This window comes from Megascapheus bottae, chromosome 6, assembly GCF_031878675.1.
Source record: "Megascapheus bottae isolate mThoBot1 chromosome 6, mThoBot2.hap1, whole genome shotgun sequence".
Lineage (NCBI taxonomy): Eukaryota > Metazoa > Chordata > Mammalia > Rodentia > Geomyidae > Megascapheus > Megascapheus bottae.
Genome location: NC_143514.1, coordinates 72,908,038 through 72,977,535, shown reverse-complemented (window position 1 = coordinate 72,977,535; position 69,498 = coordinate 72,908,038). Strand labels below are relative to the sequence as shown.

At 49.4% G+C, this 69,498-nt stretch overlaps 4 protein-coding genes across 5 annotated transcripts; 2 read left to right on the top strand and 2 right to left on the bottom strand.

The window, feature by feature from the left end:
* Positions 1-11,221: 11,221 nt before the first annotated feature.
* Positions 11,222-18,566, bottom strand: Pla2g2d (phospholipase A2 group IID). The gene is made up of 4 exons (XM_090333880.1): positions 18,524-18,566; positions 14,732-14,876; positions 13,809-13,915; positions 11,222-12,673 (listed from the first exon to the last, which is right to left on the bottom strand). The coding sequence occupies exons 1-4, from the start codon at positions 18,561-18,563 to the stop codon at positions 12,528-12,530; spliced, it is 438 nt and encodes a 145-aa protein (XP_090190006.1). The 5' UTR covers positions 18,564-18,566; the 3' UTR covers positions 11,222-12,527.
* A 13,184-nt stretch (positions 18,567-31,750) lies between these two features.
* On the top strand, positions 31,751-36,139 carry Pla2g2f (phospholipase A2 group IIF). The gene is made up of 5 exons (XM_090333879.1): positions 31,751-31,866; positions 32,470-32,522; positions 33,455-33,599; positions 34,462-34,571; positions 35,692-36,139. The coding sequence occupies exons 1-5, from the start codon at positions 31,751-31,753 to the stop codon at positions 35,901-35,903; spliced, it is 636 nt and encodes a 211-aa protein (XP_090190005.1). The 3' UTR covers positions 35,904-36,139.
* A 3,393-nt stretch (positions 36,140-39,532) lies between these two features.
* On the bottom strand, positions 39,533-54,855 carry Pla2g2c (phospholipase A2 group IIC). Of its 2 annotated transcripts, none has more exons than XM_090333877.1 (5): positions 54,767-54,855; positions 48,351-48,450; positions 45,894-46,041; positions 44,220-44,323; positions 39,533-40,540 (listed from the first exon to the last, which is right to left on the bottom strand). In XM_090333877.1, the coding sequence occupies exons 2-5, from the start codon at positions 48,388-48,390 to the stop codon at positions 40,371-40,373; spliced, it is 462 nt and encodes a 153-aa protein (XP_090190003.1). In that variant the 5' UTR covers positions 48,391-48,450; positions 54,767-54,855; the 3' UTR covers positions 39,533-40,370. The 2 variants fall into 2 exon arrangements, with proteins under 2 accessions (XP_090190003.1, XP_090190004.1); XM_090333878.1 differs by having other exon boundaries at positions 45,894-46,038.
* A 982-nt stretch (positions 54,856-55,837) lies between these two features.
* Ubxn10 (UBX domain protein 10) lies at positions 55,838-64,359 on the top strand. The gene is made up of 2 exons (XM_090335686.1): positions 55,838-55,898; positions 61,235-64,359. Exon 2 carries the CDS (start codon positions 61,250-61,252, stop codon positions 62,096-62,098), a length of 849 nt encoding a protein of 282 aa, XP_090191812.1. The 5' UTR covers positions 55,838-55,898; positions 61,235-61,249; the 3' UTR covers positions 62,099-64,359.
* Positions 64,360-69,498: the final 5,139 nt, after the last annotated feature.

Sequence of the window (69,498 nt, the reverse complement as noted above, 5' to 3'; positions counted from 1 at the left end):
ACAGGAATCACATGCCCAATTTGCTCACAAAAATGCTAAAATCAAAACTACTTCCCAGATGCAACCTTCTGCGGCTTTGTGGGAGAAGCCAGAAGCACCTCTCAGTTGCATCTTCTTTAGTCATGAAACCTTCCATGATGGTTCCCATTCTCCCACAAGGCTAGGAGGCAGCTCAGGCTTTGTTTTTCTGGTAAGTTGTGTAGAAATGGCTGTGGGCAGGTCTGCTCTGTGGGGCATCCAGCTCAGAGCCCTAGTATCTAGACAGGACAGACAGGTAAGAGGCACTACAAGATGACAAATGAAGTACCACAGGCTGATGTGGGTTTGAGCTAGAAGGGACCATGGAGAATCTTCATTGATCTACTCAAGAATTAGGGCCCCGAGAGTTGAGACTTTCCCAAAGTCACACAGCTCATCCACAGCCGAAGCAGGAATAGCCATCCTGCCTTAAGCCTTGAGCTCTGCCCACCACCCCATTCCAACTCAATGGGAGAAAATGGAATCCAAAGCAGTTGAGGGATTTATTCACATTGAGGGGTCCTCTAGTCAATGGCTTGCTCCATTTGTTTTTCTGTAATCTGCCTCTCTGTGGTTGGGTTCTAAGCTTCATACTCCCCAAGGGATTGAAGCCTTGTACCTATCTTGACTATAATGAACCACTCTGGGGAAATGAGCTAAGTTGTCCTTCAAACTTTGGAAGAGATATTCCCACTTCTGATTCACATATCCCTTGGCTGACAGAAGCCCCATCAAAGAGACAATCCCCTACCCCTTGCCTAAAATTGCATCCCTTCTCATTACAGATATTGAAATCTGTAAAGTAGCCCAACATGCACCCTAGCTCGATCTTTGTATAAAAGGTCTGCACTCAGTGGGTAGATTGCCTTTGCTGGCATCTGAATATGGACTTTGGACTCAATTTTCCAACCTGTTATCTATATGAGCATATGGATGAGGAGGTTCACAGGTGCCCCCCAAACTAAATGGATTCAAAGGGAAAGCCCACTGGTAGAGTCAGAGCAAGGAGTACAGAGCAAAGAGAGTCTGATGAGGTAGTAGATGACCCTCCCTTTTGCTGATCTGCTACCTTGGAAGTAGGAGTGGACCTGGAAGCTCTGGAGGCAGAGCTGCTTTGGCTGAGGCCACAAAGGTAATGGGGAAGACAAATGGGGAGGAAGCAGAGGCTGCCAGATTGCCAAGCTGTGTTCTTAAGCTGTAGAAGTGGATGGCATCAGACTCGGAAGCTGGGGGCCTGGGCCAGCTCTTGCGACAGGCAATGGAGGAAGACAGGCATTGGAGGAAAACATGTTTTTGTTTTGTTCAGTGTGGGTGTGAAGAGTTCCGATTGTGTAATCTTAGCCTAAGCCATGTGTCCTAGAATTATTTTCTCTGCAAAGTTTTAGGCTGGCTTCGCCCAGGGAGGTCTTTTGTGTATGATTTGTGTGCAAGTAAGAAGGGAAACAACAGCTATCTGTATATGTTGTTTTCTTTTTTTACTTTTTAACTTAAAAGATTGGAGTTCATATTCTGCAGTCATATTCTGGCCTGCTGTGTGATATGATTGTGTGTGTGTATGTGTGCATGTGGGGCGGAGGAGGAAAAAGAGAGAGAGATTTTATATTTTAATATATATATATATATATTGAATTTAAGCCAGAAACCAGTGGCTCATGTCTGCAATCCTAGCAATTTAGGGGGCTGAGATCTGAAAATCATTATTCAAAGCCAGCCTGAGCAAGAAAGTTTGTGAGACTCCTATCTCTAATATAAACTACCAAAAAGCCAGATGTGGAGCTGTGGCTCAAGTGGTAGAGCACTAGCCTTGAATACAAAATCTCAGAGAAAGCACTTAGGCCCTGAATTCAAGCTACAGGAATAGTAACAACAACAAATGGAATTTAAAAATTTTAAAGCTAAAAGTCACTATAGAATCACTTGATTATCCTAGCTCATTCAAATAGGCAACTGATCAACCTGCATCGAGAAGGGACAACTGAACGACCACTCTGTTAGAAAGGGAGCAATGTTTGAGATTTCCTAGGAAAGCCCAGCCTCTTCTGAGGGCAAAGACACAGGCTACTTGCCCACCTGCATACCTGTGTCTGCTGGGTCTATTCCTTCAGCTTCTCTGATGCTAGAACTGGATGTGAGTTTAGCTCTGTGAGTAAGAGAGACAGCTACTCCTGCAAGGTGCTGTGGCAAGTTGGGGGCAAACATGTGGTACTCACTGAGGTCTAGACCTTTCTTCCAGATGCTGCTTTTTCTGTGCATTCTTGTTTGCCCATATTTGCTCTTCTCCCTTTCCTATTCAGTTGCTTTTTCAGACTCACTACTCGGCTCACTTTTGGCTTTAGCACCAGACAGAGGAAATGGCCTCCCCTAGTGTGCTAGGCCAGCTGTCTAGCTGATCAAGTCAAGTCTCTGTGACTATATTTTTTGGTCAGTCATCGGGCTTGAACTCTGGGCCTGGGCATTGTCCCTGATCTCTTCAGCGCAAGCCTAATGCTCTACCACTTGAGCCACAGTGCCACTTCTGGTTTTCTAGTGGTCAACTGGAGATAAGAGTCTCACAGACTTTTTGTGCCAGGGTTGGCTTTGAACCATGATCCTCAGATCTCAGCTTCCTGAATAGTTAGGATTACAGGCATGAGCCACTGGTTGTGGACTTCAATATCTATTTTTTATTGAAGTAAGACATGTAGCTAGCTTTTTTAGCTGTTATTTTAATCCATTGACCAGATGTCTTGAACAGATGCCATCAGAGTGGGGGCCTAGAAAAACAGAAGGGTCTGCAGTAGGTTTGACACAAACAATGCTGTCTCTTGGGTCAAGTGACCCAGTAGATTAATGGAGCTTGAAAAATGTGCAATTAAATACTCAAGGAGGCCTTAACAGGCCTCAGGGTAATGCATGGAAGGACCTTTAAGACTACAAAGCAAAGTCTCACCATTGACAGCAGAGAACCCTTCCCCAGCTGCCTTACTTTAAATCAGAGAAATCAAAAAGGGTCTGTGATTCAACAAGACTCATACCAGATTCACACTCACATCACAAAAGCTATATGGATAGATGTTCCAGCCTGGTATGGAGAAGTTAGAGCATTTTATACTGTATAAGGGATAATACATTCTCCTGGGTAGAAAGAAGACTTTGTGCTCTTTACTTGGAAATGAATGGAAAATTGTGCATGGGATAGGTATGGAGTCAACAGGAGGTTGTGGTTTTGTCTCATATCCCTTCACTAAGATGAAACTGTGTTCCCCAGAATCTCATCCTCAACTGTTGACTTAGGAGATTCAAAAGCCCATTGGAGCACAAGTCATGTGGTCTCTCTGGGAAAGCTGGAGCAGGACAAGGGACACTATGCAGCTAAGTCATGCTGGCCTCACCTCCGGGTAGATAATTCCACAATGTGGGATTTGGGCAGCCTGAGGGACAGTCTGGACAAGGGCGGGGCTCACCTTTTGGCCCATCTGTCTTTCACTGGTGGCTCCCAAGTTTTGGCTTCTCTGTGTGTGTGGGGGGGAATACTTTAGTAGATAACATGCTAGGGAATGTCCCCAGAGATCTGGGGGTCATTGCACACAGAGGCATGGTCTTCCAGCATGGGTTGCACTGACAATGAAATTCTAACCAGTATACATGCCCAGGTGCCAATGTAAGCCACATGGCCAGCCTCTGGACAGTACTTGCTTCTGAGACATATGCCAGCTGAGGAAGGAAACCAGAGCTCCTGCCTCTGACCAGCCAAAACAGACAGACTTTCTATCTATGACCTAGGTAGCTGTATTCTCCCAGGATGGTATTCTTTTCCTATCAGATTAGAAAGTCCATCAGCCATGGGGCCAGGAGTTTGGCCTAGTGGTAGAGTGCTTGCCTAGCATGCACGAAGACCCGAGTTTGATTCCTCGGTACCCCACATACATAGCAAAAAGCTGGAAGTGGTGCTGAGGCTCAAGTAGTAGAGTGCTAGCCTTGAGAAAGCCCAAGGTCAGTGCTCAAGCCCTGAGCTCAAGCCCAGGACTGGCAAAAAAAGAAAGAAAGTCCATCAGCCAGAAAGTGTAATATTACATGTAATAGGTGAGTAAATTGAGGTTGAGTGTGTACCCTATGCCATGCAACCTGAGTCATGCAGAGTGAAGACTTGAACCTAGAACTATGTAAATCCATAGGCCTCACTGGGCCTAGGCCTGGGCTTTCCTGCTCTTATGACTGATGTGGCATGGAGCTGGCAGAGGCAGTGGACTGGACACCCAGTAGGTTTAATACTGTGCACAGGGAAGTCTCAGTGGCTGGATTTCCCCAAACCAGGCTACCTATGTTGTTTCTAACTCAGATTTTGGGTGTAGATTCCTCCTGTCTCCAGCAGGGGGCGTGAGCAGGGCACCCCACTGGCCAGCACATCAGCACATCAGTAAAACCAATGGTGACCATTTCAGGTACCTCTGAACCCTGCAGCTGTGGTTGTGTGGAAAGGCTGGTCTGGGTGTAAATTTTGTTACATCCCGTGGGCTCCCATGACCTCAAAGGACCCTTTTCTACATGGGAAGTGGCAGGTATCTGAGACCTTGTCTTAGCCTTCATGAAAGAAACCCCAAGGATTCCCTGGAACTCGGTGACCCTTCTCCTCAAACCCTAAATCAGAACTGGTCTGGATGTCTCCAAGCTCTGCTAGCAAGAGTCCCAAGATGTTCCATTAATGTGATGTGTCAGATGTAGATGCAGTAAGTACTTGGCACCTCAGTGACGCAGCTAGCCAAGTAACAGGTATTAGACATGCAAAGCTGTGCTCAATGGGCTTTAGAATCAAAATGGGACTAGTGTCTTCCCCATGGGACCTCATTCCTGTGGTTTCAATTCTCTAAGCCTCAGTTTTCTGACTGTACAAGGGGCCTATAGCACCTTCTTCCTTAGACATATGGTAAGCACATAATCAAGAATGGACCACGAATCCCCAATGCTATTAACCCCAGCAATCAGCCTCAAACATCAGAAGCAAGGTGGTTCAAGATCAAGGTAGAGAAGCTGGCTCCGCTTTGTGCCCCAGCAAACACTAGCTGCAGTAGATGTGGCCATGGTTGAGTCCGTAATTGTGTAGATGCTACTTGAAAGAACGCTGATGAGCTCTGAGTAGGGTGTAGCAGTATAGTTATGAGTGAGCCAGCCACGTGGAGAGAGCCTAGCTGGGCCTGGAGCAAGTAAGCTTGAGTATGGCCATAACTACTGTGGGTTTCCACACTCTAGCCTTTGCCTATAAGACGCCCTGTGCCCAGGGCACCTGCTCCTACTCCACCAGCAAAGCCCTTCCAAAGGCCAGGCTCAGCTCTAATACCGCCTCCAGTGTTCTTCACACCAACAGGGGTCCTCCATATATTTCTGGGCTCCACAATCCTCTTCCATTATTAACACCACAGGTAGGGCTTCAGTATGCACTTATTGAGCACCTACTCATGCCAGGCTTAAGATAGGTACCAAGGACACAGAAATTCAATGACAACAACCTTCCAGTATTGTTTGACTCCCAGGATGCTTAGATGAGGGACCCCACCGCTTTGTGAGGAGAACTGGAGTTTGGATGGGGGAAGTTTTAAAGTGAACCCTGAGGCTGTCATCTGGTCATGAAGTTGATGATCTGCCAGGAACCCCAGGACTTCCTGCCTCCCAAAGCAACCAGTGGCACAGGTTGTGTATAGGAACACAATTTATATCTCCCAGTACCTGATGACTTTCACAGAACCCAACTTCCCATGACACAGCACAACCTCCATACAGGACAGCATGACCTCTGTGGGCCTGGTAGGGAAGAGAAAGCTCTTCCTATGGAGGCCAGTAAATTCTGAGGCAGCCCCAGACACCGAGGGGAAGAAGGCCCCTTCAGAATGTCCAGGAAACGAGCGCCCAATCAGAGCTACTGGTCTTCAAGCCCACTCCTCCCTGGTCAGATCTGGGAATTGTAAGGAAAAATAAATCCAGGGAGGTTGTATGGGTCACATGTCTGTGGCTTTTACTTCTGGTCCAAAGGTGAGCCAAATGGTTATTTATATATCCTTAGAAGGGTACCACGATGACCTCACACACCAGGACAGCCTGTGGTTCCAGGAGGAATTTTCCAGATTTCTAAAGTTTTGATGGTGTCCCAGAGCTCAGGGTGTCAGAGGCATGGCCTATAATTCACTCTTCTAGGATCTGGGGAGAAGGTAACATAAATATTTAAAAAGTCACATCTCAAACTCATCTATCTATCCATTCCCACATGGCGAGTTAAAGGAATCAGTGAGCCACTTACTCGTCAAGTGTGAGCCCCCATGATTCAGAATCTCTGAAAATTGCTCCATCTCTACATGAAAAAAAAAAAATCTGAGTCATCAATTCAGAACTGCTGATCTTGTACATCCAGAATGTTGCATAATGGGTTTCCCATAAGTCAAAGCGAGCCAGCTGCCAGATCAAGGTTACTCAGGTTTTGAATAAACTGGGTTGTAAACCTCGAACCTATCATTACCTTTGCTGAGCATCTCTTTATCTAGGGATGAAGCAAATATAGTTCTTCAACATCTCCCTCCCCACCCTGTAGAGAATTCGCCAGACCTTTGAACATGTTACACTTTTCAATGATTTCAACCCATGACCCAATTCAAGAATCCTGACAACCCATTTTACTGAGCTGGAAAACTGAGAGACAGAAGAAAAAACAAAATGTCTTGCTTAAAGTGGGATCCAAGTTCATGGTGGAGGCCAGGTTTAAAACAGATTCTCAGATCCTGAAGTTTGGGGGCAATCCCAGCAAACAGAGCCAGTTTCCTGTTGCAATATCACAGTTCCTCAAAGGCCTGGGACTCCCCTCAGTGCCCCAGTTTATCACCACTCAGGACGGGGTCATCTGAACACACCACATGATTGTTCCCAAGTCAGCCACTGCGAACATTCCATCAAGGGCACAGAGAGGTTAAGCAGCCGTCCTGGAACTATTCTGTGTGTCCATAGTGATATTATGAAATAACATGGCTTCTCTTGCGCAAAAGGAAGCCCAGGAATAGCTTCAGACTCAGCCAGCTTGAGAAAAGGATAGGAATCTCCTCTCGGGGGGCTGCCTCTCATCTCCAAAGCCCAAACAAGAGAGCCGTGGGTGAAGCAGCTGGGGAACCACTTCCTTGTGGCCTGCTGGGCATTCCAGAGCTCTACCAGCCTGCCCTAGGGGAGGAAGGGAGGACAGGTCAACAAAACTGGCTGTTGTCACCTCAGATGATCGGATGGACAACCCAGCAGTAGCTATGGGGTCCTGGGGGTTCTCCAGATGGTCTGTCTTTGAGCCACAGCTGGCAGGACAGTACAGTAACTCCCCCCTTATGGGTACCCATGATTCCATAGCTAGGAGTCAGCAGACCGCAGGAAGGAAGGACAGTCCTGTGGGACGATCCTGAGCCCAGCCTCAGGATTATGACCATGTGTGGGGCTTTTTTCTACCTCACTTATCAGGCAGCAACCTTCCCTGTATTATTAAGATATATGGACAGTAAGGATGTTGTTTTATTTTGCTTTCCACTGAACAGTGTTTTTCATCCTCATCACTTGGATGTCCGTGGAGATTTACAAGGCAGTGTTGGAGTAGAAAATTATTTCTTCCACTCTCTTAGGTTGATTCACTGAGAGCCTGTGCATTAAACCCAAAAGAGAGGCACAGACAGATTAACATTCCTCCCCCCCGCCCCCAAATAGGGCCAGTCCTTATCCCCTTCCTGCTCCAGCCTCCTCCTGCTTAAAACCCATGGAAAGTACAAATCCCTTTATTTGGGAGTGGGTTGGGGCGGTAGGTAGTTATTTGGAGATAAGACTCTCATGGATTTTCTTGCCCAGGCTGGCTTGGGCAAGACCTCAGTCTCTTGACTAGCTAGTATTGTCACTTGTACCTGGCTAAATTTTCTGTTCTCTACCCTGTGCTTTGTAACTACTAATGTGCATTTGTAGCCTTCCTAGAGAATGCTACTGGAAGTTTGTGGCAGATTGAATATTAAAAATTACTTATCAAATTCAATAAAAAGAACAAATCAGAGAATTGAAACAAAGCTGGGGTGGGTAGCCTGGTTCAGGTAGCACAGCTCCTGCCTAGCAAGCACAAGGCCTCTGAGTCCAAACACCTGTACTGTCCAAAACCAAAACAGGACTGGAAAAGGGCAGTAGCCCAAGACTGGAAGGTGGCTGCTTCAGGTGGCATGGTAGGGGCAGGGGGCCCTCTGGCTAAGGAGAATGTCTGTCTTGCCAAGATCTGTGAAGACAGAAACAGTAGGTGTGTCCAGAAAGCTAAGTCTGGAAGAAAACACAGTGTCTCTCAAGGGGACTCTGAAGCCAGGGGCTGAGGACAGGAGTCCAGCCACACACACGTGACCACCCCACTCAGGAAGTTGCACACAGAGCCGAAGTGAGCTGGGAAACCAGGCAGGAACATGGAGAAACCTTTGCCCATCAAATGACCACTGGGCTGGGTCTTTCCTGGAGGTGGAAGCCTGGAATCAGGAGACGTAACAATAACATCAGACTGGAGCTGGGGGGGGGGTGAGTGTGGTACAAAGTTGATCCATTGGCTACCACTATTGTCACCACTATGATTATTAATATGTCCCCTGCTGTCCTGCTTGGCAGTGTCCTAACTCACTGTCTTGTCCCTGGGTGTGGTTGATCCCCTCTAGGGACACTAGGGCTGAGTCAGGAGCCACCCTAGGAAAAGACCTCAAGAGTGCAGGTGTGACCCTGCCCTGCAGCCAGAGAGAGCTGGGTTCGAGTTGCAGCCCTGTCACTTATCAGCAAGTGAGTCATTTCTCAAGTTTCAGTTTCCGGCCCTGTGAGATGCAGATTTCATATCACATCTGGAAGGAGCTGGAGGACCTGGGTGAGTGGGTCCTTCGATGTTGATTTCAGGGGTTCAGTGTCAGCCTGCTCTTCCCTCCAGGGTATCACCAGGCACAGCCTGACTAAGAACAGGAAGCCCAGTGACCACACCCTGCTTTCTGCCCCCATTGATCCAGATGTCTGTGACAGATGTGCGTGGAAAGATGTTTTTGGAGCCTCTTTCTGCTTCTTGTCCAGGAACAGTAGCTGGATATTGGGGCAGAATAAGAACTCAAGGTGGGATAGTTTCCTCTTATCTTAGGACTCACAATCCTGGCTGCGTGAGAATCCACTTGCCTCTCCCTCCTCCTGGCCATAAGTCCCAATGGATCAAGGTGACAGGCCTGTGACAGGTGATGGATGAGATTGTCACTGGGGGTAATGCTGTCTCAGGTCCCACCCCTCCTTGTCCATGAGTGCTTGGCCTCATGGCCCGGTCAACAGTCCTAACATCCTAATTTCATCAGCTCTCGAACCGCTTGGGGATATTGACTGTCCCCCATCTTGGAGCTCAATAAATCCCAAGGACTCAAAAACCAAACTGCTCCCACCATCTTGGGCCATCACTGTTCTAGGGTGGCCAGTCCTGAGAAGATATCAGCTGGGCAGTGGTGGGCTGGACACAGGAAGAGACAGCATCTTTTCTGTTGGATGTTGCCTTGGCTAGGCTTGAGACCTCCAATCCCGGCTGCCATCTTGGAGCCACAAAGGGATTGCCTATAGGCAAAAGAGGCCCCATGAGGGTGGCCCTTGTGACAAGCTACCACAGAGCCAAACCAGGAACCACCCGGTGCCATGATTTCTTGCCATGTGAGATCATAAAACCTGGAAGCTGATGTCCAGTGAGCCGCAGGTGTTAGTTGGAAGTGACTTTTCCTTGGGGAAGAAGAGAGTGGGCACTACTGCTTGGAATCAGACCAGGGCCTCACACATTCTAGGTACACGTTCTACTATTGAGCCAGAAGGTTTTGGACCATCTCGAAGGAGCATGTTGCTGGAACCTTCCAGGAAGAGCCAGGAGTGAAATCCTCTTGACTGCTTTGTGCTAGCTTTGGGGTTACAGAAGGTTCAGGGCTGTTCTCTGCATTTTAGTCCCGTTGATTATAGATGCCCAGCTTGGCCAACACTGAGCTTAAAAGTCACTGCACAGAGCCAGGAGCCGTGGCTCAACCTTTCATCTCAGCTACTCAGGAGGCTGAGATCTGAGGATCAGAGTTCAAACTCAGCCCTGGCAGGAAAGTTTGTGAGACTCATGTTTCCAAGGAATCATCAAAAAGCAAGAAGTGGCACTGTGGCCCCAGGGAGAGAATGCCAGCCTTGAGCAAAGGAAGCTCAGGCTCTGAGTTCAAAACTGGAACACACACACACACACACACACACACACACACACACACACACACAAAATCTTTGCACAGAGCCACAGGAGTTCAGACGATCAAATAGGAGTCAGAGCCCCTGACTGTCTGTATAGATTCGGAGTGTGGGAATGTGACCCAGGGAACCAGGCTAGGAAGGGAGAACGAACATCACAGCAACTTTTTCCACAGTGACTTCACTTGGGAATGGCTTCCCATTGAGTTTCTACCCAGCAACAAGAATCACACAGTTAACTCTTTCTGTGTTCACAGTGTCTTCTGCATTAACCCTTACTGAGCTCACACCCATAGCTCTTGATTCATCTTATACTGCTGCACTCAAGCTAATGGGTTTCCAAGAAAACTGCTCCCTCATTTCTGGAACAGATGTGTCAAGAGGCCGGGAAGCACAGGACAGCCATAGCTGCCACAGTTCCACAGCTCGAAAACGTGGTCAATCACACAGGAATGGCAGATGGTGGGTCCTTAGATCGAATAATTACTGTCACCAGGAAAACACTATCTCAGACCCTGAGAGACAGTGTCTTTTGCTAACTGCTATTCTGTTTCAGACAAGATTCCAGACAAGCCAGCCTCATTACAGACATCTGGGATCTCCTACCTCTGGTACTGAGAGGAAAAACTGGTTCAACACACAATGGGAACTGCCATTCACCTTGAGTAGACCTCCCACTCCTCACCTAACACCTTTCCTTTCCTCCCCTCGTAAAAGACTTCCCATCATCCTTTGTTCTGTTGAGAAGTGGATCTGTGAACGATTGCTCCTGGCTTTTCCTTGGCTCTTTGGACAAAGACTTTTCTTAATTGCATAATCTATGGGTTTTTTTTGTTTGTTTTTTTGTTTTTAAATTGGGCCTGTGCTTCTGTGAGGGATAAACAAAACCCAGTTTGGGTCAGAAGCTGGTCACATAATCAGTCTAAAGTGTTTTCTAGAAGCAGAGGCTGAGATGAAACGTCTTGCATAATTCGTTTATTGAGGAGGGAGGATGTCTGGACAAACCAGGAAGGGAACCAGGAAAACAGGCCAAGCCAGGGATGTGCTAGAGCCCAGAGGTAGTTCCGGAGTGTCTGAGCATCCTACCACCCTGATCCCAGGAGGAACTGGGGCATTGCACCACCCAGAAGTCCAGCACACAAGCCAGGGGCTGGGTACAATGTAGCGCCATGGGTCACAGGTGTCCTCCTGAGGGTGGGCGTGGCTGTGGGAGTGGAGGAGGGACAAGGCAGCCCTGAGGGGATCTGAGCAATTCATAAGAGAAGGGTGCAGATTGGAACATTGCTGGGGGAGGGAGCCCTGAGTCAGGAGGGGATCTGGGTGGGCCTCCAACAACTATACAAATCCTTATCTACCTCCTTATCTATGCACTGTGGACTCATCTTATCCACAGCACTAATTGAGCATCTAGCATGTGGGAAACAGAAGAAACAGAGATGAATCAGATCTGGTCTCCAGCCTTTAGCTGGAGTTTCATCTTGGTTGAGGGAGATGGGAAAAGTTCCATTTGCCATTTATCACAAGAAAGCAGTGAATTGCAGCCCTGGAAACTACTAGGGAACCTGCAGGGAGGAGGCCTTGAGGAAGGAGAAGATGGGGGAGAGAGCGGGGAGGGGGAGCCAGGACAGACTGTCTTCTAGCAAGTTACCCTTCTGTGCTGAGGAACTGGAAGGGGCCATCCAGGAGAAGAGGTCTAGGGCCAGTTCTGCAGGAGGCTCCTTGAACAAGCCAGACCCTGACACCTCCCCAGTTTCCTTTGATCCTTCATTCAGTAGCGTTTATAGAACTTCAGTTGGGCTGCTAATACCTGCAAGGGGCTTTGTGCTAGAGCAGCCAGTGGGGAGAATCTTTGGGAATTTAAGACACATGTACAGTGGACTGAGACCAATTAGGCCACAGCTTGGTGAGTACACTGGTGGCGGCGAGGCAGGGCTGGGAGGCCAACAGGACTACAGTAGCTAAAACCAGCCCTACACTAGAGAACCTGCCGTATATCCCCACACCCTGGCTGCTTTGGCTCAAACACCATCCCAGCAAAATCCCTGGCCTTGTCTTTCACAAAGGACTTAGATGGCCCCCACCCCAGGAGACAGACAAAAGATCAGGAAAGCAAGCACCAGGCATCACCAAGCCAAAACGAAGGGTTGAGAGCAAGTCTTAAAAGCCAGGCTGGTTCAGGTGGTTAGATATTGCTTGCCTCAGGTCAGCAATCCTGCAGGACTCCCTGAGGTTACAGATGCATGGGCTTGCGGGCCACACAGGGCAGGCTTCTGTTAGCATATAGGTTTCTCACCCTGGCAGCGGGACCGCCAGTAATAACGAAGTTTCTTGTCGTAGGTGTCCAGGTTAAGCTTGAGGCATGAAGCCACCTCTTTGTCACAGGCACATAGCTGTTGCTCACACCAGCTCCCCTTGTCAGCTGTGGATGAAGGTGGGAGAAGACTCAGTGTCGGTCACTTCCCCAAGTGGAAGCCTCTGAAGGCCGCATGGTCCACTCACTGCTTTAGAGTTTTGCATCCAGACACTTTGACCCCTGATGCCTGGCTTGACTTCCCATCATGGCTTTGATTTATACATTGACTTACTAAATTACCTAGCAGGCCCTTCCAGGCTGGACAGGGGGGAAAAGCAGGGGTTTAAAGAGCTACACAGTGGTTGCTGGGAAGGTGCCAAGGATACAAACTGTTAAAACTGTCAGGAGCTGAGATCTCAGCTGTGATCTACAAGGATTTCTTCCAAACAGAGCTGAGGAGGGGATGGGAGTGTTCCAAGCAGGTGGAACAGAATGTGCAAAGCCTCCAGGCAGGCAGGAGGGGGCCGCCTGTTTCTTTGGGGATGGAGACAGGAATGTCCCATGGAAGGAGGGGCTGTTACATACTCTGTATACAAGGGGCACTCCATAGATAAGGGGTGCTCAATATATGCCAGATTATTACTAAGTCCCCACTGACAGTATCTTTTATGCCCAATCCTTTTGGATTTCCCAGCCTTGGGATCCTGAACCAAACTGGGACTGGACTTCAGGGGCTGGATGCTCAGGGTGCCAGCACAGGCCTTATCATTTGAAGCAGAGTGACCTGGTAACACATTTCCCTACTTGAATCTGGGTTTCCTTGTCCAACAAGGGAGGCTCAAGACTTCTCTGCCTCCTCACTGAGCTGTCAAGAGGATCCATTATGGTGAATGGAAAACCCATAATATCCTGGGACAGCCTGCGTGATTCACTGCTCCTACTCTCTGAGGCAGGCATCCTGCCAGGCTCCATCTGCTGCTGTCTACGCAGCTCTTGGATTAACTCTGGGGTAGGTTATAGAGGGGGAGGTTTGGAGAGCTTAAGGGGAATTGGCCAGGGTGGGGAATCTCCCTTGCCCATTCCCATGCCCCACACTCATTTCTGTCCCTCCCCCACAACCCACATCCTCAGCCACTGGCCCTGGACACGGGAGAAGAGCGAGGGCCAACAGTTCACCTATCATCTTTCTGCTTATGAAGGCCATGAGGGCCAGAACTCCCTTCCCGGGGCTCCAGTTCCAGCCTGGAGCCCGAGCACTCACAGCACTGCACTTCCCCCTGGGAAAAGGTGAACTTGTAACAGTCCGTCAGGCTCCTGCATTTGTGGGTCTTCAGGTGGGCGTAGCAGCAGTCATGTTTCAGGCAGCACCTGTGGGGAGAGGCCATGGAGTGGGGGCAGGCAGGGTGTGCGTCTGCGCAGGTCTCACAAGTCCAGCTGGATCTCAGTCTATCTCACCCACATGCCTGCTGGGAAGGGTGGGGAGCTGCAGGACCCTGGGTTTCCTGGGGTTTATAATGTGGGTATGAATTGAGTCCTTCCCTAGCTACCCACTCGGTGCATTCTCTCTCTCTCTCCCTCCTTCTTCCTCCCCTCCCTCCCCCCACTGGTCCTGGTGCTGCCTATGAGCTTTTCTGCTCAAGGCCAGCCCTCTACCACTTTGAGCCTCAGCTCGACTTCCGGTTTGCTGGTGTTTCTTGGAGATAGTGGTCTTGGGAACTTTGAGCTGGCTTCAAACCATGATCCTCAGATCCCAGAATCCTGAGTAGCTAGGATGACAGACCTGAGCACTGGTGCCTGGCCCATGCAGTCTCTCCAAATCCCTGTGCCATCCCATGGCAGAAGTGGTCGTGTTCTCTCCCTTTTGCAGATGACAAACAGACTCAGGTCAAGCGACCGGGCCAAGGTTATAATTCTCCTGGGCCCCAGGGATGTGTGAGTCTAATAGAATGTGGTTCAAAGAGGGGAGGGGGCTGTGGGTGAGGAGGAGGGAGGGAAGGAGAATAAGACCTTCACAGACACTGGGGAACCTTCTAGAAGGCCAGCTATAGTAGGCTTGGGAATGTCTAGGTACTCAGTAGAATTCCTACCACATAGTCCATGCTCAGGGAAAAGAAGTCACTAAATGGATCAGTGGGGGGGAAGGGAAGGGGAGGAGCATCCTTGACAGGGTGGGGGTAGGGTTACCAGTCTGTGGCGTCTTTGGGCTGGCCTTTGCCACCGAATCCACAGTGACAGGCATATGGCCAGTAGTAGAAGATAGGTGTCTTCCCAGTCACTTGTTTGACCATCTTGTTTAGGTTAAAGAGCCCACTCTGGGTTGGAGTCATGCCTGCCAAGCATGCCAGCAAGAAAGAGAGAGAGGAGAAGAATGTTATGGGGTGGGGTGGTCAGGGGGCCAAGGGCGGCACCTCTCTTGTTCTGGACTAGTGTATCCACTGCAAATGAAGATCCTTATCAAATCACAGCTATGCCTGCTGCTTACAAATGGAGTTCTGACCGGGGAAGTAGCTCCGTGGAATGGCGTGGCCCTGGGTTCACCCCCACAAACTAACTAAATACAGAAAATACAACAGTGTGACAGTTGTTGCTTGCTTTTGTATACTAATTTGCCGATTTGCTGTAAGATAAATGCTATTGTTTAAGTAAAACCTTTTCATCTGGCATAATTTCAGATATATAGAAAAAAAGGCAAAAATAGTTCTCCAAGGGCCCCCATAGCCCCTTCAGCTAGTTTCGTCATAATTATGGTCAATTGTTAAAATCACCATTGATACAATGGCAAATGTATGTGTGTGTGTGTGTGTGTGTGTGTGTGTGTGTGTGTGTGTAGTACTGGGGATTGAACTCAGGACCTGCGTGCTTTTACCTTTTTCTTTCAAGGTTAGTGTTCTACCACTTGAGCCACAGCTCCACTTCTGGCTCTTTGCTGGTTAATTGGAGCTAAGGGTCTCACAGGCTTTCCTGCCTGGGCTGGCTTTGAACCTCAATCCTCAGATCTCAGCTAGGATTATAGATGTGAGTCCATGGCACCTGGCTAATTTAAGAGATTCCATTTTAAAAATCCTTGTTTTACCAATGAGCAAAGATACTCAAGGTCATAGAGGACAGGGAAGACACGCAAGACGGAATCCACTGCAACTGAGTTTTATGTTCTTACTGGGACCTTGATTTTTCAGTCACTGTAAGAGACAGAATCCTGACTCATCCTTCTCCCTGCTCCTCCCTCTCTCTAGAGAAATCAGAGCATTGTGAACTTGTGTGCCTCTCCTGGGAGGCAGTGTGATTTAGAAATCAATGATTTTCATTTCAATCGTAATAACTGCTGGCCAGAATTGATCATAAGGGGAATCTGTTTTATTGGGAGAGAGAAATGCATTGTGTTGAGTTAGGAGAAATTAAAAAAAAAAAGCTATTAAGTCAATGAATCAAGGGTGGAGGGTGGGGGAACTGGAGGGAGAAAAGAAGAAGGCAGAAATGGTAATATGTGCTGCCCCCCCATGCCAAGAGATGCTTCTAGAACATATAGGGATCGCCCTCCAGAGTCTCCAGAGAAGGGGCTGGGCAGGTCCCTTTGGTGACTTGACTATGTCCCATTTTTCAGGTAAACAATGCCACAGGAAACTCCTTAGGAACAAAGTCAACCGAAAGCCAGAGGTGAGCCCCACAATGAAGAAGACTGGGGTGAGAAGAGGGGTTAAAAAACTTCACATCGTGCCCAAAGGTGGGCAAAGGTTACAAGCAGGTGGCCCGAGACAGCAACTAGAAAAGACTGGCCTGTGGTGTCCCCTGGGTCCCCTCATGTGTGGGAGCCATGTTGCCATCCCTGCTGGTCACCAGTGGCTCTAGCTGTGTTAAACAGAAATGTTACTAAGCTTTAATTATGCAGGCTTCTGGAATCATTTAAGATTCCCAGCTGGAATTCTGGGATTCTCGACTTCTATGATAAGGAAATGCAAGGCAACTAGCTAGAAAATAACTTCAAATCTTCCTTGTGGACCTGAATTCAGAATCTCACCGTTCTGGGTGGATCTCTGCCCTCTTTGGTCTCAACATCTACCTCTTTCGAAAGATTCACTAAACCCTCACCTGCCTGGCACAACTCACCCCTTTGCCAGACAAGGAATGCCTTTAATTTGATTCCAGTTGCTTTGGGGGTGTTTTCCCTTTTCATCACTATAGTGAGGCGAGCCCAGTCTGAAAAGTTGGGCTTGGGGAGCTAGCTTAGCTTGTCAGCAATTCCTGTCTCCATGCTTTCTCCCAGCCACGTTGCTTCTGAGCAGGAAGTGGGGACAGCAAGAGACACACGGCTCCGTCTTTGCACATAGGTTGTTAAAACTGTTGGTTTCTCTAACTCACACTTGCTCAACCATCACTATCTATTTTTCTCATTAGGGAGTATCTAACAGCCTTATGGAGGGGATGTTATTATGCTATTTAGCAGACAAGGATACGAGGAGGTTGGGTGGTTTGGCCAAGGTGCTACTGCCAGGAAAGCAGAAATCAGATTCCATGGAATCATATTGTTTTTCTACACTGAGAGATCCATCTCTTTCTATACACGGATGGCAAGTTTCCTAATGGTTTTCACTGTAACCTCGGAGAAGTGTTCCTTTCAAGAATCCGGGAGCCCCAAGACAGCATAAAATCACTTTGTGAAAATGCAAGAGTAAGCTGGAGTGTGGTAGCACACTCCTGTCATCCCAGCACTCAGGAGGCAAAGTCTGAGGCCGGTCTAGGCTGCAGAGACAGCTTGAGCTATGTTATGAGGCTCTGTCCCAAAAACAAAAAAAGCAAACACAAAAATCCCCCGAACCCCAAATAAGACATTTCTATTATACATATTGACAATTCCCTCCTTCCTTCCTTCCTTCCTTGCTTCCTTCCTTCCTTCCTTCCTTCCTTCCTTCCTTCCTTCCTTCCTTCCTCCCTCCCTCCCTCCCTCCCTCCCTCCCTCCCTCCCTCCCTCCCTTTCTTCTTTAATTCAGTCAATGTGCCAGGCTGTTCTGAACTCAGGACCTCCTGCACCAGCAGCGGCTCCATTTGTACACCTAATCTATTAAAGACGAAACGGGAACTGGCCACTGGTCACCCGATCCCCAACCCATTTCCCACACCAGCGGCCAACAGAACCCTCTTCCCAGACTCAATAAAGAACGTACAAGAACAGGCTTTAAAAATAGAGCCCAGTCGGGGTGCGGTGGCTCACGCCTGTCATCCTAGCTCCTCAGGAGGCTGAGATCTGAGGATCGGGGTTCAAAGCCAGCCCAGGTAGTACAGTCTGTGAGGCTCTTATCTCCAATTAACTACTAGAAAACTGCAAGTGGGGCTGTGGCTCAAGGAGTAGGGCGGTAGCCTTGAGATGAAGAGCTCAGGGACAACACTTGGGCCCAGGGGTAGGGCAGTAGACGAGCTGAAGAGCTCAGGGACAGTGCCCAGCCCAGAGTCCAAACCCCATGACCAAAAAAAAAAAATTAGAGCCAGGCTAAATGCTAGTGATTCATGCTTATATAGCCTAGCTACTCAGGAGGCTGAGATCTGAGGATCACGGCTCAAAGTCAGCTCAGGCAGAAGTCTAGGAGACACTTCTCTTCAATTAACCACCCAAAAAGCTGGAAGTGGAGCTGTGGCTCAAGTGGTAGAATGTGTGAAAAAGGTGAGAGTGCCCAGGTCCTGGATTTAAGCCCTTGTGTAGGCACTACAATAAATCAAATAGAAATAGAAAAATCAAATTAAAAATAGAGTCCTTTCGGTAGCTGCACACAGGCAAAAGATTGTTATTATTCCAGCAAGGGGGAATCCCCATTTCTGTAGCCCCACGGGGTCCACTACTCCAAAACTGACTAAAGCCACCATGAGAGAGTTACCTTGGGCACTGGGGTCCTGACTGAGGAGCAGAGCAACCTTAGCCCAGTGGAGGGACGATTGAGTCTACCCACACACCGCCCTCCTTCCCAGCACACGGCCAGGCCCACTCACCAGTCATCACCAGCAGCCCACAGAGCAGGGCGAGTTGCATGGTTCTACACTGGGCAGTGGAGGCACCCGTGGGAAGTCCAGTCCATGCCACTTATACTAAGGGCACCCCCTTCCCCCCAAACCCCCCACACACTGCCTTTCTCTGCTCCAGTTTTGGTGAAGTCATCTCTGTTTCCTCTTTTCAGGGACTTGGAAATTATACTTTTGACTTTTTAATAGACTTTTTTCATGAAAGAACCACAAATACAGTGTAGAAGATTTGGGAAACATTAAAAAAAAAACCCAGGAAATTAAGAATCACCTAGATGTTAAACATGTTAATATTTTGGTCCTATTTCTCTCTACTGTCTATCTACCATTCATCTATCCATTGATCAATCCATCCTTCTAACTACCTACTTGTCTATTTATCTAGTTTGCTAGCTATCATCTCTGTCTACCATCTATTTGTCTGTCAAACATCTGTTTACCTCCTGCCTCTCCATACTTTTCCCTAACGAAACAAGTGAAATGTTCTATGAGTACTTAGTCAGTGAACACATTTCCACGTGTTTACAGTGACATCTTGTAAGGCCACCTTGCGTTCAGTGTTTCACGAATTCCTTCCTGGTGGGCACAGATTGTTTCACACATTGTATTATGCAAACGAACCAGAGGACGATCGCCTCTCAATCTACGACTCGCACAGCTGTCTACCATAAGCAACAGAAAGGCAACAGGTGGATGTATGCAGACAACTTGGCCTTCATGAAGTCCGAGTGCTGTGGGCCCAAGCCCCTGGGGGGAGGGGAGAGCTGCTGCTGTCAGTGGGTATCTCCCAGACTCAGCCCTCAGGGTTGAACTGGTGATCTTGACTGCCCGGGGTAAGAGCCTGACCTCCCATGTCTGCATAGCTCACGGTGGAGTGAGATGTTGGCTTCTCCCTCTTCTATGTCCTCCCATTTAAGACAGGGTGTCGGGATTGAGGTGAGGACTGGAGGTGACAGCGGTGCTACACACTTGAACAAGTCCTCCGTAGGTACACGGGTCAAGAGCCAACAATAAGAGAAGTGGCCTTTTAGAGGTGTGGCTGATCACGGCTCTGTCTCCCTAGGTGATCTCGTCCTCTCACATGTACCCATAATGCTGTAGGCAAACCAAGATGGTCACATACAATCAATGACCCAACCACCATAGCTCTTCCTAATCTTTTATTTACAGCTGCCAAAAATGGAGCTACACTACTTCTTTTATAAAGTACCCAGGCCCCAGTATTTCATTTAGTAACAGAAAGTGGGCTGATACAATCTATGAATGGACTATGATCCACTGTTAGAGGTCAACACATGTTACCTGAGATTTCTCCCCATGATCTTAAACTGAGGAAGTTTAAGAGCAAATTTTTCCATCCACATCTGCTAATCTATTGCATGTTTCATTTCTGCATTTTGTTCTTGTGATAAATTTGATCTAGGTCCCCCCTCTCCTACCATATATTCTGTTCCTCAGTGTACTCAGCCTTCCTTGATCTTAAATGTATAGCTACTAATCCTATCATCTGGGTTGACTCATTTCTGGGTCTTTTTCTATTGCTTGATTTTTTTTTTAAGCAAACAGAACAAATCTATTTGAAATTCACCAAAGTAGGGAGACTCTCCTTTCACACAGGGTCTCCAGAGAAGAGCCCAGTGGAGTCCTCTCAGGGGGTAGTCTCATAGTATGGGGTTCCTGTCACAGCTCCTCTCCTGGGCTCTGTGCTGATCGGTTGATGTTTTTCCTAAGCGACACTCTGACTCCATTGATTGAGTGGACCCCCGGGGGCATTATGGGAAGAAAAGGTGTTTGAACAGGAGCCTGTGGCATTATGGGAACAAGAAGTGCCGTGCCATGATAGGCCAAGTATTAGCAGCCATGTTTTATGTCCATCACTTTTTAATCCCTATCTACCTATGCATTCCTCTTTCTTTCCCTCACCTACCCCGGCCCCCAGCTCTGGGATGGAAATCCTATTGTCAAGGGTCAGGTGTAGTGCCGCACTAGACTACTTCCTGATGAGAGAAGGGGTGGGGCATGGAAGGCTGAGGTCCTCTGGGAAGGACATTTTAAGTGGCCAGGATATGGCTTGTCTAGTAGACCACTCCAGAAACTGAGGCTTCTTTTCATGGCTACTTGCCTGTAGCTTGATGAACTCCAATCCAGAAGACATTTAACAAGGAGGTTGAGAATACAGGGGCCAAATATACAGCTGATGAATTCTGTAGAATATGCTTCCAGAAGCACAACTGCCAAATCAGATGGTAGGAAAGTTTTCCATTTTCTAAAATTTGGTGTGGATTTAGACCTGCGCTTGCCCCTACCCCAGCTGCAGGATCCGAGTGACTGTGAGGCTGAATGTCTCATGAGACTTGTCAGCTGGTCTATGCTTTTGCTTCCTTGGTCACCACTACAAAAGCTCTTGCAGGAACGGCTGGGCCAAATATGAGCACAATCCCCAGGCAGTGGGTGGAAGGAGGCAGGAGGAATGCAGATACCAGAGAGCAAATTCTATGCATAATGGTTACCACTGTCTGGGCCTCCCAGGTGCCAGGCTTTGGGTGGTTCTGTCATTCAACTTTCTCAGCCACACCAGGAAGGAGAGACTGTTATTCTCATTTTAAAGAGGAAAGGAGGAAACAGGGCTCAAGAAGGTTGGAAACTTGAGCAGGGCCACACAGTTAGAATGAGTACACAGGTTTGCCAGGGCCCTAAGTGGAGCAGTGGGGGTTCTTCACACATGTACAATTTAGTGTGCGGGTGCTGTGGTGGTCTCAGGTCAAAGGTGAGTGACTCTGCTGGACCTCATAGTACCTAATTGTGTTGCCAGACCCACCCAGCATAGACTAAGGGGGGAATGAAAAGAGTTGGCCACGCCCTGACACCTACTGTCCCAATCTATTGCAGAAAAAAGGGCTCCCTTCTCTTAAGAGATCCCCCCATGTTTGAAAGTGTGTTCTCCTAGCCAGCGAAGGCCCGAGTCTTCCCCTCCATCCCATATTCTCTGCAAAGCCGCATTCTAAAGGGCAGCCACCCCGTCCCTGATGAAATCCCTGCAGAGGGAATCGAAGTGCTGTGGACAGGGACGTTTGTAAGGCCAGGGAGCTGGAGTTTCTCAGAGTGGGGCCCAAGGGAACAGCAGAATCAAAGAAAGCAGGTCCAACAACCAGAGCTAAGTCCATGTCTGCTTGTGCAAAATGGACAGACAAGTGTTAGGGTCGTCACTCACAGATACAACAGGTTAACGAGCCACAGCACACCATGGCCTGGGTGAGCCTCACAAACATGAGGCTGAATGCAACTCACAAACACAAGGACATGTGTGTGACAGAGAGAAGAGTCAGGACTGTGGTGTTCCCGAACAATCCAGCTACTCTGTGCTTCCCCGAGTCAGGACAGTGTGACACACAGAGATGCTTGGTAACTGCAAGGGGTCAACCAGAAGTTATCAGGTGTAGTGCTTATGTCTCTGTTGGAGACGTGAATATGAATGTAGAAACTGATCTAACTGTTCTCTGGCTTGTTTCCTGTTTATGCTCTCATGATTTGAACAGTTATGATCATGGTGATTGAGTTTCAACTTCATCAACAAGGCTCAGAGGACCTGCTAGATAATCAGGTACCTTAGATTATGACCAACAGAGATTAAGTAGCAGAAAAAAAGCCAGGGCCTAGATATCAGATGCACTGGGTTCAAGTTCTTATCTGAACGTGACAGTTACCTTGATGACTATTTTTTGGGTCTCTCAAATCCTCTAATTTTCCATCTGAAAAAACCATGGGGCCCATGGGTTTCTGCAGACTTGTTGTCATGGTAATAGACAGGAATTGGCTCATAGTAGGTGGTTAGGAAATGCATGATGGCTGCTGACCCTCTCTCCAGGAGGAAAAAGCTTCAGGATCTGAGCAATCAGAAGAATCAAGAAGCACTTTCAAGATGACTTGAACTCCTCATGGTCAACAGCTAAAGAATCGTTTTTGCTAGAAAGTTCTTGCTTGTTTTCAGACCCAGTTCAGCATTTCTTTTATTTAGTCATTATAAGTAATGTGGGAGGGGGAGGCTAAAGTATGCAGCAAGATATGTGTAGCTTATATGCAAATGTCACGATATTGTATATAAATAATCTGGATGGGTTTTAGTACTTTAGGGTCTGTGGGGATTCCCCAGGGACACCCAGAGACTGTATTGAACACATAGGATGTAACGGTGGCGTGAGTTCGCATCTGGGCGATACTACAATCCATCGCCCCCAAGGTACCTCTTGCTCTTCATTTGGATCTCAGGCAAGCACTGATTTGCTTTCTGTCACTCTAGATCCATTCCCATTTTCTAGACTGGCATGGACAAGGCCTTAGGCCCTATTTACATGTTTTATCTCGTTGTACTCAGACACATCTTTGATGCTGCCTGATTGTCTATGGCTGGGGAATATTCTATTGTATGGATAAGTACATTAAAAAAAACCATTTACCAGCAAATGTATATTTAGTAGTTTCTGATTTTAGTGTTTTACAAGCTCTTCTTCCTCCCCTTCTTCTTCTTCTTCACTTAGATTTTACATCCAGCCCTGTGACCCATTTAAAAACAAACCATTTAGTTCTTTACTTAGATAAATGACATAGAGCATGAAATCTATAATCAGAAAACTTTCCGTGTGTGGTTCGGGTAGCTGCGTTCCCACTGTTGAGCAACTGTCTCCGCCATCCACCCACAGAAGGACTTTTCAGCTTGCAAGACTGAAACTCTGTTCCCATTAAGACCAACTTCCCATTTCCTCCCCAGCCCCAGGAACCACGAGAGAGAAAGAGAGAGAGGGGGGGGAGAGAGAGAGAGAGAGAGAGAGAGAGAGAGAGAGAGAGAGAGAGAGAGAGAGAGAGAGAGAGAGAGACATGTAGTTTGTCCCCTGGTGACTGACATTGAACTCATTTCATTATAAACTCAGTCTCTTTAAGGTTCATCCACCTTCTAAGGTGTATCATAATTTCCTTCCTTAAAGACTAGGGGTGTGGCTCAGGGGGTAGAGAACCTGTCCAACAAGCACAAGGTCCTGAGTTCAATACCTGATATTGCCAAGAAAAAAATGTCCTTCTTTCTGGGTGCCAGTGGCTCATACCCATAGTCCTAGTGTACTAGAGACTCAGGAGGCGGGGATCTGAAGATTCCAGTTTAAAGGCAATTCAGACAGGAAAACCTAATTAACCAGTAAAAGCCTGGTAGTTGAGGTGTGGCTCAAGTGGTAGAGCACCAATCTTGAGGAGAAAAGCCAAGCAAGAGTACAAAGGGCCTGAGTTCAAGTCCCAGTACACACACACACACACACACACACACACACACACACACACACACACACACACACACACCCCTCCTTCATTCAGGTTGAACATTATGATCTGTTTTCAAAGATTAACAGTGTGAAGTTCACATGTATATGAATACAATACACACGTTTATTTCAAATATGTAATTCAATCTTTCTTTCCAAGGCGAAGACTAGAAATTGGTATCTAATACTCTACCATCACGGCCATAACTCCAACTCCACAATCCAATATTTAATAAGTAACGTAGTCATCACTGATTTGAGACACCCCCAAAAGAAACCCTGCCTGTGAGCGCTATTCTCCAGTCCCCCCTCCACCACGCCTGCCCTCCCCACCACACCTACCCTCCCCTCAGCCCTGGTGATCACCAATTTACTTCCTAGCTCTACCTATCTTCATAGTCTACATTTCCTAACACCTCAGTTATGTTACATCAACATCGTCATTGTGTCCTTTCGGTGGCAGGATCAGACCCACTGCCAGGACAGCCCAGGTTTGCTCCAGGCCAGGTTTGCTCCACAAACCAATGGGTTCGTGTCTTTCCCTGAGCTGGTTCTAATGAACAAAGCTTGTTAGGGGCAGTGTGTGGACGTGTGTTTTCACTTCTGGTGCTTGCACACCTAAGCTCAAACACTGCTTCTTGGAAACTGTTTAACAAGTTGAGGACCTGCCAGACTGTGTTTGCGGGAGGTATGATTTCACACGCTTGCTATCCGTTTTCCATGACCACCAACACTTGTTATCGCTGTCCTCTGTTTTACTATCCCAGTCACCCCAGTGGATGTGTTGTGGTGGCCCCGCATGGTTTGGAGTTGTATTTCCCTAATGACTAATGACGTGAAGCATTCTTCCGTGTGCCTGTTAGTCATGACTTTATTGTCTCTGAAGAAATGGCTAATTCAAATTATTTGTCACTAAAAATAAGATTGTTGTCTTTTTACTAATTTTATTTTGTCAGTTGTGGTGCTTGAACTCTGGGCCAGGGCACTGTCCCTGAGCTCTTCAGCTCAAGGCTAGATCTCTACCACTTGAGCCACAGTGCCACTTCCAATTTTCTGATGGTTAATTAGACGTAAGTGTCTCATGGACTTTTGTGCCTGGGCTGGCTTTGAACAGTGACCCTCAGATTTCAGCTCCTGAGTAGCTAGGATTACACTGGTGCCTAGCTTTTTTACGTGTGTGTGTGTGTGTGTGTGTGTGTGTGTGTGTGTGTGTGTGAGGGAGAGAGAGAGAGAGAGAGAGAGAGAGAGAGAGAGAGAGAGAGAGAGAGAGAGAGAGAGAGAGAGGGAGAGAGAGAGAGAGAGAGAGTCATGGGGTTTGAATTCAGGACCTCAAGATAGATCTTGGCATTTTTACTCCTAGGTAGTGTTCTACCACTTGAGCCACACCACCAATCCAGCTTTATTTTTTGCTGCTTAATTGGAAATAGATGCTCCAGAACTTTTCTGGCTAGGCTAGCTTCAAACTGTCATACTCAAGTCTCAGCCTCCCGAGTAGCTAGGATTACAGGCATGAGCCACTGGCACCTGGCTATACTTTTAATTTCCACTTCATTTTAGGAGTAGCCTGTCAGACTCAATAAGAGAAGTTGTTGGGATTTTGATTGGTAGTTTATTGACTCCATACAGGCCAATGGGAGAACTGACATCTCAGTAACACTGACTTTCTGATTCATGACCATGGTCTAGCCCTCAATTCAGTCTGCTTTTCCTTCATTTCTCTGCTCACGGTTATAGTTTTCAGTGTAAAAAATTCTACATTTTAAAAGCACTTTCACACCTAAATAGTTCATGTTTTTAGATTTTATAGTAAATCTGCTTTAAAAGTTCACCCTCAATTATTCAGTGCTGGAATGTAGAAGCATATTTTTTTTTTTGTATTTTCATCCCATATCTTTCAACCTTGCTAAATTCAGTTTTTATTCCAGTGTCCTTTCTGTAGCTTCTACAAGACCTTTGTTTTGTGTTGCTGAGCACTGAATGTATTGCTTGAGTCTGGAGATCAGTTTATGCAACCAGGGCAGGGGCTGTGAGTGACTCAAGACTCCCGGTTGAAGGGAACGCTCATTCAGTCTCGTATCAGGTCAACCCGCAGCTTTGTCTCTGTTAAAACCACACAGAGCTTACTTAGCATCCTTACAGTTTCTCTTCCCTCAAGATGCTTCCAAATAGCAGACGCTTGCTTAGATGAACGGGGGAGTTCCTCAGAGTCACCAGCCATTTGGAGTTAGGGATTCCTGAGGTTTTCTCAGCACCACTGCGCAAGCGGTGTCAGTCTCTCAGGGCTGCACTGGTTGGTGAGTGAGGCAGGCCTTTCTTGGCCAGTTTGTCCTTCTGTTCCTTTGTGCTATCAAGTGTCGGCTTTAGTCAGGTGAGGACACTGCTACAGTCAGGAAGAACATGTATGTGATCTGTGATCCAGTAGCAAAATTTTTGACAAGGACCGTTGTGTTTGAACGAGGCATCTTTTTCCTCTGGGATTTTCTTCTCTTCTGTTCTTTCTTCTCTCTTGTCTTCTTTCTCTCCTCTCCTCTCCTCTCTTTGCTCTTTTCCTCTCTCACCTCTCTCTTCCTACTCTCTCTTCTCTCTCCTTTTTCTTCTCTCTTCCCTTCATTCACTTCTCTTCTCTTTTCTCTTTTCTTTCTTCCCTGCTCTCCTTTTCTCTTTTCTTCACTCTTCCCTTCTTCATTCTCTCTCCTCCCTTCCCCTCTCCCTCCCTCCTCCTCTCTTCTTCCCATCTCTTCTTTTTCCTCATTACACAAGGCCCACCAGTGCAATGCTGAGAACAATTCCTAATTTGGGGAAGGAAGCATTCCTTCTCCCCATCAAACACAACATCAGCTGCAAATTTGGTAGATCCTCCTTTGAGTTGAATATGTTTCGTTCTATTTTGTGTTTGTTGACATCTTGTTATTGTTAGTATTTGTTTTGTCTTCTGAAATAGGCGATCCAGGTTAGTTTGTGTTGATTGTGAAGCCTAGGGTTACCTTGAACTCAGGATCCTCCTACCTCAGTCTCCTCAGCAGGGATCCTGAACTTGCCTTGGCTTGCAGAAGAAAAAAATTACATAGAACACACATACGCTAATATTATATATTATGACACACATATATGGAGGTATATATGTATGCAGGTGTATATGTACATACACATTGCAAACTTTGGGTTGAACTTGATGGTAGCATGCACCTGTTACCCCTACTGTGGGGAGACAATAGCTGAATGCAGTGGCACATGTCTGTCTGCCTGTTTGTCTGTCTGTCATCCCTAGCAATTCTGGAAAAAAAAAAAAACCCAAAACACCATAGGAGAATTATAGTCTAGGCTGGCCCAGGCACAAAAGTAAGACCTTACTTTGAAAATCACCAATGCACAAAGTGGCAGGAGGTGAGGATCAAAGGGTAAAACACCTAAGTTTGAGGCTCTGGGTTCAATCCCCAATATCACTGGAAGAAAAATCACTTTTCATTCCTGAAGTAAACCTGACTTAGTCATCATTTATCTTTCTGTTGTGATTTAATCAGATTCTATTTGTCAGGCATTTCTGTGTCTGTGTCCATGAAGCATCTAGATTCACGGAGTCTCCTTGACTTCTAATGCTCTTTATTTAGCCTTGATGTGAGAATAATGGTGACTTAGTGGACGGGGCTGGGAAGCATCTGCTCCCCTTAAATCCTCTGGCGGATTCATGACTAAATAAGACATTCGGAGCTAAATGATGTCCTCTCAAGATTCATGTGCTGCAGCCTAGTACCCAGGACGTCAGCAAACCACTATGTTTAGAGATAGCGAGTATTTAAAGAAGCGATTAACTTCTGTTGAGAGTCCGCCCAATCCAATGGATTTCCTATCAAAAGAGAAGCAAGCTTTGTGCATGACTGACATCCTTAGAGGAACACAAAGCTGTGCACACACAGAGAAGAGAGCATAGAGGGGATGGGGAGAAAGGTGCCCACCTGCAAGCCAAACTCACTCTGGGGGTGAAACCAACTCCTTCACCTGGGACTTGCAGCCTCCCAAACTATGAGAAAAGAGACACACGAAGCCCTCGATCTGTGATCTTTTGCTAAGGCAGCCTTGGCAAACCAACAGAAATGCTACTTCATCTTCCTGGAGCCAAAATGAGAGCCAGCATGTCGTGAAGTTCCCCAGTGAGGCCTCTATCCAGAGGGCATTCCCAGGAAACAGCTGTCAAGTTCCAGGTCTTTACTGGTTACAGGGATACTTCCAGTTAAATGCGCTTATAGTATCTTCAAGGAAATTTGCCATTTTATCTGAGCTGTTGAACGTATTGTTACATTTATATTAACACAACAATTACAGACAAAATAAAAACTATAAATTTCACCCCCCTTTCTTTCTTTCTCTTTCTTTCTTTCTTTCTCTCTCTCTCTCTTTCTCTCTCTCTCTCTCTTTCTCTTTCTTTCTTTCTTTCTTTCTTTCTTTCTTTCTTTCTTTCTTTCTTTCTTTCTTTCTTTCTTTCTTTCTTTCTTTCTTTCTTGTTGGGCATGGGGCTTGAACTCAGGGCCTGAAACTGTCCCTGGGCTTTTACACTCAAGGCTAGAGCTCTACCTTTTGAACCACAGCGCCACCTCTGGTTGTCAACTATTGATAAGAATATCACAGACTTTCACCCCTGTAATCCTAGCTACTCAGGAGGCTAAGATCTGAGGATCTCTGTTCAAATCCTGCCTGGGCACTACAAAGCCATGAGACTCTTATCTCCAATTAATCACTAGAAAATAGGAAGTGGGGCTGTGGCTCAAGGGTAGGGTGGTAGCCTTGGGCTGAAGAGTTCAGGGACAACGCCCAGGCCCCATGACCCACAAAAAAAAAAAAAAAAAGAATACCACAGACTTTCCTGCCCAGGCTGGCTTTGAGCCACGATTCTCACATCTCAGCCTCTGGAGTAGCAAGGATTATAGATGTGACCCACTGGAGCCCAGCTAAGTTTTGGCTTTCTACTGCTGTTGATGAAGATTTTCTTTCCTGTCAAAGATGACCATTTCTTAGCTATTCCTTACACAAATAGTTGCTCTTAGTGATGGAAAATTAAAAGCACTGACTTTCCCTGGTAGTCATATCTTAGAACTGTTCTTGCTGCCAGGCCCACTGAATCATCTTCCCTTCCTTTCCCCCTGAGAAAAGGCACCTGGAGGTGTTAGACGAGTGCTTGAGGTCTAGACTCAGGCGCCAGTGCCCCTGTCAGACAAAGATGCCGCTGAGATCTTGAAACCCTCCACTCCTGAAGACTGCTCTGCCACCACCTCCATTTCCCCCTGCTTTCACCTGCCCTGCCCAGCTTCATTTTCTCGGCCTAATATTTAAAGGTACCCTAGTTGTAAGTTGGGGGTGCTGAAGGAGGCTTGGTTGCCTTTCCTAGGTTTTCAGCCAGAATAAAACTTGTTGGTTTATTGAACTTACTTTTCTGCTTGTTTTCTTTCCTTACATTCTGGTGCCAAAACCTGGGAAAGAGCCTTGGGGCAGGGGGTTCCCCCTTTCCCCGCCCTTTTCTCTCTCTTTCAAAACCACCAGGTGCCCTTTTTTTTTTTTTTTTTTTTTTTGAAACATCAACTGATCTTCAACAACATGATTTGGAATGGATACCTAACAATTTGCTTAATGAGTTCCCTTCTTGAAGCTGCTTTCTCTTCGTTGAGGCTCCCGAAATCACCCTAGTTCCTGTCCTTTAGCATCTGTCTCTGATAACTCAGGTTTTGTATTTTGGTTTATAAACCCAAAAGTAGAATTTCTGGGTTGACCAGTTTCTTATTGACATGATTATTGAGCACTAGGTGTGGGGCGGGCGGGGAGCGCAGAGCCCATCCTTCCCCTGGAGGGTGAGGACTCTCTGAAGGCCAGCCCACTGCACCTTCTCCAGTGGGATTGACAGACGCGAACGTGGCAGTGGGGCCCAACACAGGCTCTCAGGAGGCCTTGCCTTGGTCCCCTCTGTATGACTCTCAGGGACTCCAAGGCCCTGTAAGGTGGATTATGGGTCTTCAGCACGGGGCCTGTCCTTATGTCTTGTTCCTTCTTTCGAGCATGGAGATCTCATTAAGAGATGAAGGTAAGCACAAAATCAAAAATGCAAATCCAACCTTGGGCAGACAAGTGACAAACCCAATCTTGTCACTCAGTGTGAGGAGGCCATGAAGCCCATATCCCATGGGGAACCCCCAGGCTCATGGAGGAAATAAGGGCCTCACTCTATAGGATCCCTAGTCCAGATGAGTTGTTCGGATCCCCAGGCCAAACGCACAGAGATGTCTGTAAAGAAATACATACATAGTGCAAATTACCCTTTTTTGTATGGAAGGGCCTGTGAATGGATTTGGCCTGGTCTTTCTAGAACAACTTCCTGGGAAGGAGAAGGGCCAGGCTCTCTGGAGAGGATGTTGGGCAGACAGGGGGTTGAATGACATGCGAGATAGGCCAATTAGATTGGGACAACCGGAAGAGGAAGTTGGCAAGGTTGGTATTAGGAATGGAAGCCCCAAGTCCCCTTGGTGTATCTTCTCAGCAAGTGCAGGGACACTGAAAGAGAAGTATCCTATCCAGATTAGAGGTCCATATTTGGAGTATTACTTCCAGGAGTGTTTTCTTCTCCCTGCTCCCACCTCCTAATTCATCTCAGGACAATGGTCAGACTCTTGAAACAAGATCTTTACACCTAAGTGGAGACAGGTGCCACGCAGCACAGAACCCCTGTGCTCGGCTAGGCCAAGCCTTACCTGGTGAGGTCTTGGTGCTAAGGACCAGGCAGAGAAGGAGGAGTGCTAGCCAAGTTCGCTGCCAGGAAGCAGAGGCTGCTGGGATTGGAGTCTGGCTAGCTCAACCACTCCATCTAAGGAGAAGCCGCCCTATGCTCCCCCCACCACCCCAATGCCAACTCACAAATCTTTGGTGCTGACTCTCGGGCCCACCAACCCTTCCATCAGAGGCCATGGTACCTGCCTGGGTATTGGGTACATTTGTCAGTGTCCAAAGGCACTCTTTAGTTGTGACACCAGAAGGGTAAGGAAAGAAGCCAGCTCCTGGAGGCCAGGGGAATCTGTACAAATGTCCTTCTCTTGATCAGACCCCACTCGTCTCCTCTGAACTCTCTTCAAGAACACCTTGATGCATGAGCGCACACGTGTGTGAGTGTGCATTGTTTGATTTTAGTAAGAATCCTGCTATGTTGGTTCAGCTACAATCTCGATCCTCTCTAATGGGGTCACCCCTTGTATCTGTGGGTTCCCCAGCCTCTCCCACACCCCAGGGGATGTCTGCTCACCAGGCTTTTTCAGAGAATCCTGTCCAGTCAGTTGATCCAGAAATCCCTTTACTGCCAGTGGATTCTCTTGGTCATTTCTCAGCCACCAGCCCTCCTTCCCACCACCCTGCACCTTAGCTGGAAACTCCCACTTTTCTTTGTTGGATTTGGGGTCAAACCCCATCTCTCTTCCTCAGCTTAAGACCTAGAGGTAACAGCCCTGAGCTTGTATGATACCTCCCCATGAAGTTCAAAGGCTTTAACAAGCGTCATTGAACAGATAGCTTGTGTTCTTCAGCATCTTCCAGAAGGGGATGGAGAGACCTTCCAGTGAAGTCCAGGTACACACAGGTGCACTTCCTGGTCAGGTAACTCCACCCAGGGGGCCAGGTGAGCCTCTGTGAGGGGTGGGGACTTTGCCAGCCAGCTGTGGGCAGGGCTATGGCAGTGGGAGGGAAGAGGTGGAGCCTCCTTTTTCTAGGGCATCTGTCTGCCACCTCCTGCTCAGGGGCATCGCCCCAGCACTACTTTGCCAGTGTGTGTGGCAGCGTGAAGCTGGGGCCTGCTCCCCAGAACCTTCTGAGCATATCCAGGACCTTCCGAGCCCTATGTCGTTGGCTTCCCAGAACCCAGGACATGACAGATGGGGCACAGGCCAACCCCAAAGGGTTCAGGAAGAAGGTGCTGGTTAGATACCTCTCTGGATGGAGGAGGCCAAACCTCCAGGCCTCCCCTTCTTGGAGAACCCCCAGGTAGGTACCTGTGGCTCCAGGAATGGAACCTTCTAGATGGGGCAGGGAGGGGGAAAGAGTCTAGCTCTAGAGCTCATTTCTCCTGCGAGAGGAGCTCTGTTTCTGAGTGCTGGGTTGAGACCTGACATTGCATTTTCAGTACTAGAATAGAAGGGGAAACCTTGAGGCCAGAGGTGTCAAAAGCTGAGAGATCTCATTGTGGTCATTCAACATTTTAGTAGCAGAGCTAGAACAAGAATCCAGGGACACCTACCTTTTTCTTGGCTATGGGTTCAAGACCAAGTTGCCATGTTGGGTCATCTGACTCCTCCTCTCAGTACGCCCCCTGAAATGTGGGCCAGAGTGGTTGGCTCTGGACTGAGAGAATAGCTTCCTGTGTTGGAAGCTGGTGCATGCAAGGAAAATTGGTTCCAGTGTTTCCCAGCTCTGCGGTCCCATGGGGTGTGCTTTTGGAGACATAGGGGTGGGGGAGAGGGGAAGCCAGGGAGACAGCAACTGAGGCATGGAGGGATACTGGCGGTGCCAGTGTTGAGGCCAGGGAGGAACAGCAGGCTGCAGGAAAATGGAGGGGTGGACTCAGGTTCTGGTTTTCCTCTCCCTCAGGTCCAGCCTAGGTGTGAAGAAATTCTTTACCCTCGCCATCCTGGCCAGCAGTGGTGAGCACTGGCTCTGCAGAGATGCCCCTCTTATCCTTGCTTCAACCTTTCCTCTGTAAACTGGGTGCTTCCATTATGGTTCCACTGGCCAGGGACTCCTTCCTGTCTTTGGGCCTCCACTTCCTGTCAGGCTTCTTTCTCTCCTCTGGCTGTTTACACCCCTGGGCTCTTGTAAACATGCCCTGCCATAGGCCTTGGGCATTTATGAGCTGTGAGGGCTCAGGGCTGAGCAAGCGTCGTAAAACAGTGCTGTTTGCTGACATTTGTGGACCTAAGCGTGTGTATTCATGAGTTAATGGGTTTGTGTGCAGCCAGACACATATCTGTACCTTCATGGAGGTGTGTCCAGGCATATGGGGGCGTCTGTGTATGTAACACATGGCTGTGAAATGTGTCTCCAGGCTGACACTGGACTATGTGAGCCTGTCTTGGTGGATGCCGTGTGTCTCCAGAGGCGCGCATGTGTGTGTGCACGCACCTCCCGCGCAGGACCTGCTGTATTTCCTGCTCCTCTGATAGTTGGGGGGGGGGCTAGGGTCTGAGGTGGCCCATGCAGGGCAGCATCTGTACAGATGTGTGAGTGCAGATTTCCATTTTGGGGGGTTCCCCTGTCAAGTCATCTCCTGGGCCAGATGCTCTGTGCAAATCTGCAGTGACATTCAAACCTCTTGTCATTATCGTGGGTCCTCAGATTGGTTCATGTCTGTGTGATGTCCAGGTCTGAGCGATTCCAGCTGGGACAGAGTAAGATAGTGACACCGGGGACCTTCAAGAGTGGCCTGGGGGGGGGGAGCAGGAAGTGGGGGAGGGGCAGGATCTGAAATCTTTGGCTTCCCAGAATGTTTCCCTGTCTGTGCAGGATGCTGGTGGAGCCCTGGAGAGGGAAGGGTGGGCAGTGGGCGGGGCAGCTAACCCTCCCGCTTCTCTTACAGTTGTATCCACAGCCCACAGCAGCCTGTTCAACCTGAAATCCATGGTGGAGGCTGTCACGGGCCGAAGCGCCATCCTGGCCTTTGTGGGTTATGGTTGCTACTGCGGGCTGGGGGGACGCGGCCAGCCCATGGATGAGGTGGACTGGTAGGTGCTGGATGCCAGGGCCCCTATCAGGGCCAAGAAAGGGCTGCTGAAGGTCAGACTGACCTCTCCTTCCAGGAGGAGGAAGGGGCCCCTCTTTGCAAAAGACTGGGCTTGTTTGATGTCCTAGGCGTCAAGAGCCATGTCTTTGATTGTTATGACCTCCTGCCATCTGTCCCCAAGGTCTGGGCTCAGAAATGTCTCAATTCCGAGAGGCGCCTCTGGCATGTCCCCCCAAATTGAACATGTGGGGGCAATGGTTACACAGCCAATGCTTCCTAACACAAGGCCAGTGACAGCTGCTCCCATCAGGCTCTGGGTTCTGGGTGAGGAACTGGGAGCACCCCAAAGCCTCAGCTTTCGAGCTCCTTTCCCCAGCAGTCTGCAGCATCAAGTCCAGTATGGACAGGAGCTTATATAAATGCACAATGACTGTTGACTTCACCCTTTCAGGGGTGTGGGGCCACCACCCCGCATTTGCCCTGTTCCCCATCCTCCAATGCCCACTGACCCACCCAAGTTTGTCCCTCCGGACCCCTGGCATCGCCAGGTGCACAGCCTGTGTGTAGAGTTGGCAGCTCCTCCACACTGACGTGGAGCCAGGCCCGCCTGCCTTCCTCACTGCAGGACGGCCTGTAGCTAAGGCTCCAATGGGAAATTGCGGCCAGGACAGAGACCGGATCAAGGACACAAAGGCAGGGCAGCAGACTCAGCTCTGCCTAGCTATGTGACCTCAGGCGAGGAACTGTCCCTCTTTGGGCCTGTTTGAAGGTCTGGCCCAAGAAGGGCTGGAATAGATGATCCTGGGTCACTGCTGGGAGGGAGGCACACCAGCGGCTGCCCCCACCTCTGCTGCTGCCCCCAGGTGCTGCCATGCTCATGACTGCTGCTACCAGAAGCTCTTCGACCTCGGCTGCCGCCCCTATGTTGACCACTATGACCACAGGGTTGAGAATGACACGGTGATTGTGTGCAGTGAGTCATTCCTCCACATCCATGCTAGGAACGGGGGATGGGGGCTGTTGTGTGGGTGGGGGGGTGGATGGTCAGCTTTATCAACCAGTGCCTGGACTCCGGGCAGGCTCACCAAACAGACACAGGATTCAGATTTCAGGCAAACAATGAAAAATGATATATTGCATGGGATACACTGATGCCAAACATCAAATGTTCATCTAAGATGAGTAATAGCATAAAATGAAAAGGCTGGATACAGTGGCTCATGCCTATAATCCCAGCTACTCAGGAAGCAGAGATAGGAAAGAATGGCCTCTTGAGCCCTCCACTCCACCCCGCAGCCCCACCTCGAGCATTGTAGTTGGAAGCCAGCTCCAGGGAAAGAGGAGAGCTTCCCAAAGAAATAACTAAATAAACAATGGCTGGGGGCAGGGGCCCATCAAGCACAGAGCCCTGAGTTCAAGCTCCCCTAAAAACAAATTGGAATAAGCACTAGTTTAGTGTACGTATTAATGAGCATGGATGTAAATCAGCATAAGAGCTGCTTCTCCTAACTTGGTATTTACCAATTCTCCTTTCTGGGGTAGGGACTGGTCCCCATCTTTGCCACAGATGGGAAAGAGATATGGGAGAGTAGGAGGTGACCAGTGGGGATGGAGTAAATCCATCTTCCTTTGGAGGAGGCCTCAGTTTCCCCAATTGCACCATGTCATATTGCATTTCCATAGCTCCCTCAAGGTTTTTTTCTTTCTTTTTTGTTGATCATGGGACTTGAACTCTGGGCCTGGGCACTGGCCCTGAGTTCTTCAGCTCAAGGCTAACGCTCTATTATTTCGAGCCACAGTACCACTTCTGGTTTCCTGGTGGCTAATTGGAGATATGAGTCTCATATCTCAGTGCCTGGGTTGGCTTTGAACCAAGATCCTCAGATCTCGGCTTCCCGAATGGCTAGCATTACAGGCGTGAGCCACTGGTGCCCAGCGAGCTCTCTCAGTTTGAAACTTGAGGCTCCCACTTGGCACATTGGCTGGCAGAGTGGGGTGGGGCCGAGTGTGGCAGTGTTGTTGTTACAGGCCTGGGTCCATTCCACATCCCCAGGTCCTGATGTAAGGATCTACCCATCACCCACCCCCAACAGGTGAACTCAACAAGACAGAGTGTGACAAGGAGACGTGTGAGTGTGACAAGAGCGTGGCCCTGTGCCTCAAGAGCCAGACGTACCGGGACCAGTACCGCAGCTACCTCAACATCTACTGCCATGGCCCCACCCCCAACTGCAGCATCTACCAACCACCCCCCGAGGACGTCACCTGTGGACAGGGCTCCCCAGCTCCCCCAGCCCCAGCCTAGCACCTCTGAGGTCTGAGAGAGAAGATGGTGGAGGGTCTGGCTGGGGGACCTCAACTGGTGGGATGCATGGGGTAGGGCCAGACAAGAGCCCAGGGCTGCCCTGCTGCCCCTCCCCAGAGCCCAGCACTGGGCATGGCCCTGTTCCGCACTGATTCTGGCCTTGGGAGGAGGTAGCGTGTCAGGGTCTCTCCTGAGTGCAGAAGGTGAGGCAGGAGAGGGAAGAGTGGGGGCTCAGCTTGACTACGAAAGCCCTTACTACCTAGCCCCTCGGGGCCACCAGCACAGACCTGGGGCTGTCCTAGGACCCGGCTTCCAGTCAGGCCATGAAGTTGAGCTTGTGGGACGGCTCCGGCCAGCCCTGCAAGATGGCCAGGAGACTTGTGGCTCCACTCATGGATCAGTGGCTTCACCCCACCCTCAGCAAGGTGGCACAGAATCCGCTGTGGCTCTTCTTGCTCATGGTAACCCACTGTCCTGGCCAGACTCCCCCCACACACCCTGGGAGTCACAGGCCGTGTGGGGGACACAGGAGGCCGTGCTGAGGCCAGGTAGAGGAGGCCGAGCACCCCAGAACTACATCCATGAAGAGGGTCAAGGCAGAAGGGTCAGGCAGGGAGCCTGGAAGAGGGTTCTGGGAGTAGACGGACTAGTAGAAAGGGGAAGGAAGAAGGCAGAGTAAAGCGAGACAGGTGAGAGCCAGAAGCCATCTAGGAGGGAATGGCCTCTGGGCAGGAAAAGGGAGGCAGGAGAGAGGCAACGGGGTGTGGGGCTCTATGGATGGGAGGCACTGTGAGCAGGGGTGAGGGGATGGGGACCCTGCAGGCTAGGATCTGCTTGCACCAGACTGGCTGTTTCTGCAGGGCCCTTCCTGGCCTCCCCTCCCCTCCCCTCCCTCAGGTCAGCAGCCCCCAGGGACCAGCCCCAAGGATCCACTGCGCCATGCCCAGTCTGGACCGCAGTCAGGAAGCTCAGCCTGCCCCGGCAGTAATCCCTGGCCACTGTCACGGAGGAAGCCATGCAGGGAATACGTGAAGGCAGAGGGAGATGTGTAGAAAGAAGAAGGCAGGAGGAGCCAGAAACCTCGACGAGAAGCAGCATTTAGAGAAGCAGCTCTGGGATGGAGGGAGAGTCTGCCACGGGGGTCTTGAGGGGCCATCCAGGCTCCCGCACTGCTGGAGTGCTGGCCAGCCTGCCCAGCCCCTGGGATCTTGTTTCCCCTTTCAGAAGCCCAGCAAGCAAGGCAAGCTTAAGGTCTCCTTTGTCCCTTGATGGACCCTGCCAAACCAAGGGCCGAGCTGGGCCCCCATACCTCTTGCAGGGTGTTGACCTCTGTGCCACAGGAACGGCTCCCAGCTCCTTCTGGATTCTGGGCCTGTGGGATTTTGCTGCCCTGAGTCCCCGACCCGCTGCCTCATCTCAGGCTCTCTTGGAGGCCGACACTCTGGAGAGCCCCACAGCCCCGTACCCCTCCTCCAGTCAATAAAGGTCTTCTGACTTGGCTCCTCATGGCTGGGTCTTTCTTGGCTAGAGTTGGAACTCACTCTTGGGTTTCCAGCCCAAGGAAGGCAGGGTCCCTGACACCCTGTAGCTGGCCTGGTTGGCCTCCTGCCCCTGCCTGGGGTGAAATAGTCATGGGGCAGGAGAGGCCAAGGCCTGGAGCTTGGAAAATGATGCCCTAACAGTGGGACAATGACAGGGACAATCTCCACAATGCTCCCCTCACCCTTGTCTGCTCAGTCAGTAGAGCCCCAAGCTACACAGCCCACAGCTGCACCCTGAATCCTCCCCTTCCCTTCTTCCCTAGCACGGCTTTGGGACCCTGTCAGGACCAAACTCCTTTCTAGAACTTTGGTGCCACCTAGCGGACATTTTGTGTCACCTCTGGTGCTACTTTGCATACCTCTGGACCACACAGTGGGGTCACATAGGGAGAGTCTGCCCCCTGCTGGAAGTGTCCAGGAGAGTGGCATTACCTTGCCAGCTGGTCACTGTCACCTCTTGTGGAGATCAGTCCTTAAAGTTTCCAGCAGAGAATGGGAAATCCCCTGCTCAACCTGCCCCGCCCCCTCCCAGTCCAAACTCTCCACTTCCACACAGTATGGTGACAACAAGGCTGGTCCCAGAACTCCCTGGCACAGGGCCTGGTATGGACAGCAAAAAGGGTCAGAGCTGAGGACAGGTGTGAGTTTCTCAGGGGGCCAGTGGATGACCCGTGACCTTCTCCCCCAAATAGACACCTAGCAGGACCAGAGCTGGCGGTGTAGCAGGACAATCCAGCTCCCTGCATGCAGGGGTGAAGAGATGAGGGAGACAGTAGGCAGAGGGGAGGGAGGCAGAAAGAAAGGTTCTGCAGCACTTTCTCAAGAGAACAGGCAGACCCCTGGCAGCTTGCCCGAGCACCATCTCAGCCACTCGGGAAGCACCACTTCCCTCACCTGGGCCTGAGGGAGGGGGCGAAAACATCAGGGCCACCCTACCAGGGCAGCCTTCCTGGGCAGAATCAGGACCCTAGGGTGTCAGGGCCCGAGGAGGGAGAGGCAGATGTGTTACGCTCCATCTGTCCTCCGCTCGCTCACTGCTTCCTTTCTCCACAAGGAGGCCCAGGGAGGCCACTCGAACTGCTCCAGGCCATGCAGAACAAAACCCCGACTTGAAGCCTTAGCCTCAGAAAGCTCCAGGTCCAGCATCCTCCTCCAGAGAAAGATTCCGAATGCACAGACATGGTGTAATCGCAGCCCACTGTCCACTTCCTGGCCACCTGCGATCAGACCCCAGTTCCCACCCATGCCCCAACTGCACCAGCAAAGTGGAGCGTCCTCTAATGGTAGACAGGGACAAGCGACAGCCTCGGAGAAGGGCAGCTGGTGTTCATCGTGAGGGGAAGCTGAGGCCCAGTGGTCCTCCTCGCTCCACCTGCCTTCACAGGAGCCCAGGCCACATCTAGTGGCGCCCATCCATCTCACCCTGAGCTCAGCTCCTTCCCCTCTTCCCTAGTCCTGGCTGGCACCAGAAGCCAGGCTCTCTTCCGGGTGCTATGAAATCCTTGGTGGAGCCACTAAGACCGCGCTCTCCTCTCCCAGTGGCTCTAGCTCTGGTTTCTTCTCAACTAGCCTACAACCTGGGTTCTAGGGCCAAGACAGGCAGAGCTGGACTCCAGCGCCGGCTGCAGTGTGGCGGCATCATGGCCCCTCAGTGGACTTGGGGCTGTGAACCACGCTGCCTGCAGGTGAGCGCTCAGTGTGTGGGGCCTGTCTGCTCCAGCAGCAGGCCATCGAGGTGTGGGGACACCCCCATGAACCCCATTGTCCCCTACTGTCTGGGATTGCAGGGGCAAGCCACCACGCCTGGCCCATTAGGCATACTTTCTTAAATCCCTGCACTGCACACAGCAGGTGCCTACTCGATGGATGTTTGTTGAACTACTGAGCGGTGACAGTTCTTTGTGTATTCCCAGCTGTCATGTGAGTTGAACCCTCTCCTCCTGTCCCTATCAAGGAAGGGCTATATCACAAGGTTTCAAAGGCCTCCAAGTCTGGTGTGGTGTTGAGAACCCAGGAAGCTCAGGGATGGAGCGAGGGTCACCCAGTGGTCACTGTCACATCACAAGCCACATCAGAACAACACGACAACTTTTATGCAGCTCCCAGTTCTGGAGACTTGGGGGGAGGGGGTGAAAGGGAGGGGGGTGATGTGGACACTGAGCGGATCCGGGCGTCCTCCTGGAGGAGGCAGGTGGAGAGGGACACGCTCTGGACCACAGAGGCCAAGGCCAAGCACATCCCCCCTGCCTGCCTCCTAGAGAGAGTGGAGTCGCCAGGCCAGTGGGGCTCAAGGGGGTGGGAAGGGAGACCTGGCCACTGGACCGGCAAAGTGAGCATCAGGGGAAAGGCCAGCATGAGGCCATGCTGGCTCTGCCACCCCCAGGGACTCCAGGACACACATTTCATGGTTATTAAAGTGGACATCTTTCTAGTGGAATCCGAGGTTCCTACATCTGGGTGGAGTTTGGGGCCCCCGTGCATTGCTGTGTCCCCCCACCCCCACCCATTTCTCCATATCTTCCCAGCCCTGATCAGGCCGGGTGGGTGCTGGGGTCCAGCACAATGGCTCTCCTGACTGAGGGCTCCGGTGGGCCCCACTTGCTGTGTGACGCTGGGGACCGTGTCTGCCACCTCTCCGCCTGGCTCTCGGCCAGACCTGGGTTGTGGATTTGCATTCTCAGTCAACCCTGTACTCTGATTGGGAGTGGGGTGGGAGTGAGCTGGAGGAGAGATTGGGGGTACATTCGGGGCGCTCCCTCCAGGATCTTCCTGGGAACATCTCTGTCTGTCCCCCCTGTCTCTTGGTCATCTCCATCCACCGTACCCAAGAACCTTTGGGCGAGGAATCCTTCTCCTTTCTCACCTCCTGGGCCTGCCAGCCATGTGAGGGGAGGGCGGGCGACTTGAGAATGAGCAAGGGCAGCCGCTAGCACTCCCGCTTGCGCCTTCGGCACTGGGGGTGGCCGGAGTAGAACTGCTTGAAGTTTCTCTCGTAGGTGGGCAGGCTGTCTTTGAAGCAGTACACCGATTGCTTGTCGCACTCACAGGCTTGCAGCCCGCAGAAGCAGCTGCCACTGGGACTCATGGTACACCTACCTGCAGGGACACATGGCGGTGGAGGACAGGAAGTGGAGGTGCAAGCCCCTCCCCCATCACATCCGGGGTCTCACCATGCTGAGGGGCCTAGAAGGAAGTGGGGGACGGCTGTGATGTGGGCCACGGGGACAGGTAGGGTCCATTCTCCCAGAGCTCAGCTCCCATTTCCACATGCCTTCTCGACAGCCCACCTCCAGCTGAACCCATTCCAAAGGGCATCCTAGGAATGCCCCGCCTCCTCCACCTGCCAATCATGCCCTCCCACCACGCCCACACCTGCCCTCTGGCCACTTCCTGTATGCAGCCTACCAGACAGGCCCCCACACACCCCATCTGGGTGCCATTTCACATGCTGCCTCCTCCTTCTCTCCATCATCCTGGCTGCTGCCCAGACGCCTGTCTCCATCAGGTCCCTCTCCTCCATGGAAGGAAACATCTTTAAAGTGTCCCATGAGTTACCTTCACACTCCTGCTGAAAGCCCCATCCTGGTTTCCAGTGACTCAGGCAAGACCCTCACGGTGGCACTCATCCTTCCCCTCCTCACTCCCGGGCACACCTGCTCTTTACAGATATGCGTCCAGCTCTGGCGTGTCTCATGGCCTTTGCATGAGCTATATATCCTCTTGGTCTAAAATTCTTCTCCTCAGAACTGATTCAGTGGAAGGGTCTATCATTCCCTTGGAGTTTAGATCCAGTTCAGTTCTTCAAAGAGTCTGGCTGCCTGGTCTGAAGCTCCCTACTTGCCCAGCCCCATCTTCCCTTAGACCTCTGCGATTTCGTCAGCATTCCTTCTACGATGTGCTGTGGCTCTGAGGTCCTTGAGGCCCGCGGGTATCATCACTGCCTCTCTAACACCCTGAACCGCTGCTGTGCACACAGAGAACGCCAATGGCTCTCTGAGCGGTCAAGAGTGGGGCCTCCTAGAGTAGTCGGAGGTGTGCCCATGGGCACAGGCTGGCACAGAGGCACTGCCTAAGGCGCCATTTCCCTTTGCTTACATAAGCCCAACCCAGGCATCTCTGTGAGGTTAAGAATGGAAAGAGGCTGGTGGGTACCATGGCTTCGATTGGTAGATCTTAGTCAAAGCCAGAGTGAGGCACAAAAGCCCAAGAAATTCTATCCAATTAACTTGCAAAAAGCTGGGCCAGAGGGATGGCTAAAATGGTAGAGCACCAGCCAAGCAAACAAGCCGAACAATCGCAAGGTTATAGGTTCAAACTCTGTACTGCTGCCCCTCTCCCCACGCCATGACCAACCTGGAAAAAATGGTGACCCTGGACCACAAGAACAAGCCTAAATCCACTTCCTGCATCTTCTAATGTGTTAAAGGAGAAACTAAGGCATGGAGAAAGGATCTGGTGACTTCTTTAAAATGCTCTTTCTGGCCGGGAGTTTGGCCTAGTGGTTAAAATGCTTGCCTAGCATGCATGAAGACCCGGGTTCGATTCCTCGGTACCACATACATAGAAAAAATAAATAAATAAAATGCTCTTTCTTGTCCTGAACTATATCTCCTTAGTAAATAAGGTGCAGACTAGATCCCTGCCTGTTGCTAACACCACCCCTGCTCTCCCATCTCGGTCCTGGTCAGCCTGACACATATCTAGAATGAGACTCATGTCTCATTTGAAGCAGGCTTGCTCCCCGCTCTCAAAACAGAGAGCAAGGGCAGTTCCCAGTACTGAGATTCCTGGACTGGCTCCTTGCCCTGAGCAGGGCTCTGGCCTTTCAGAGCCCCAGTGAGGTGCCTGGAAAAGCAAGGAGGTGCAAGATCATTGCAAGGGGCCAGGAGGACAGGGAAGAAAGCTGTGGTAAGGCTGCTCTCCCAGTAATGGGAAAGGTCCTTGCAGACTAAACATCCACCTCCATAATAAGAAAGGTCCTTGCAGACTAAACTTCCGTCCCGGCCCTGGCATTGAAGCTTAGTGGTCCAGGTGTCTGGAGCAGGCTCCAGGCGGTGTGCATGTGTGGGCAGAGGGGTGTCAAGTACTTGCATAAGCCACTCAAAGGAGGGGTGCCCTCCACACTGAAGGGCAGCTGTCCCCTCTGGACAAATCGGCCCCGCCCTGGGCTTGGTGACAGACCTTTCTCTGTATTGCTGATCTGTGGGTGGCATTTAAAATGACCTACAGATCAAGTTATTTCTCTTCTCTCCCAACTCACCTGCCCCTCCCTCCTGAAGAGCCACTAGGTTGCTAGGCAACGGGGCCCAGGCTGAGGTGTGGCCGGCCTGGGTATCAGGTTTCAGAGCTTTCTAAATATTGGAGGCTGGGTGCTGGGAGGGGGGAGGAGGGAACTCTTTGAAATGGGCCTACAGGCTGACAGTAAATAACTGACCCTCACTCCAGAGGAGACAAGTGCTCAAGGGTCTTTTACAGACTCATTGAGATCTCCAAACAATGACCAAAACATTCCAGTGCTGTCCCACTGAGTAAAGGAGAAGAGGAAGTCTGAGGAAAGCCAGACATCTCCCTATCTAAATAGAAGTCCAGCAGGCACCAGCTGGCAGCAAGCCCCACCCGTGGGTCACTTTTGTCACCCAGCCACCTTGTGAGATGTGGGTGATTCGTTCTTACGTACAGATGGGGAGACTGAGGCCTGTCTGGGCAGGGTCAGCTGGGCCAACTCTGAGGCCTCGTGGCAGGCATGGAAGGATGTGGGGCAGGGAGAGGATGGAATCCGTCTCTCCCTGCCCTACCACCATCTGTGGTAGACCATGAGGCTTGAGTTAGAGTGAGAGCCAGGTCCCCAGCATCCTCAGTGGTAACTGAGCAGGACCCCTTGGGTCTGAATCCCCTCTGTCCTCTCCCTGGCTGGGTGGCATCGGCTATCTCCCTTGAGCTCTTTGAGCCTCAGCACCTCCTTGAGAACGGGGAGGAGTTGATGCTGTGTCTCAGAGGAGAGATTGAGGCCCACACAACTGAGACCAGGCTCAGACCAAGCCCCTGCCCGCCCCTGCCTGCCCCGAGGACGGTCTGGGACAGCGCCTTCTGGAGTGTCCATAAGAGCGCCTGTGCCAAAAGAGTAGGAGCTGAGCATGCTTTGCTCCATGCCCAGCCCAGGTACTATGTGAGTACTGGGACAGGCCCCCAAGTGGGCAGAGGTCTCAGTGCACCCACATTCAAACAGGGGTGCCAGAGAGCGAGGACAGGTCCCCAGTGCTGAGATTCCTGGACCGGCTCCTTGCCCTGCGCAGGGCTCTGGCCTTTCAGAGCCCAGGAGAGGCTCAGGGCAGCCCAGGAGGGAGCCCCGCCCAAGCCATGGGCTCCCAGACTGGTTCCCAGCCCTGTCTTTACTCCAACCACCTTCCAGCACACATGGAGCAGCTGAAGACAGCTGAACTACTTTGATAACACATGACAGAAAGGAGGAAGTGGGCTCTCAACAGCAACAGCTACCAAGGGAAGCGGTAGGCATGTGACTGCCATGGCCAGCCAGCAACTTTTTATTGAGCAGGTACTAGACACCAGGCTCTGTGCTCCCCGAAGGGTGCTGAGATTCAGTCATGGGCAGAAGAGACCCTGAGTAAGACCATGCAAGGGGCTCAGGATTTCTTACAACTGCCCCCCTTTCTACCCCAAAGCGCTTGGGGGGGGGCGGGATGGGAAAACCCTTGTTTCCTAAAAGACCAGGGTAACAATGAGAAGGTGAGCCTTCAGGAAAGGCCTGGCTACTCACATGCCACCGTCCTGTTGACGACGTAGAACTGGTAGGTATTCAGCAAGGGCTGGCAGCTAAGTGCCTTCAGCTTCTGGTAGCAGCAGTCGTGTGCCCGGCAGCACCTGGGGAATGGAAGAGATGAGACGTGCTAGGACCATGAATGGGAACAGTGAAGACTCTGGGCAGGGGTGGGGGTGAGGAATATGGAGGCCACTATACCTCCATATCCAGCGGGGAGGGGTTCTGGGACCCCCCAAGGATGCCAAAGCTCTAGGATGCCGAGGTTCCTCAAAGTGGCATGCTGTGCCCTCCCATAATGCCTTGCATCACCTCTAGATTTCTAATACCTAATTTCTCATAAATAATCATCATACTGTGCTGTTTAGGAAATGATAAGGAAATCTTGAATATGTCAAGATGTCATTTTATTTTCAAATATTTTATATCAAAGTTTGGTAGAATGGAAGACTTGGAAAGTCAACCTTAATATTAAAAACAGTAAGTTGAGGCTGGGTGCCAGTAGCTCACAGTTCATCTAGCTAGTCAGGAGGCTAAGATCTGAGGATCGCAGTTCAAAGCCAGCCTTGGCAGGAAAGTCTGTAAGACTCTTATCTCCAAGTAAGCACCCAAAAAAGTCAGTGGTAGAGCTGTGGCTCAAGTGGGAGAGTGACAGAGTTGAGCAAAAATGCTCAGGGACAGTACCTAGGCCCAGAGCCTGAGTTCAAGCTTCAAGACCTACACAAAATCATCATCATCATCATCATCATCATCATCATCATCATCATCGCTTGTGATATACACCTATCAACCCAGCACTTGAGAATCTGAGACAGGATCATGAGTTCCAGGAAGCCAGGGCTATGTCATGACATCATCTCAAAATACAAGCAAACAGAAAAGAAGAACTAGTACATGGACTGAGCCTGTCTAGGACCAGCTGTTGTCCTGCTGACCTCCTCACGGTAGGACCCGCTGGTCCTTCTGTGGCATACAGTATTGTCTCCATTTTGAAGAGGAGGAGAAGAAACTCAGACATGTGTATTTTCCAAAACAAAACAGCAGTAAGTGACAGACCCAGAGCACAAATCTACATCTCCCTCACCCCTCATCCACTCTGCAGAACTCGAATGATGCACTCGATATCCTCGCCCCCCAACCCCACTCCCCCCGTGCCCTCAGCAGGACAGCAGCCTCCCTCCCACGTGGAGCCACAGGCCACCTTTGTGGCATGTGGCCACGACTAGATAGACAACTCCCCTAAACTGTGCTGCTTGGATTTTCTCTTCTAGCATATGGAATGAGGGCTTGGAGCCAGCAGGGCAGTCCCTGTTGTCCACTGTTCTAAAACCCCACAGAAGAGCACATTTGTTAGAAAAGGCTTTCAGGACCAATGACATAATGTCATATTAAGAATGTCAAGAAGTGGCGCTATGGCTCAAATGATAGAGCACTTGCCTTAGCAAAAGAAGCTCAGGGACAGCAGAGCATAAAGCACACTGAAGCAAGGCCTCAGCGGTGCCAGGCCCCCAGCAGCTTTCCGAGGCACACAATCAAGAAGCTGGCCGGAACCCTGGAGGTCCAGCCTAAACCTCCATGGAGTTCCAATTGGTTTGGTCACTGGCACTCCAGGCACCCTACCCTGCCCTCTGGCTTCCATGGGAATCTGTGGGACCCCCACGCGCTCACACACACCTGTCAGTGTCATCCACAGGGATCCCTTTGCCCCCGAGTCCACAGTAGCAGCCATATCCATAATAGGAGAAGAAGGCACTGCGGCCTGTAATGTGTTTCACCATCCTCTGGAACTGCCAGAAGCTGCCGAGGGAGGGCGCCGGCCCTGCTGAGGAGGAAGCAGAAGCAAAGACACCAACATGAGCACAGGGTCCCTTCACAGGCCTGTGCCAGAGGCGTCTGCAGGCCTTTCCCAGAGCCTCAGACAAAGCACGTAACCAGCCAGATCCTCAGCCTCTTCGATTGGAAGAAAACTGGAATCAGACTCGACCCCAGCAATCCAGGATGGGCGGCAGTTTCCCTGATGTTTTGGACAATACTCTAATGCCAAATAGGGTCCTCCCCTGAACAGCTGAGAATGACTGCCCCTGGATACCAGGGGCAGTGATAACTAGAAAATATCAAAACCAGAGCTACTTCTCCTAAATGTACTCAGAGCTACACACTTTGTGTGTGTGGGGGGGAGGGGAGACATGCACACATGTGCACAGGTCCTGGGGCTTGAACTCTGGGCCTGAGCACTGTCCCTCAACTTTTATGTTCAAGTCTAGCATTCTGCCACTTGAGCCACAGCTCCATTTTGGCATTTTGGTGGTTGACTGGAAATAAGAGTCTCACAGACTTTCCTGCCCGTTGTCTGGCGACCTTGATCCTCAGATCTCAGCCTCCTCTGTAGCTATGATTGCTGGTATAAACCCCAGCACCCAACTCAGAGCTGGAAACTTCTACTTCTACAAGATGGCTGTGAAAGTGGACCCACAGTGACAAATGCAGATTTTTATCACAGCATTATCTGTGATATCAAACTCTGCAAACCACCCACCTGTCTACAGAAAGGAGGAAAACAAGAAAAATTTGTCTTAAAAATGTGCTTCTCTTAATAGCAGTATCTCTAGGTGATGCAAGTAGGAGGCAGACTGGGAAAGAAACAGACGATGTTTATTTTGTACATTGCTATGCGGTTTTTTTTTAAAAAAATAATAAGCATTATTTCTTTATTCTAATGTTTGAATATGTACATGTACAATTTTAGAAGAAATGTATTGGGTTGTGGGCTGGATAAAGATATACTCATTTGACTTTTAAATTACAGGTATATATGGGTTTTATAATAAAAAACAGTGAAAATATAAACTTAGAACTGGGGGCTGGTGTTCACTCACATAACCTAGCACTGAGGAGGCTAAGATCTGAGGATTGCAGTTCAAAGCCAGCCCAGGGAGAAAACCGTGTGACTCTTCTCTCCAATGATTTCACCTAAACACTAGAGGTGGAGCTGTGTCTCAAATGGTAGAGTGCCAGCCTTGAGGAAAAAAGCGAAGGGCGAGCACCCAGGCTCAAGTTTGAGCCCAAGTCCTGGCTCACAAAACAAACAAACCCCCAAAACATGAACTTGAGAACTTGAAGAGGAAACTGAGTTTGGCACAGGAGGGGAGGAGGGAGTTTTCTCAGGCGCCTTCTTGTTTCATCGCCTGGGCAGCTCTGTCGGGGAAGGCAGGGAGTAGGTACTATGGTCCGATGCCCAGGAGACTGTGGCAGGAGGGTGGGGCCTGCCTCCTCCACCGAGTGCCTCTCAGAACGGTACATCTCACCATTAGGGGAAGAGAAAAAGTTGATTTTGACATTTTTTGACTTAAGGATCTAAAAGTCAGCCCAACAGGCTGAAAACATGATTTAAATAACTAGTCTCACAGCTAATTCAGCAAACGTCTCTTCGTTCCCCCAGAAAGCCCTTGTCCACCTGGCAGCCTGTGTGCATCCCCCAGCTCCCAGGACTTGGGAGTGGCCGTCTACCCCACAAGTCAGCCTAGAAATGTCTTTCCAACAGGAATGAATGCAACTAGCTAGAAATGTATTTGCAGCATGGGGCTGGAATCCACATGATTTTATTTATTTATTTTTATTTCACCAGTCCTGGGGCTTGAACTCAGGGCCTTGGTCTTTCCTTCAAGTCTAGCACCCTACCACTTGAGCCTCAGCACCACTTCCAGCTTTTCCTATGTATGTGGTACTGAGGAATCGAACCCTGGTCTTTGTGCATGCTAGGCAAGCACTCTACCACTAGGCCAAACTCCCGGCTCTGACTTTATTTTTTTAAGAGGTCAGTCCTAGGGTCTGAGCTGAGGGGCTGCTGTTCCCGAGATAGTTTGCCCAAGGCAACCACCATTCAAAGAAAAAATTTCTGGGAAATGGGAAAACCACAGCCTAATGCCCTCTCCATCGTCAGTGAGCATGGATTTCCTTCCATTCCAGAAGGGTCCAGCTCAGGGATGGGCCCATCTGGCAACAGAAACAGAAGCAGAACTTGGGCAGGCGCCAGGCTCTCTGAGATTCGTGCCCTTCCCTTGCCCAGTGCTACCACAACGATGCGACAAGGAACGCCGTGCCTTGGCACTGCGCAGCTGGCTCTGCACTTACAGCAGGAGACGAAGATAATGAGGATGGTGAAGACCTTCATTCTGGGAAGTCCAGGGGGTGCAGGGTGCCAGGGTCCTGCCTTCAGATGCCAGCTCAATTCCTGTTTGGGGAGGAAATGGCCAAAACTGGATGAGGTCATACGGGTGCAAACCCTTGCTTTGGCACCTTGAAAGCCTTCAGCTTCTAGAAGGCTCAGCTAGACATTTTTTTTCAGACCTAATTATCTCTGAATGTGGCACACTCTTCCTGGTGTTAGACTCAAATATAAAACATAAGAAGGGCTTGGAAAGCACACATGGTAGCTGGGCGCTGGTGACTCAACGCCTGTCACCCAACCTACTTGGGAAGCTGGGATCTGAGTGTCAAGGTTCAAAGCCATTTGGGGCAGAAAAGTCCAATTAACGGGGGGGGGGGGGGAGAAAACCACAAGTGGAGCTGTGACTCAAATGGCAGAGCCCCAGCCTTGAGCAAAGAAGCCAAGTGACAATGCAAGACCTTGAGTTCAGGAAAAGCAAGCAAATTTTTTTCTTTCTTTCTTTCTTTCTTTCTTTCTTTCTTTTTCCTTCTTTCTTTCCTTCCTTCCTCCCTCTCTCTGTCTCTGTCTCTCTGTCTCTCTCTGTCTCTGTCTCTCTCTGTTTCTCTGTCTCTGTCTCTCTCTCTCTCTCAAAACTAACTCTCCAACTTATTTCCCCTTTGGGGAGTCAGTAAGGCCCCATGTTCCCAGATTTCAATAGCACAGGTAAGGTTCACATCAAATGGGCTCTGGAAGAGTGGCTCCGTCTTCCTTGCTGTGCCAATGTGGTTCCTTTCTTCAAGTCCTTTCCTGGGACTTGAGTTGTACACTTCTCCTTGCATGCATCACTTATTTGTCATGTCAAACCTTTATAAGGAAACTACCCGGGCTTTGCAGGTATTACATTATGTAATCCTCACAACTTAAAAGGGTTTCCGTTATCACTTTAGAGATCGGGTAGCAGAGGTCCAGAGAGGGTGAACAAATTTTTCGCCATCTCATAGCTGTCATGGGGATCAGGTAAAATAGTGAAAATAAAACTAGTTCACACCATCAGCTTCCATGACAGAGAAACGTGGCGTTTTCACTATGATCGGCTGAGGAAACAGCGCCCCCACCAGGCTCCCCTGCCACGGTCATCGGAGGACAGGGTGGGACTCTTGTCTCTTCCCTGGGGCTGCCACATATTCTGTCCACACCTTTCTTTCAGCTGCTGCCCAGGCCTTTTTTTTAAATTAAATTCTGTTACCATGGGAACGAGATGGGGGAGGGAACAGTTGAGCTGGTTTGGGTCCACAAAGACAGGCATCTTTTGAACAAGCAGGTGTTGACACTTTAAAGAGACAACGAAAGGGGGCTTAGCCCATGACTGGTAACAAAATCAGACTTCAATTAAGCATTAACTGTGTGCTTTGCTAATGAGCAGAGTCTAGCCCAGCTGGCTGCAGACACTAGCTAGGTAAATGTAGAGCAAAGATCCACCAAAAGCCCTGCAAGGGTGCAATTCTAAGTTTGGCTCCCTGTTTGCATTCTGGAGAGGGGAGCTTCCACCTGTCACCAAACGACTCAGCAGTCCTCTGCTCCAAGAGCCAACTGAAGGCTACTCTGCAGCAGCAATTTCTTTTCCTTTATTTTTGTGTCAATACTGGGAGCTTGAACTCAGGACTAGGGCCATTGTCCCTTAGCTTTGTCATTCAAGGCTGGCGCTCTAATCACTTGCGCCACAGCTCCACTTCCAGCTGGTGGGAGGTTAATTGTAGATAAGAGTCTTGGACCGTCTTGCCAAGGCTGGCCTCAAACAGTTGGCCCTCAGATCTCAGCCTGATAGCTGGAGTTACAGGCGTAAGCCACCAGTCCCTGGGATACAGTGGCCTCTGCAGAGCTCCCTGGAGGATCAACCAAGACCCCGACCGTCATCTCCGTGTTGGCTGCTCCCTCAGTAGTCACTGAACACCGGGAGTGTTCAGCTCCACCCAGCATCAGCTTCTTCTGCTCCCCAGCCTCACTGGTCTATTCCATAGCCACATCCCCTGGAAGCCTCCCAGCAGGGTGCTGTCTCAGAGTTGTCTCTAGGGAGCTCAAGTCCAGCTCCAGTGGGGCCAGGGAACCCTGCTGTGGTGTGCTGTAAAGAAAGGCCTCTGTGATCAGAGGCAGGAGCAGCGAACCCCACTGAGAGGATCATGGAAAGATTTCCAAAGGTTTTGAGGAGACCCCGGAGCCTGGTACATCCCAATTCTGCCCCATCCCCCAGTCACGGCACTCCTACCAGATGACCACTGTCACTTATCCATTTGACAGGGGAGGAAATCAAGACTCAGAAGACAGAGATGAGCACTGAGGGAAGATCTACAGGGCTACTCGGCCTCTGGTTCCTATCTCCAAATCCAGGGTTCCTCCCCGGGTCATCTGGTGTTTCCAAGGTCCTGGGTTGTGTTCACAGACACTGATCTTCATGGAGCCACTTAGGCCAGAGGAACATGGTTCTCTCCATTTGACTTGTGGTTTGGGGCTCTCAGGTCTATGCTGAACCAAAACGCAGAGCACAGGGCCAGAGACTCAATGAGGGGTGAGAATCTCCACACCAACTTCTGGGGTGGCCACCAGCAAAGTCTTAGGGGCTTCCCTTAGCCCCTCAATGCATACTCAGACACTGTGGTTGGCTCCCCTCCCTCCCAGGAAAAGAAGAGGGAAAGAGCCTGCCTGCCAGCTCCAGGAAAGACCAAGGTCCAATTTGCCCCAGGGCCTGCTTAGCCCCATGCCTGGCAAGATTGGGTCCTAAGGATGATTACAGGCAGTCTATATATTACACTTATTTAATTCTATGCACGGTTTTGAACACTTTACATACACTACTCATTTAGTCCTCATGGTGTGTGGCCCATGAATACTTGAGGAATGAATGAATGAATGAATGATCAGAATCTTAAACTGCAGCTCACAGAAATAACAGTGATCATAACTCATTGTGTACCCCTGAGGACTGGAGCTCTGGGTCAAGTGGTTGAATACCTGCCTAGCCAGTAATGAGGTCTGAGTTCAATTCCCAGTACTTCCAAAGAAAAAAAAGCAATGAAAACTTCCCAAGGGTCTGGGTTATCAACCTCAATTTATCAACGAGGACAGAGAGGAGGTACGTTTTCATTGCAAATTGGCAGGACCCTGTTTTAACCCCAGTGTGTCACATTCAAGGCTGGTCCTCATGCCCCAGCAATTCTTCCACTTGGTAGGTGCCAGGGTAGTGCTAACTCAAACTGAAATGAGAAGGCAAAACGAACCAAGCAACTCTGGAGATACCACCACCATCGTTTGCTTTCACATACAATTCTAACAAACTGCTCAGTCTTTTTCTCTGAGACCCAGCAGTTGAACAGGACTGGAGTTCAAGAGTAGCTTTTCTTAGTAGGAAGTCTAGGGAGAAACTATACAAACAATAACCATCGATGCTAGGAACCTGGGGCTCTGGGTGTAGGAGCAGATGGCGGGTCCCACACCAATGATATTGTACCTGGAGCACAATGTGGAACACTGAGTGGCCAGAAGGCTTGTACTGTGCAAAAGAGAGCGATGGTCTCCACCACTAACTCTATGTCAAAAAAAGAGTCAGGGCTGTTCCACCATTTCCTGTCAGACAGATTTAAGCTCCTCAGTTAAACTTCCTTGTCCCCACTGTCTGCCCAGGCTGGCATGATTCTACAAGTTCTGGAGGTGAAAGCATCCCCAACAGTAGCCAAGGTCACTGACATTGCTTGATACGTTAACAAGGTTACAAAGTAAGCAATACATTTTATTTTGGATATTTTCCAGTGAATAACAAAACTCTGCAGTACTTCAAGGATTATGTTTCATTATCTAGAAACATCCTTCTTGCAGGGCTGCTCAGAAAGTAATGCACAAGGAGACAGGGCTAACTCTAAGCCTTGTGACTTTGCTGAAACATTATCCACAATCTCCAGTCACAGGTCTATAGGAATCAAGAGACAGTACAGCAAAGACCCTGGGTAGAGACTCTGAAGCCACCAGTTCAAAATGGGGCCAAGTTGCTAAGACACCGGAGCTTCTGCCTTCAGCCAGCCTTGGGGGAAAGTCATTGAGACTTCAAGTGGGTATCACCTGGGAGCTTGGGGCTCGCTTGGTAGAAGAGCCAGCTCTTGAGATCGTCATTAATTAAATGATCATTTGCTGAGCATCTACAGGGAAGCAGGCATTGTGTAGGCAGAGCAGAGGACTCTGAGATCTATAAATTCCTACCCCAAGGAGCTCATAACCTACTGAAGGAAGGGCCCCTGTGGTAGGATGGAAACAAGAAAAAAGATTGTCAACCCTCACTAAGTACCTTCACTTGCTGGACACTGTGTAAGCCTCACCATAATCCAATCTTAAAATCTCCATTCTACACATGTGGAAACTGAGATCCTTGATTAGCCAAAGTCCTCAAGTGGCAAGTAGTAGACGCAGAATTCATACTCAAGCTTTTGACCCTAGGATCCATATCTATAAACCCAGTGCATCAGGTAGCTCGAAATGCCATTGGAGAACATGGTGGTAGAGGTGGGGTTCTGGGGGTACAGTGGACGTGGGGGCCAGCTGGATGTGAGCTCTGCAGATCACTACAGGGAGGCTCTGAGCTCCTTTTAAGGCAAAGGAGAGTGCCTCCATGGAGGAGGCGCCTAGAGAAGATGCATGGCGCCATCTTGGGTCAATTCCACAGGACCCTGAGAGAGGATGATCAAGAACGGCCCTCACAGGAAAGGTAGGTTGTAAGATAGGCTCGGGAGGAACAGGCTCTTTTGGATTCACTTCAAGGAGAGAAGCAAGCTGGAGCAGGCAAGAGCGAAGACCCAACAAGAAAAGGCTGAAGGCCCATCTGGAAAACAAACCAGCTGATTCCAGGAGACAGCTGCAGAGGAAGGTGAGACCACACTTAAAGAACGCAGTGACCCCTGCCATGTTTCCAGAGAGAGCCGTGTGTGTGTGTGTGTGTGTGTGTGTGTGTGTGTGTGTGTGTGTGTGTGTGCACACGCTCAGGGAAGCCTTTGAAGATACTCTGTGAACAAGAGGTCAGAAGATAAAGGCAGCAGTCTCACCCCGAGACTGGCTTTCCTCCACAGGGCCCCATGTGCTGCTGAACATGAAACAAGCCGTGAGCACAACCACCAAGGCCCCAGGTGTCAGCAGGGGCACAGAACCAAGCATGTGGGTGCATGCATACGGCAGGTAAGAAGCCAATGTGAGTCTCCAAAGATTGTATAATTCCTAGTTGATGCTAAAATAGCTGATGAAGAATCTACTTTAATCTTTTCTGTGTGGGCGCTGAAGAGCTTTGCTTAGATATTTCTGACAGAATCATTAACAAGAAATAAGCTGCTAGCTTCAAACTGCAAAGAATCACCAGCTTCTAAAACTGCCACCCTCTCCTCCATCTTCCTGGCAGGCCATGGTGGGCCATGGGGCAGGGACTTCCTCTTTCACACCAGCAGACTGTACATAGCCTTTGAAATGATGTGCTATTTGTGCCAGTCTCTTTGGCCATCCTCACATCTAGCCTGCGCCTGCTCTACCACCATTGGCTCAAATTGTACTGAAAATAATCTCTTTGTCTAGCTACAAAGTGTCTTCTCAAACAGCTTCTGAATGTCTTAAAAAGAAAGGTTAGGCTTGTGTGCCTATCAAAATCCGGTGTCTACATGTCCAGGATAGACCAGATAGCAAATATTTGGCCATAGTGCTAGATAATGAATGACTCTATGATTCTTGAATATCTACCAAAGCTGGCTTCTAATAATATAGTTACTAAATTATTCATCTGCAAAGTCCAAAATTCTAGAACAGAAGAAGAAAGTAGGTTCAGTTGGGACTCCTTTTGAAGCTATCCTTTTCTTTTTTTTGACAGTACTTGGAATTAAACTTAGGGCCACTAGCTTGCTAGGCAAGCACTCTACCACACTCCTAGCCCTTTTGCTCTATCTATCTATCTGTCTGTCTGTCTGTCTGTCTATCTATCTATCTATCTATTTATTTTTGTTGATCAAGGGACTTGAACTCTGGGCCTGGGTGCTGCCCCTGACCTCTTTAGCTCAAGTCTAGCACTCTACTACTTTGAGTACAGCACCACTTCCCGTTTTCCGGGAGTTAATTGGAGATAAGAGTCTCACAGACTTTTGTGCCCGGGCCAGCTCTGAACTACAATCCTCAGATCTCAGCCTCCTGAGTAGCTAGGATTACAGGCATGAGCCACCAGTGCCCAGCTCCTTTTGATTTTACTTTAAGCTGCTGCTGCTGCTGCTGCTGCTTCTTCTTCTTCTTCTTCTTCTTCTTCTTCTTCTTCTTCTTCTTCTTCTTCTTCTTCTTCTTTCAGACAAGGTCTTGTGTTTTGGGTCAGCATCAGACTGAGGTCCTCTCTTACCTTTGCCTCCTGAGTAGTTGGGATTACAGCTGCTCCTCACCACACCAGGCTTGCAGTCGTCTTAGTTCCAACTTGGAAGGAAGGCTTCATTCATTCCATGAGATGTGAAGGCTAGGTGGGAATTAGGTAAATGAAAGGGGCGAGGGTTGGGGTGGGGAAGGAAGACTCATGGAGGCCAAAGAGACATGCAAGAGGAAAGCCGGGGGGTATGGATGTGTGTGAAGACAGGCAGGCGTGTAGGTCTCATGCGGATGGGGACGTTTCCATAGGTTGGCTTCTGGGTTTTCCTCTGCTGGGGACAAGGACCACCCTCCATGCAAGTGGGAGGAAGCGGAGGGAGGTGAGAAGTTTCAGAGTAGGAAAGATCAAGGTTTGAAAGAGTCATGGAGGAGTAAAGAATCGGATGCAGGAGAGGACGGGAAGGCCTGCTGGGGAGAGTGCGGGGTCTGACCTGAGGCACGCCGTCCCTTCCACTGCGGCGCCAGGGAAGGAGGCTGGGTGGGGCTGGGTCTCCTCTTACCTAGACCAGGGCCCGAGGTCCTGGACCGTGTCCCTGACCAGGGTCGGGGAAAGAGGACTCGGCGATGGACGAGAAGTGCCCCGGAAAGCAGACCTAGTGGAGAGACAGGCGAAACCTTCAGAGCAGGCGTGGCTGCCACCAAGCAGAAGGCTCTGGAAGGCGCGGGAAAGAGGGGCCGAACCGGCCGCCCTGGAGGCCGCCTGAGCGCTGCCCCTCCCCATTCTAAGTCACCCTGGAAGCAGCCACGCCGATTCTAGGGTTCGCAGGAATGAACCCCAATCCATTTGAAAGCTGGAGAGGGCAGGGGCCTTCAGGGATCTGAAGGTATGGGGTGACACCCCGGTCCCCCACCCGGGGCCGGCCCCTCCCCTGCCCCTGGAGGAGAAGAGGCGGCGCAGGCGGGGCGGGGCCACTTCCCAGGGCAGGGCCGCACCGGGCACACCTGCGGACCGTCCGCCCTCGGGGCCCAGGTCCTCCCCTGCGCCGGGCACCGGGCCAGGCAGGTTCCGGTCAGGCCGGAAGCACGTGGCGCCCGCCCCGGGCGGTTGCCGGGGAGACGGGGCTGTTTACCAGCTGGACGCAGCCGGGGGCGCAGGCGGATGGAGCGCAGAGGTGAGCGAGGCCTGCTGTCAGACCCGCGCCCCCCGCCGCCCCCGATCTGCCAGAGGGCCCCGAGAGGCACAGCCCCTAGCACCCCACAAACCGGCCAGGTTGGACCCCCTCAAGCCTGGCTCTGTCTGCAGCCAGGGCTGAGGCGCCCAGGGAAGCTCGGGGGCCGGACGCAGAGCAGGGACGGAAAAAGGCGTCTTTGTCCGACAGGCTGGAACCAGAGAGAGCCTCCCCCAGACCTGGGCCCTTTGAGCCAAGCCAATTCTCCTTTGATAGTAGTTCTTTCTTGCCCTCTCTCTCTACCCCTCTGCACTTTTAGGTTGTTTGCTGGTAGGGCTGGCCAAGGAAAGCAGAAAGAATTGAGTTATCTCTGCGACCCCACCCCCTACCCTTCCTGCCCAATCTGAACCAGTTTTCCTCCCAAGGTTTTGATCAGAGTTTTCTCATTCTCCAGCCAGTTACTATCTCCTAGTAGGTGCTTGTAGCTATTTCATCCTGCAAGCCTGCCTTGTGGGGAGTCTGGGTTGGGGTGGGGGGAGAGGGAGGAGGTGGGGGGAGGTAATATTAACTGATAAACAGTTTAAAAGACCAATTCAAATGTATGCATCTTGCTGTAGACCAGCAGATGGTATGTAGGTGGTTATATTTTATTGCTTGTACAATAGTCCGGCTGACCCTGCAGTGGTTGTGGATCCACTTAGAATGCAGAAATCTTCTTTGCATTCCTCCTATCGGATTTCCCTTCCTTCCAGTTGATTTGGTGATCAACTGCCCTCCTGGCAACAGTGCCCAGTGTTTGCTTCTTGCCTCCTAGCAAGCAGGTCACTGCAGCCAGCTACAGTGTTTAAGTAAACAGGTCACTTGCCTATTCAGCTGGCAGCTTGATGGATGCCTGTGCCTAGATCTTGTCACACCACTTGGTGGTTGGTTGTCTGCCAGGACTAGAGGTGGTAAAATGCACTGAACAGGCTTAATGATGGTTGATTCAGAGGTCTGCCCGGACCCAGGTTAGCTGGCAGAGTTTGGGACTCAAGGTGGGAATCGAAAAAGCACAATTGGAAGCTAAGCGCCAGTGGCTCAGGTCTGTAATCCTAGCCACTCAGGAGGCTGAGATCATGGTTCAAAGCCAGCCCTGGCAAGAATGTCCATGAAACTCTTACCTATAATTGACTAGCAAAAAGCCAAAAGTGGACATGTGGCTTAAATAAGTGGTAGAGCACCAGCCTTGAACAAACAAACAACTGAGGGATAGCACCCAGACCCTGAATTCAAGCCCTTGTACCACATACACCAAAAAAAAGAAAGGCACAGTTGGCTTAGTTACCCAAATGCTGATTTTTCCCACCTCCCCATTCCTTTTCGCTGGATGCTGGGAGAACTGGTGTTTCCCCCCTGTAGCAGATGGACACTGCCCTCAGGAGGAGGCAGTAGGTTACGAAATCAGGTTGGATATAACGGTTTTACCTGAAGGAGGTGTTAAATCTCTAAATAACCATGAGTGGGATTCTGGGAATTAGTCATAATTGAAGTTTTTTTTTTCTCTTGAGCTAGCTTGCAGTCATGTTATCTTATGACCAGGGTGTCTTGATTATGACACCCCCTGAACATAGCTAATTATATAGTACCGAAAGGTATAGCAAGTGCATCCACATATTCTAGTTTTCCTGTTAAAAATAACCTAGCAAGAGGGCCTGTGAGAACACATGACTTTCCCTCACATCAGAGTTGTTAAGGAAGAGGTTTCTAAGTTACCAAACTTACTGACAGATAAACCTTCCTGAGGCATGTGTGGGTGTTAGAAGCCAAACCTGTGATGATTCTGTAGAAGCTGTGGGCAAATTAGTAGCCATTCCCCAGCAGGAAGGATAGACGGAGGTGGGGATTGGGGAGGGGGGATGGATCTTATCTTTGGCTCATTATTGGACAGTTTGGTCCTTCTCCAGTTAGCTGGAGTTTAGGGGCAGAGCTGTCTCCTGCAAGTGAAAGATGTGAGACGTGAACTCAGAAAGAAACCCACAGCCTTCACAGTTGATCAGAAAACAGATGAAATGAACATGAGGGGGACAGGTGATTCGGTGTCCAAACTTTGCTAAGGGAGTGGCTCCGAGGTTCCGGTCAGCCAGATTGGGGTAGGAACGATAGGCAAGGAATGGGAAATGGGAATGGAGAGAGACTCAGGCTGTGAGTGAAAGGAAACAATATATGAGGCCTTGTAAAATGCGAGAAGAAAAGTAGAAAGTATCTGGAACGGGACAGAAAAGCCATTGTTATTAATAAACTTTTGTCTAAACTTTCATAGACATCTAAACATCGGAGGGAAAGTAGAGAAGGTAGCTCTGGGAATATTTGGGTTAAAAAATAAATAGAATAAAATGCAAAATGGAGGACCACAGTCCAAGATTCCGGAGAGAGCAGGATGCTGGGAGCACACAGGAACGGTGTGCTTGGGTTTCCCATGGTCTGGTGGTGTAGAAGAGGAAATGCCCTATTTGCATTCTCAAGTTCTCCTTAGACTCTGAGACCAGGATGCCAGGCAAGGTGGGGATGGAGGTCATGTTTAGTCAAAGCGCTGTCTGCACAGCGATCACGGGCAGTGACGACAGCCTCAGTCCCCACGCATCACAGCACACTGGTCTGCCCGCACAGACTCACACACTGCACGCCATCACAGACGGCACCCCGTTCTCTATTGACAGCTTACTGTCACCCCACACTTTACCCTGCCCTTCAGTGGTGCTTGTTTTTACCCTCCCTAAAGGCCAGGGATGGGTATGCCAGGCCAGTCTCGAGGCTACATACTGAGCTGCGTACACGGGTGACTCCAGGTTATCTAGATGTGCTGACCCAGCTGACTTCCAGTCCTTGGATGTGCAGGCCCAAAGCCCCCCAGAAGCCATGGTGAGAGAAGCCTGACTCCATTTACCCCACAAGAGGAAGGTACAGAATGACAAGATTAGATTCACAAAGCCCTCAGCTGGTGTGATGTAGTTCGGGATGGAGTTGTGACAAGGAGAACTTGGAGGAAGTGGATTTAAGGCAAGTGAAAACAGCTCAGGAACAGCTCAGGATGTTTTTCTGCAGTTTTGAGGTAACTATTACAGGAGGGAGCTGACTGGAGTCTACCTCCTGGTGTTTCTGGGCCATGGAAAGGGAAGTTTGAGTCCCAGCTTCTCCCGCTGCTTAGCAGGGACTAGGAGACATGCCATGAGCACTCTGGGGAATGTTCTAGCAGTAGGTTTCCAATCACCCAAAACAAAACCTCTTTGCTTTTCCTCTAAGGATGCCTCAGAATCTTACCTGCATTGCTTTGTGTAACAGAGGGATCGACGTTCCCAAGCATTTAAATAATATCTTCAAGGTTGTGTCGCTAACTCGTTCCATGGAAATAGAGAGGTAGAATGGTCATATGGCTGGCTGGTGGCAGAGCCCGAAATAGACTAACCTGAGGTCTTGTGACTCCTGGACCTCTGTCCTTGCGCCCACACATGCTCTTTCTTGGGGACCATGGGTTGGGAGGAAATCACCAGAAAGTCTTGAGTAGGCTGAGAGAGGGACCTGGCCAGTCTGTGAACAGAAAAAGTATTCATTACCATGGCAGTCCCTGTAAAGGGAGGCAGAAAGTCTAACAGGAGGTTTGCCGTGCTCTCAGGAAGGTGTACTGGGGAACAGGAGGAGGAGGTGGGGGTGCTGGTGCTGGAGAAGTAGGGAAGGGTGTTGACGAGGGTGACATGTGGTAGTTCCATTCCACCAAGACTGAATGCTCCCATCAGGCTTCCGTGCTTTGCATCTGTCGGGTTGACTCAGCATTCCTGAGCACCACACATGGGAGATGCAATCCAGAGGCCTTTGGGGTGTCGGCAAGGTAGCTGGGCAGCATACAGACAGGACATGATGTGTCGGGAGAAAGCCAAAACTGCTCCTTCAAGAAGTGGCTTGTTGGCTTTGGCATGGCTCAAGTGGTAGAATGGTTGCCTGGCAAGCCTGAGGCCCTGAGTTCAAACTCACGGGTGCAAGAAGAGAGGAGTGACTTGTTTCAAGTACAGAGGAATACAAGACCAGATGTCATAAGACATGGATTATGTCACCAGCCAGGAGTGTGAACACCAGGCAACTACCATATCTTCTGACTCACTGGGGGGTGGGGGGAGGGCTGCTCAATTAACATGTACCCAGAGTTTGCTTAGATGAGCTTTAGAACAGCAGGGTTCAACAAATTACAGCACACAGATCAAAACTGGGTAACTTGCTACTTTGTGTCTCGTGAGCCTTTATACATTTAAATCCCTAACAAATGGAAAGAAGCATACATGGTGACCCATGAAAATGACATGAAATTCAAATATCAGAGTCCAAGAGGTCTGATGGGTTGTCACCAACCCGTCCATTTGCATATTCTCCATGGCTGCGTTGCAGGAAAGAGCTGCATAGTTATGAGAACTCCAAATAGCTATTCTCTGGCCCTGCCAGGAAGGGCTTGTCTACCCTGGCTCTAGAATCTAAGTGCGTCCCCTGTGAGCTGTGACAGGTGAGCCTTCTGGCTCCTTTCCTCCTAGCCCAGTTAGGGACTGATACTGCATCAAGTGACTTGTGCAGAGCCTCCTGCCCTTGCAAGGGTGAATCAAAAGAAGGGAAATGAAGGTAGGGCAGGCGATGGGTGGAAGGGAAGAAGGGATGAGGAAGGCCTGTGGCAGAAGGAAAATGGGGTCTCAGAGTGTGTTTCTCTAGTGAATAATGTGCTGAGGTGAGCCATCCCTCATTTGAGGAAGCTCTAAAGAGACAAGTGCCTGCTGCTCTGCCTGTTCTGTGCTAGAACCCAATCTTGGCCCATTCTTGCTGGAACACAGCCCCACATTTACTGAATGACTTTGTCTGGCAATGGTGGAGCTGACCAGGTACGGGCAAGATCCTGTGTTTCCCAAAGCAGACAATAGGGAGATTGTTGGCTGAGCCTGGCTCTAGATTGTCTCCGGACACATTCCCTTTTATCACGGTCCTCTCCATACAAGGCCCCTCCCCATACAAGCAAGAATTACTCCCCCACCTTAGTCCTCTGTCTAGTTATTGTGTCTTAAACCTGTTGTTTCCCACTCTAATGTTTTAAGTTGAAAGGACTTTGGTTCACTCATGTATTCCAAGTATGGAGAATGAATGAGTGAAAAATGAAAGAATGAATGGTAGCTGGCATCCCTCCTTCCAAATGCCAGCAATCCAGGGAGAAACCCTTAGAGTCCAGAGCTTGGCCCATCAAGCTTGCTCTGAGCACTTGCAGGAGAGGGCCTTGTACATATCCCGGTATCCCAGGAAAGTTAACCCATGGCTTCTGTTTTTTGCTCCCTTAGGGTCCCTGAGAAGCAATGGCCACAGAAGGCCCTGTGACCAAGGAACCACCAGAACACATCCCTCTTAACACAGCAGCTGAGAGCTCATCTGCTTTCACCTGGAAGCCAAACTCACTAAAAATGCATGTCATCAGGCCCAAATCTGCCAAAGGCCGCAAGCGGCCCAGTCTGCACAAACCCCAGGGCGCACAGTCAGGCTCTCACCACGTACCTTCCTCTTCGCCTCCAGCCAGTTCCTCGGAGTCACCGAGCAGTCAGGAACCAGGAGTCTGTGCGCCTACCTCCCCAGCTCAGGGAGCCCCAGATGAGTTTCCCGAGCTGCTGCAAGTACCCACGGGGGCCTCCTCTTCCCTCAATAAGTACCCTGTCCTTCCATCCATCAGCAGAAGAGGCCTGAGAGAGGAGGCTCTGGATACAGTGGCGAGGAGAGCCAGCTCCCTGCAACTGAGCAGCATCCAGCCTCTTTACCAAGAAGAGGCCTGCACCATGGAGACCAAGAAAGAAGATCCTAGAGCTCCAGCTTTTGCCCTAGAGAAGAAGTCTGTCATCCAAACAAAGAAGCAGGGAATCTGCAGGCCTGGAACCCTGGAGGAGCCCTCAGACCAAGAACCCGGCCTGCTGCTTGCTGTCCGATCGCCGTCAGGCCAGAGGTTCGTGCATCTCTTCCAGTCCACAGATGACCTCCAAACCGTCATTACTGTGGCCGAGCAGAAGAACAGAACCACCTACCGACACTGCAGCATCGAGACGGTGGAGGTGCCCAGGAGACGTTTCACAGACCTCACCAAGTCTCTGCAGGAGTGTGGCATCCCCCACAAGTCAGTGCTGGCCATCTCTCATGAAAAGGGGGACGGGAGGCACTGAGCCCACAAGCACCCACCTGGGGTTTCCGTCTGTGAGCCAGGAGCATGCTTGTGTGGCAAGGCCTTCCGTGCAGCCCAGTTCCAAGTGCCATATGAGCTGCTGCAGCTGTGGCCCTCCTGTCCACAATATGTCCTTAGGGGTCAGACACAGCTGCACATGCGCCAAGCGCCTGGGAGACTCCCAGCCTTATACTCCCTCCTTTTCTGGAGCAACCACAAGTTCTGTGTCTGAAGCAGCTGCGATTTGGATTTTTCTTCCCAGAGTGTTGGCTCCACCAGACACAGTCCTTTCCGGAGCACCTGCCGCCTGCACAATGAACTCTGATTCTCTTAAAGCCAATGTTTGCCTTTCTGTATTTGCTGCAGGATTAAACACTTCCCAGAGGGATTGCAGTCTGGTAAATAACCATGGTTCAGGAAGTATCTAACTGGCATTTGTACCTTAAGGATGAACAGACTACTGACCCTATCTTTAGAAGCAGATCCTCTGCTGGGCCCAGAGAGCAGAGCTCCTCGGGGATCCCGATCTGTGCGGTACAATATCAAAGGGGAGAGTAAGCCTAGTGCCATCACAAACTCCCAGTACAGCAATCATCATGCCTGTAACAGTCTTAGAGAGGGAAAGACAATTGCTTCCGCAGCTGTGGGTGCACCACTGGCTATTTCAGTTAGAAGCTGGATAGCTTTTCCAGTCTTGGTGGCTCTCAACTATGCATAAGTCTTCCAAAAGGGAGAAAAGCCCGGGTACTCTGATCCCTTTGCCTTGAACATGCACACACTTAGAAGTCTGTACAAGTTCTACTAAAGGCGCCTTGGCTTTTCTGGGCGTGGGCAATTTATTTTCTTCCCCAGTCTCTGTGTCTCCTCCATGCCATTAAACACAGAAGGTCTTTTGAAGCAACCATGTGCCCTGTGGTCTGAGGTGCAGGATGAGATGGGCACTTTGCCGGGGCTGCTTTGTGGTGCCTCTGTGGAGACCATGACCACACCGCTGGCCGACTGGCATCTGATCACTTAGCCCAAGCTGTCCTAAAGACTATCAAGTCTGTCTGTCAAGTCTGTCGAAGACAAGTCTTGTCTGCACACCTCGGAAGTGGGAATGTGAATGATGTGCCAAAGTTCTCTAGTACTTCAGATTCAGCCAGATTCCCACAACTCATCTGGACCCCTCTGGCCCAATCTCCAGTCAGCGTAGATGTGGCACCTTATCCCACAGGGCACAGCGGTCACTCAGTCCTGGGGACCAGCATGTATCTCCACCTGCTAGGTGCACACAGGTGGCAGGAAGCAGGGGTTCTAGAAGTACATGACAAGTGCATCCCAGAGCAGAGAAAGCCAGTGGTTAGAAATGTTATCTGTCCTGTTCTCTGCAGCTGCAATCAAGACGGGCTTGTCTTGTCCCCACTGTGGCCCACACCATATAGATCCGTCTATCCTCAGTCCTCTCTGAAATGTTTGCCAAAAGCCTTAATGCCAACCTGGTCTAGTCAACCACTCCTCCGATTAGAAAGGTCAGCTAGGCCTGGCAGAGCCCCGGACAGGCCCAGGCAACTGGTCACCTCTCCCTGTCCCTGGCTGTGGCAGGAATGACCAGTAACTCGATCCTAGAGCCTACAACATGGGAGCTCCATCTCCCACAAGGATACAAGTGTAAAACTCAGCCTCTGATCTCAGAGGCTAGGGAAGAGACTCCCATAAAACCTTACCTGTTCTACGGTAAGACTGAAATCCCACTTACCTATAACTTGATGATTTCTCCAGACTGGAAAGCTTTAGCACTAGAAGCTTGACAGAACTAGAAGCTTTTTTGTTCCTGATACCTGGACTTGAACTCAGGACCTTGCTGCTTTCATTAGGCCTTTTTTTTTCTTATGGCTGGCACTCTACTCCTAGAGCCATGTCTCCAGTCACTAGCCTCCAGATGGGGATTTTGCTAGTTAATTGGAGATGGAATCTTATAGATTTTTCTACCTGGGCTGGCTTTGAATCATGCCAATCCTCACAATCTCAGCCTCATGAGTAGTTAGAATTACAGGCATGGATCACTGGTATCTAGCTAGTGTTTGAATGTTTTATACATTGGGGGTTTGCTGTTGGTATTTAGCTTAGCATTTTGTGGTGGCAGAACAAGACGAAGGCATGGACATAGAACTATTTTAGAATATTTTAGGATATGTGAATAACACTAGTTTTGAACCATCATAATCTTTCTTTAGATCAAAGATGAGAATACAAACAATTAAAATTGATTTGTGTGAAACATTCTGTAGAGAAGCGTATGTTGTATTTTAGCCTGAGCCTTTGGCCACCGCCCCAGTGGGCAGAGGTGTCTGGACTGTCTCCTTTGTTTTTCTCTGGGAAAGCCATTTGTTCTATTGTCAGAGCCAAGTCCTCCTCCCCCTCAAACCTCAGACACTCACAGTGGGGACCCACCCCTTTGCTGCTGTTTCCGACTTCCATCCTAGGCCACTGGTCAATTCCAGTTATTGAAAGAATAGACAATGCCAAAATTGTGAGATCTCAGTGGCTGTGCATGAGTTGATACCAGTTAGCACCCTGTCCTGAGGGGCCCATCTGGGTCCACATATTACTTCTGGTGGCCCTGGCAAGGCTAGCCTTGCCCATTTTGTGATCCTAGGTCTTAGTTATTTGTGGAAGCAATGGTCATCGAAAGCCTTCCCTTGGCCATATTTGGTGCCAGGCATGGGTATCCTAGGAAGAGAGAGAAGACCACCACTGAACTTTCAACCGGAGCCTGCTGACATCAGTGGCTGCTGCTGTGTCCCAGGATGAGGACCGCACTGTGTCATGGGAGATCTCACCAGTCTTGACAGAGATGCTCATCCACCTTTCCCAGTAGTGACACTCAGGATCGTGCAGACAGGAACCTTGCGTAGGACAAAGCTTCATGACATATTCCCTGAGAAAGCCCAATAGGTAAATTGGTCTTGGCAGCAGAAAGAACAGCAGGAGAAATAAGTGACTCATCATTTAGAATCCAAAAAAAGAAAATTGCACCAACAGATGGCAGGTGGTTTTTGACACAACAGTCTTCACCCCGAAAGTACCTGAGGATTCAGTAAACAGCCACCAAGGCCAGGGCAAAGAGACGGCCAGTGGACAATGACTATAGGCCAGAAATTAAAACCGAGCCCCATACAGAATGCCTCACAGAGAATTGAAGGAGCTTAAAGATGAGTGACAGAATGCCAGCATCACAAAAAGTCAGCGCTGGAGGAACTAAGCTACTTCAAATAAGTTTCCAATGTTGAAATTTATCTGCTCCCAAAGGCTAAGAAATTTCTCTTGAATTTTTATACTGAGGTTTTCAAGATAAACTGAGATGAAAGCGTACTTGATTTCCAATAATTTGGGGCATATGTGGGATGATACTTTTGTGTGTATGTGTGTCAGTCCTGGGGCTTGAACTCAGGGCCTGAGCTTTTTTTTTGCTGAGTGCTATAACTCTACCACTTGAGCCACAGCTCCGCATTTGGCTTTTTAAAGCTGCTTAATTGGAGGTAAGCGTCAAATGGACTTTCCCGTCTGAGCTGGCTTTGAACCATCATGCACAGATCTCAGTCTCCTGAGTAGTTAGGATTAAAGGCATGAGCCACCAATCCCCAGCTTTGGATGACATTTTTATATGCTAAGAGGTTGTACTTTTTTTTAATCTTCTAAACAATCATCAACTAGTTGCTTTGATATGAGTTTGAAAGTCATCCTGAGAATTGAGCAGAAGTATCTGATTTCCTGGTCAAAGGCAACATACCACAACGACACCGAAAGTTACCCTGTTTTGTCCTCACATGTAGCCAGATCCTAACTGGCCTCTCTGAAAAACACAGGAAGGTCAGAGCCACTGTAGGGGAGCTGGCAATCAAAGTAGAGCAGATTTTGGTGATTCAGCCCTCAACACGCAAGACAACATCTCACAGTATAAATATAAATGGGGATGTTTTATTTTATTTTTTTGGTCCACACTGGTGACATGCCATTTTCCTTTCTCTATTTTACCAGGAAAGGAAAATGCCTAGCAACCTTTTTTGACATTCCTTCTCTATCCCTCTACATTCAAACGGTGTGGGAATCAGCAACCTTCCTGCACAGCCTGGATGGAGGAAGAACTCTCCAGATATTTCTGGGCATACCTAAATTCTATCCTGAGAGGCTGACTAACAGATGTAACAAATGCCAGTGGGTTAAAAACATCAAAACTTATTCAGCTTGGCCTTGTCAGAGGAGGCACCTGGCTGCTACGCTGAGTGGCCTCCAGAGACCACTGGCATCACCACCCTGAAAGATGACAGTTGATGAATGGTCACTCTGGGCAGGGTGGCTGTCATAGAAGTCAAGACAGGTGGGCAGATTCTGGCTCTATCCTTCCTCTTTAGGGAAAAAGCAAGAAGGGATATAGATTGGCAAGGTAAGAATTGCCAAGTGAACCTGGCTTGAACGATACTGCTAGTGTAGACATTTTCAACAAAAACAAGCAAACTATGATGACATGAGGAAAACATATGGTGGGTAGAGAAGCAAACACTGTCCAGAAACGAATGTTCAAATGAAAGAAGTCAACTGTTCAGAAACAAAATGGATGGAGGAAAAAAAATCAAGGCTAACTCATTCTATCATTGAGAATCCATACAACTAAAAAGGTCACTGATTCATTCAATGTGGTCACTGATTCACTCAATGTTTAGGTCCAAGTTAAAGCCAATTACCATGTCACTCTAAGAGGGTATGATGACAGGCCGAGACTGCTACTAAGACATCCCCGTTCCGGTGAGAGAGTGATCATTCATCATTCTTCCTCCTGTTCTTGTCTTCCTCATTCTATTGATATGAAGCCAGCAGCCAACTGGGATGTGTTTCTTCTTGAGAATATCCAGTAGCCTCACGACTGAAGGCCCTGGTTTGGTTATTTTCATACTCATTTGTTCTTTATATTGAGGGGAGTGTGCTGTTGGGCCTTTGTCCTTTTAGTGAGTGACAGAGCCCTGCACCTTGCTGCCATGTGACCTTGGTGTCAGGAGATATGAACATCGTGGTTCTAGCCTGGCTGCTGAATACTCCCTGACAGACAGCCTTGGGTCTTCCCAAGCCCAAGCCCATGTTTACAGAAATGACCTAAGCCCTGCAGACAGCCAAATCCTGGAAGAATGGCATCATTTCCTCCTTCCCAACTGGGAAGTCTAGACAGAAAACATTTGCGGCCACCCGGGGACTGTACCCAACCCTGGAAAGCTGCAGTGACAACCCGGACCGTATCCTAAAGACCCTAGAGTCTGGACTCTCAGGAACCCTTGAAGGGGCTTCCTGTGTGCAGACCTTGGGCTCCCCTGTTCTCCTCTTCATGGATTTCTCAGTGAGTCTTCCTCCTATTGAATCTGTAATACATTACTTCAATGGATATAATCGAGTAACCATACAACAGGCACGCGTGAGACTCATCAGTGAACAAAACAGCCTCCCCCACAAATGTCTTCATAGAAGTTACATTTCATCAGGGGACCCAGAAAGCATACAACGTATGTGCTATGGAATGCATAGTAGGTAGAAGAGGAAGCAGATGGTGGAATATAGAATAGCTGAGTGGGACCAAAGGGTCTGCAGAGCCCAGATAGGGGAAGGGTGGCCGAGGAACAGCCATGGGTACAGGAGAAGAGAGGAAGAAGTCCACTGATGGTCACATGTATGTGTGGGAGAGAGCATTGCCACAGAGGGGATGCTCAGACCTTAAGGATGGAAGTGGGGGGTGGGGGGGCAGGCAGATCTAGTCTGATAGAGTTAAGGATGGTAGTTGATGGGGGTAGAGTGAAGAAGGAGAAAGCTGTCACAGAGAGGGCCAGGAACTGGCATTATCTCATTCTGAGCAGAGAAATAGGGCCCAGTAATATGTTAGGATGATGAAAAGGAGAGGGAAGAGAAGAGAAGGGATGGGAGGAGAGGGAGGAAGAAGAGGAGGAGAAGCCATCAGTATAATTCAAGTCAAAGACCAAGACAAGGTGAGAAGGTAAGCTACAGAGACCCTAACGAGTGGTATCTTCTGGAAAGACAGTTTTTAAATAATAAAAGCCATTCTGTTGTAAAAAATAGTATTAAAGTTAAGGTTAACCCACAATAATACACTATTTTTTTCCAAGCAATAAAAGGCTCAGTTCATACAGAATCCATTCTACCCTGTCTCCAAAACAAATATGTTGTTTTTGAAGGCAAACCTTGGAAAACACAAGAGTGAAGAAAAGGAAACTAGAAGCATTTTAATCAGAGATAACAGTTTTTAAATATCTTGGCATATATGGTTTTATCCTTAGAGATTAAATTTATGTTGCATACCACTTTCTTGCCAATAGGCACACATGGGCATATTCTTAACATTTGTAATCCTACCAAACAGCTTTATATTCCCCCAAATTCCTACAGTCTTCATAATTATTTTAAGTGAGTAATATTTCAACATGCTGCTGTCCTGTAATTATTCTGTTCTCTTCCTTTTTATGGAACATTTTCACATTGCCAATTTTTTAACTTGGACGTCAAAGTCTTTATTTATATAGGTTTTGTATCTTTTGAATGATTTCTTTAGGACAAATGTCTAGGAATAGGATTGAAATGTCATATGAAACATTTTAAGGATTTTACTTTTGAAAAGATCAACGCAAACAACAGTAGCACCTACTTTGAGATAAATGCTTTTTGTAATCGTCTCTCATTTTTTAAAAATTGAAAATAAAAGTTAAATCTTTGCCAGGCACTGGCACCTTACACCTGTAATCCTAGCTACTCAGGAAGCTGACATCTGAGAACACAGTTCAAAGCCAGCCTGAGCAGGAAAATCCATGAGATTTTTAGCTCTAACTGCCAAATAGCCAGATGTGGACTGTAGGTCAAGTGCCAAAGTGTTAGCTTTCAGAGAAAACAAACACAGGCATAGGCCCTGAATTCAAGCTGCAGTACCAGAACAAAACAAGAAAAACTAAACCTTTCCTTCTTTTCATGTCAATATTCACACTTTCCACATCTTGTTAATACTAAAAGAGAAAACTGAAGGTGTGGCTACTTTCTTGTCATAACCTAAGCCATTACATTCTGATTGAAGAGAATTAGGGCCTGCTGGAGGCCAAAGAGAGAAATTGCTTTGTACTTATTACTCATAAACACCGTTCAAAAGATATATGGTATTGAACTATATGCATGTTGGATTTTATTTTAGTTATAGAAGATTGGGATTACAGGTGGTTGCTGTCATGTCAGGTTGTGCATGTTGGATTTTAATGAATTCAGTTTTACAAAATCGTTTCATTTGACCAAGTAACTGGATACACACACACACACATACACACATACCAGCCATAGAACATAACAGAACAGATTGGTTTCTGCTCTCAAGGAATTATT

Bases quoted from the DNA above. Each gene is read 5' to 3' on its own strand.
- Pla2g2d (XM_090333880.1), bottom strand. From the start codon at position 18,563: ATGCAACTCGCCCTGCTCTGTGGGCTGCTGGTGATGACTG. The intron at 13,916-14,731 runs GTAACCCTACCC...CTCTCCCCACAG, and splicing joins CCCAAAGACGCCACAGACTG to GTGCTGCCTGAAACATGACT. The intron at 12,674-13,808 runs GTGAGTGCTCGG...CTTCATCCACAG, and splicing joins CCAGGGGGAAGTGCAGTGCT to CTGACAAGGGGAGCTGGTGT.
- Pla2g2f (XM_090333879.1), top strand. From the start codon at position 31,751: ATGACAGATGGGGCACAGGCCAACCCCAAAGGGTTCAGGAAGAAGGTG. The intron at 33,600-34,461 runs GTAGGTGCTGGA...TGCTGCCCCCAG, and splicing joins CCCATGGATGAGGTGGACTG to GTGCTGCCATGCTCATGACT. The intron at 34,572-35,691 runs GTGAGTCATTCC...CACCCCCAACAG, and splicing joins TGACACGGTGATTGTGTGCA to GTGAACTCAACAAGACAGAG.
- Pla2g2c (XM_090333877.1), bottom strand. From the start codon at position 48,390: ATGAAGGTCTTCACCATCCTCATTATCTTCGTCTCCTGCT. The intron at 46,042-48,350 runs GTAAGTGCAGAG...CTTCCTCCTCAG, and splicing joins CATTATCTTCGTCTCCTGCT to CAGGGCCGGCGCCCTCCCTC. The intron at 44,324-45,893 runs GTGTGTGTGAGC...TCCATTCCCCAG, and splicing joins CCTGTGGATGACACTGACAG to GTGCTGCCGGGCACACGACT.
- Ubxn10 (XM_090335686.1), top strand. From the start codon at position 61,250: ATGGCCACAGAAGGCCCTGTGACCAAGGAACCACCAGAACACATCCCT.